Source organism: Cupressus sempervirens, chromosome 4 (assembly GCF_028749045.1).
Source record: "Cupressus sempervirens isolate cs-2001-9-10 chromosome 4, ASM2874904v1, whole genome shotgun sequence".
Lineage (NCBI taxonomy): Eukaryota > Viridiplantae > Streptophyta > Pinopsida > Cupressales > Cupressaceae > Cupressus > Cupressus sempervirens.
The window spans coordinates 776163765-776235853 of record NC_143121.1 but is presented as its reverse complement, the minus strand read 5'-3'; the positions used below and the strand labels follow the sequence as shown (position 1 = coordinate 776235853).

The following is a 72089-nucleotide window of genomic DNA, read 5'->3' as shown; positions in this document are numbered from 1 at the left end:
TGCCTTCAATAAAATCCCTCAAGAGGCAAGACACACCTTCAATCAACTCCCTCTAGAGGCAAAGTGCTCCATAATCTTATCATTCATTAAGTGTATTTACCCATTAGTTAATTTGGTTTTCACTTATTATAAGTGTTCATGCTACCTCAGTAGAACATACATCAAGGTAAATGAGAGAATCCACTCAACATTTATACCCTACATACCCATGATCATCACACTATGAGTGCCCAAATGCAATACAAGTTCCTAACCCAACCCCCAAATGAACAATCCCTCAACTAGCCTATATTTGGGAGTTTGGGTCTCGCAAGATCCCATCATACAAACATGCATGTGCTCATGTGTGGGTACAATCAAATTCACGAATGTAATCACATAATACCAATGCAAGGGTTGGATATGAGAATAGCAACAAAAGATACAAGTATAACAATCTCACTCAACCAGCCTATATTTGGGAGTATGAATTCAATATGAATCCCAATGAAGACAATGTAAAAACATGGTCATATTGTAAACCTAACATACATCCCAAATCCATAACCCAAATCAATGCCAAGAAATACCCAAGAAAACTAGGGAGCATGCAAAATAAGGTGATGCAAAAATCAATCAAAAATGAAAATTGTCAAAATTCAATGAAATTAAAACCCATTATCCAAATGGTTTCCAAACTCTAAAAATTAAAATAAAAAATTGAGTTTCAATCTCATATGCAAAAATGGTTAGCATAATGATATAAAAATTTAAGTTATAACCTGCAAAAATGCTCAAATATTCATACCCACTCAACCAGGTAGAATTAGTTGTTGGAAATATAAGAGGAGTAACTGAGAGTAGAGGAGTGAATCAGTTACTAGAAAAATAAATCCCAAATTACTTCTATGTCAAAAAAAAACAATAAATTCTGAAAACTAAACTTTGTTGAAGCTTGGAAAACACACAAAGATGGTGTAACTCGATAAACACTGAGAATGCTCGATAATTACTTAACATACAAATCATATGATGTTATCTATGATTACTTATTACTTTAACTTAATTGCAAACATAAAAAACAAATAGCATGAACACATTTGACACCAAGATTTAACATGGAAACCCAATTTGGGGAAAACCACCAATTACAACTAGTTACTATTTTCACTCTTTTGAAGTGAGCCCTATTAGGAGCCAACCCTACTAAAGGTTACAAAACACACTGTTAGTCATGATCCTATTAGAGAATTTAATCACCCTGTTAGGAGTTTCCTTGTTAAAGATCTTTAAAAAATTCAATAGAACTATCACCTTGTTCAAGGATTTACAAATAGTTGTTAAGCCAACTCTGTTAAGAGATTTAGATCACTACTACAATGGCTAGAGAGTAACAATGACATGACCTGATTTGGATGCAACTAAATTCCTAATTATAGATCTCCATTCTAGCTTGTACTTGATCCTTCCTAATCAAATGTATCCTTTCAACTTCAAAAGGATATTCTGATTATCCTTCTAATTCGCTTCCTCTTTTCATCATTAGATCTTCAAAATCTTCTATGCATTCACATTCTCACACTTGCATTCTAATTCTCAATTTGACCTTTTATTTATATCTTTCATATTGTAAAGTTGGCTCAAATAAAACTTAGAATAATTAATATTCATCTTCTCAGTAGGCTAGAACCATCATATAAATCAATTGAACTCAATATACCAAAACAAGAAAATCCTTCATTAGCCGACCCTGCTCGGTAGACACTAACTCAAAAATGATTTTCTTGTGTTAACCAACTAAAACTCAGTCAAAACAGCATACTAGAAAAGTTCATTTGGTAACTGAGTGAGGTTGGTTAACACTGGTTCCATCCAACATTTCCTTCATTAACCGAGTGAGCTCAGTTAATAGTCATCTTCTGCAAACTTTCCTTTGACACCCAAATGAACTCGATAGACGCTACCTTCTAAACTAGGTAAACTCTGGATTGCTTGGTAGCCATAGAAAACTATCTTCAATGCCTAAGTGAGCTTAGTATATACTGACTAGAAATGATATGACATTTTGTGTAACATCAAAGACAATACACAATTAATCAATTGAATTCAACAATCTCCCTCTTTGGCATTGATGGCAACACAACATGTCATAGTACAATGAAATTTTTGGAGCAAGAATAAAGTAATGAACATATCCTTAGTTCCATTCTAATTCTCATCCATGAGAAGTCCCTCTATCAGTGTGAACTCTTTCTGCCTTCAATTTCTCCCTCTGTTAGAAAACTTCTATTTGCTAGAACTTCTGCCAAGTTCATTCTCCCTTTTTGAAAATTCTTTCTATGATAGCAAACTTCTCCCTCTTTTCAACAACAACAAAATTTCTATGAGATATGATAGTAAAATTCTCCCTATTTGACATCTCATGCCAAATACAATACTCGATGAATATTAATGTACCTCAAGTACTGATTCATTTGCAATATGCCCTTGCCAATTTTGCATCAACTAATTGATCTTCAACATGCTTTGGTTGATGCATCACTAAACTTCATTTAGTGAGCTTCAGATAGGGGAATGACCCCTAGCTTACCTCTTAGTTATAGAAATGCATCCTTAGGTAATGGCTTGGTGAATATTTCTATAATTTTTTCTTTTGTATTCACATATTCTAATCTAACTTATTTATCTTGCACCAACTCTCTGAAGAAGTGATATTTTATAGCAATGTGCTTTGTTTTGGTATGCATCACTAGATTCATTGATATATTGATCACATTGGTGTTATCATAGTATATGACTACTAGATCCTTGACCTCTACCTTCATGCTTGTCATCAGTTGTTTGAACCAAATAATGTTAGAATAATTAACTGTTGCTGCCACATATTCTTTCTTTGTTGTGGACTGAGAGATACAATTTTGTTTCTTGCTTATCCAAGACACTAGTCTTTTACCAAGAAAGGATGCTCCACCACTAGTGCTTTTTTTGGCATCAATACTTCCTGCCAAATCAGCAACTGTAAATACTTTTAAGTCCAAATTGCCTCCTATTTTGTACCACAAACTGTATTCTTTAGTACCTTTCAAATATCTCATGATTCTTTTGATTGCCATCAAATAATTTTCTTTGGGATTTGTTGCAAATATTGCCACCATACTGACTGATAATGCAATAGCAGGCCTTGTATGCACTACATACTACAATTTTCCAATTATTGATCTGTATGTGGTCTGATCTACCTATTTAGAATCATCATTTTTGGAAAGCTTGTGTCCAGTAGACATAGGGGTTCCAACTGGTCTTGAGTTTCCATTCCAAATTTCTTTAGTATCCCCTTGATATATTTAGATTGAGTAATGTGGATACCATCTTTCTTCTATTGAATCTGTAATCCAACAAAGAATTTTATCTCTCCAAACATAGACATATCAAATTCCTTACTCATTTCTTTTGAGAATGTCTTACACAAGTCATCATTTCCTATGAATAAAGCATCATCAACAAATTTTTTGCCAACATAATCTTCTTGTTTGGTCCTTCTTTGATATATAGACTATTTTTATCATTTGTTCTTTGAAAACCAATCTATATCAAGTAGTTATGAAGTCTTTCATACCAAGCTCTGGGAGCTTTCTTGAGACCATATAATGCCTTGTATAATTTTCAAACCATGTCTCTTTTTCTAGGATCTAAAAAACCTTCTGGTTGTTCAATGTAGACTTCCTCATCAAGAATTTCATTCAAGAATGTAGATTTTACATCCATTTGAAAAACTATAAATCCTTTATAAGTTTCATATGATAGTAAAATTCTAACACCTTGCAACATGAGAAATTTTTTTTACCATAATCAATACCTTCTTCTTGAGAATAGCCTTTACATACCAACCTTTCTTTCTTTCTAGATACTTTTTCATCTTCATTTAGCTTGTCTCTGAACACCCACTTTGTATCGATTACATTTTTATCCTTGGGTCTAGGAATAAGAGTCCAAGTTTTGTTCTTCTCTATTTGTTCTATTTCTTCATTCATTGCTTCAATCCAACTTTCATTTTCCAAAGCATCTTTAACATTTCTAAGTTCAAATTTAGCAAGTAAACATGTACCTTTTAATTTGCCTCTTGTCATTGTTCCACCTAATTTGTCTCCAATGACCTAATTAGGTGCATGATGCCTTCTAACATATCTTGCTAACACAAGCTCTTTGGACTTACTAATTTCATTATGAACTTAAGTGTCAAGCTCAAGTCCATCAGACTCATTTTCTCTTGAAGTAGCTTGGTAGCTTGTGAATGTGACTTTGGTCCTTTAGACTATGATTCGAGTTGCAATGTCTACAACTAGGTAGTTGTTAGAGATTTTGGGGACTTGGGAGGTGAAGCTTCCTTTCTTTCAGATAGATTTGGCAGTGTATCAAGTTCATAGTAAACAAATCTTCTATAATCCTGGGGCTCTTTACTACTTTATTCTTCACTCTTTTTTGCAAACTCATCAATTCTCACATGTGCACTTTCTATGATTTTATAAGTAGAAAAATTCAGACATTTATATGCTTTACTTCTATAGGAGTATCCTAGAAATAAGCATTCATCACCTTTGACATGAAATTTTTCTTTTCTAGATTCTTTCAAGATATAACATTTGCTAAATACTTTAAAGTAACTTACATTAGGTTTGTAGCCATACCACAATTCATAAGGAGTTTGATTTGAGTCTTTCTTTAGTTGTACTCTATTCAAGGTATGAATTGAAGTGTTGATTGCTTCCTTCTAGTATTTGATTGCAACATTCTTTTCTATCATCAATGTTCTTACACAATCTATGATGGATTTGTTTCTTCTTTCAGCTATACCATTCTGCTCTGGTATACCAAGGGCTGATACTTGTCTTTTAATTCCTTTTTCAATGTAGAATTTATTGAATTCATTGGAGATGAATTCACCACCTTTTTCTGATCTCAAACATTTTAACTTCTTTCTAGTTTATTTTTCTACTTTTGCCAGATACCACTTGAATTTTTGAAAAGCTTCTAATTTTTCTTTTAGATACATTACAGTCATCATTCTAGAATAATCATCAACAAAAAGAATGAAAAATTTTCTCCACTATAACTTTCTATTTCAATAGGTCCACATAAGTATGTATGCACAAGCTCTAAGACTTCTTCAGAATGATATTTTTTTCTTTTGAAACTAGTCTTTCCCATCTTACTAGTTTGGCAATTCTTGCATAGATCCATATCAGGTATCGTCAAGCTAGGAATACCTCTAACCCTTTTATGTTTTTTTATCTTAACTAGATTATCAAAGTTAACATGACACAATATTTTGTGCCATAACCATCCTTCTTCTACTTGAGCAATAAAACATGAACTTTTTCTAAGATCAAGATAAAATAGGTTGCCTTTTGTTTGCTTGCCATATTGAACTAGATTTCCTTTTCCATCTAACAGTTTGGCCTTCCCATTCATAAATTCTACCTTGAATCCACTGTTATTCAACTATGCCACACACTTAGATTATGCTTTAGTCCTTCAACCCAATAAGTATTATCACATATAAGTTCATTGGTTAATGAGATACAACATTTTCCTTTTATGCAACAAGGTTCATTGTTTCCAAATCTTACACTGCCTCCATCATAATGTTCCATGTGTTCAAAATTTGTTTTATCTCTAGTCATATGATGTGAGTAGCCACTGTCAATAATCCATGTATCATTTTTGCTAACATGAGAGATAAGTGGCATCTTATCTCCTTCATCATCAGATTCATCTTTTATAGCAATATATACCATTTCATCTTCATTGTTGTCAGAATCTTTAGCCATAAAACAAGATTTCTTACCTTTTTTCTTGTAGCTCTTGAATTCCTTCTTGCCTTTGTACTTATTACTTTCCTTCTCATCCTCGTTTTCTCTGTTTGGACACCTAGCAGCAATATGACCAACTTCTTCACAAGAAAAATAGATTAGAGAAATCTTTCATTTATACTTTCCTCTACCTTTGGAGTATTTCTTTGCAAGTAGGGCTTCAACAATTTCAAGATCACTGTCAAAACTTTCTTTTGTTTCTTCTTCACTTCCCAATTGATTGACCTTTCATTTCTTGCTCTTTTCTGAGAGTTTGGATTCAAATGTAGACTAAATATTTTTGGAACTAGGAACATAGTTATCATAGTTATCCAACTCAAAACTTGTTAATCTTCTAACTAGAGCATCAAAAGTTATTTTGTTATTTGGATCACATCTCATTTCTTGAGTAGCTAATACTCTAATTGCATAAATAGGAAGAAGAGTTCTAAGTACCTTTCTTACAACTATTTTTTCATCAATGTCTTCTCCAAATGCTTTGATTGTGCTCACACTTGGTTTGATTCTTTCCACATATTTTGCAAGGTTTTCATCTTCTCTCATTTTCATCTAATCAAATTGACCTCTAAGACTTTCTACTTTGGCTCTTCTTACATTGACATCTCCTCCATAGATGTCTTTCAGTTTGGTCCACATTGCATGAGCTATTTTATAGTCTTTTACCTCATCAAATTCAGCATAACTGAGAGTAGATGCAATATCAATCATCATGATGTTATGATTCTTCTTTTTAGTAATGTCTTCCACTAATAATGTTCCAGTGCATCAAGATATTTATAGTCTGAATCACTGATAGTCACCAAATGCAATCTCATAAGTCCTTGCCATGTTGCAAAGTTGTCTCTGTCAACTTGGGAATCTCTCTTCTATAAGACATCTTGATCTTTAGCTTAGGTCCTTGAAACCTTCTCTACCAGCACCAAACTCTTTGATACCAATTGTTGGAAATATAAAAGGAGTAACTGAGAGGGGAGGGGTGAATCAATTACTACAAAAATAAATCTCAAATTCCTTAGATGTCATAACAAAACAATAAACTCTAAAAACTAAACTTTGTTGATGATCGACAAATACACAAAGATGTTGTAACTTTGTAAACATTGAGAATGCTCGGTAATTACTCAACATGAAAATCTTAAGATGTTATATGTGGTCACGTATTACTTTAACTTAGTTTCCAACATAGAAAAGAAATAGCATGAACACATTTGACACCAAGATTTAATGTGGAAACCCAATTTGGGAAAAACCACCAATTGCAACTAGTTACTATTTTCACTCTTCTTATGTGATCCCTACTAGGAGAAAACCTTCTCAAAGGTTAAAAAACACACTATTAGGTGTGACCTTAATAGAGGATTTAATCACCCTATTAGGAGTGACCTTGTTAGAGGTCTTTAGACAATTCAATAGAACTACCACATTGTTAGAGGATTTACAAATAGCTATTAAGCCAACTTTGTTAAGAGATTTAGATCACTACTACAATGGTTAGAGAGTAACAATGACATGACTTGATTTGGATGCAACTGAATTGCTGATTACAAATATCAATTCTAGCTTGTACTTATCCTTCCTAATTGAATGTATCCTTTCAGCTTCACAAGGATATTCTGATTATCCTTCTAATTCGCTTCCTCTTTTCATCATTAGATCTTCAAAATCTTCCATGCATTCACATTCTCATACTCACACTCTAATTCTTAATTTGACCTTTTATTTATATCTTTCATGTTTTCAAGTTAGCTCAAATACAACTTAGAATAATTAATATTCATCTTCTCAGTCGACTAGAACCATCAGATAAATCAATTGAAGTCAATATGCCAAAATAAGAAAATCCTTCGTTAGTCAACCCTACTCGGTAGACACTAACTTAGAAATGATTTTCCTATGTTAACCACTTGAAACTTTGTCCACACTACCTACTAGAAAAGTTCCTTTAGTAACCAAGTGAGCTTAGTTAACACTGGTTCCATCCAATGTTTCCTTCATTAACCAAGTGAGCTCAAGTAACAGTCTTCTTTTGCAAACTTTCCTTTGATGCTTGAGTGAACTCAGTAGACACTACCTACTAAACTAGGCAAACTCTAGATTGCTCGGTAGCCACAAAAAACTATCTTCAATGCTTGAGTGAGCTTGGTATATACTGACAAGAAATGATATCACATTTTTTGTAACATCAAAGACAATACACAATTAATCAATTGTATTCAACACTACCATACCAAAATAGAGGGAAACACTAGTTCTCAACTTTCAACCAATTTGCTATAAAAATGGAAACAAAAACAAAGTCAAAACAATAAAATTAGAGAGCCCTACCTCCCAACCAAAGGGGCTAAAACAAGAATAGACTCTACAAAATAACGAGATCACCAACAATAATGAAATGCTTGGCAATGTAAGAGTTTCTTGCTCCAAATCCAATAAGCCTATCCTCGTGATGATCTCACGAGTGTAGCTCTCACAAAGAACAAATTTCCAAATATTCACAAGAGAGTTTTTGGAGGATTTTCTCCAAAACCCTAAATTAAAAATATGAGAAGTGAGAATGAACATATTTTTAGCCAACATATGCACTTTTTACAAAGTGAAATATAAATTAGATTATTTAAATTGAATAATTTAATTAGCTCCCTTAACCCAAATAAATATGGCAATTCCAATTTCTTGGGATTTAAGTACAACAATTCAAATGGTAATAGAAATTAATTTAAATCAAATATAAAATTCTGGTTAAATAATTAAATTACAATAATTTAATAATTTATGTGACTACTATGAATTTCTAAATGCATAGACATGCTCACGGGTCTAATCACAATTGTATAATGAATCTTGATTTACCAATTAACTTGAGGATTTATTATTTTAATTAACATAGATACATTGCCCATATAGGGATGACATTGGCTCAGTATGAACAAATGAATCACTAACTACATCTGCCATTGTCAATGATATAACTCCTACACAATAAAAAAACCCAATCAAGTGTAGATGCACAATAATAATATAGCCAAAGCAAAAATGTGTGAAATTGAGTAAACAATCCTTTAATCAATTTCATATAATAAAAAAAATTTGAATCATTTATTTGCACTATAATAAAATTTTGTTAGGATATTTACAAATATAGCACAAATTTATTTGCACTATAATAAAATTTTCTTCTCATGCATACACTTTGACCATACTAAAATTAAGGTTCAAATCGTCTTTATATAACCAATTGGAGAAGGTTCTAGATCAAGATCAATGATCTAAATTTCTCTCTTTTTCCATTCAAACCTTCTATTTTTCTAACTAGTTAAAGACCTTGCATAGGGATTAATGATCCATCTCAAAATGTGTAATCAACTCCTTAAATTACTCCTTGATCATTAAAACATTCAATAAGTCAGCCCAAAATGGTCTACCTTAGTGTTTGTGCAATTCCAAACAAATATGTTATAACTAGTTCACTTGACACATGAACATGCTAATGCTTGGTCATAACTAGTCTTCATGTTGTCTCTCAACTTTTGAATGCTCGACATTCACTATATAACTTGATATGAACTAACTTTTTCTTGCTCAGCACAAACTAACTTATGTCTTACTTGGCATGTATAGGAGCGCTCAGTGACCATAGAAATACTCAACAATAATAGTTGCTTGGCCTTAACTAAAATATGAACAATTCTAAATAAATTGTTTGTCCTCAAAAGGATTGCTCATTCATAATGATGACTGGCCAACTCTACCAAATAAATGACTAAGTTTTTGACACTAATAGACAACGAACTATAGGGATCAACACATAATCCCATAAATCAAGCATAAGCATAATCAACCAGCTAATGCAACAATAATCAAATCACCCCAAGGGTCTCAATCATGATCACTAATGAAACAAGATAATTGAGGTCACATCCATCAAGATGAATTACTAAAATCAAATGGGAGAGACACTATATCTCTCATGAAATACATTTTTTTAGATTTGTGTAATGTATTTTAAGCATAATGTAGCTTGACTGAAGTAGACCCACCTCATAGATTATTAGTTTCAATAGGATATATCACTAAATATATTTTGATAAATATATCATCATATATTTGAGTTTTTCTAGTATTTTAGAAATATGTAGTTTTAATAATGCAAACCCAGCTCATCTAGATGTATTCATTTTTACTAAAACTAAGCCACATACATGGATTTAATGTGTCAATAAAGTAGACCCACTTCATAGGTTTTTAGCAATTCAATAAAAAAAATTCATGGTTGCTTTAATGTTGTGATATTGCTATCAGGATTTCACTGTGTGATTTTTGAGTCAAACTCATTGACCCATGTTTCATGAGTAGTGATTCAACATGAATCCATCTCTCATGAGAATAAATGAAACACTTAGCACTCATTGGATCTAGGCGATGCTCACAGGGGTGAAGCACCAGGACTTCCCGGGAGGTCACCCATCCCAGTACTACTCCAGCCTGAGCGCACTTAACTACAGAGTTTCCTCCATGGTTAAACCCAAAGCTTGCAACCCCATTTGCAAAACCTTCCCCAAGTGTTGTGCCTTATGAACCATTCATTAGAAAGCCCCTTAAGCTCATCAATTGATAAGTAGGAGATAATTTCCACAGTAAGTCAAATTGCGATATTGCTATCAGGATTTCACTGTGTGATTTTTGAGTCAAACTCATTGACCCATGTTTCATGAGTAGTGATTCAACATGAATCCATCTCTCATGAGAATAAATGGAACACTTAGCACTCATTGGATCTAGGTGATGCTCACAAGGGTGAAGCATCGGGACTTCTCGGGAGGTCACCCATCCCAGTACTACTCCAGCCTGAGCGCGCTTAACTACAGAGTTTCCTCTATGGTTAAACCCAAAGCTTGAAATCCCATTTGCAAAACCTTCATCAAGCGTTGTGCCTTATGAACCATTCATTAGAAAACCCCTTAAGCTCATCAATTGATAAGTAGGAGATAATTTCCATAGCAAGTCAAATTGTGATATTGCTATCAAGATTTCACTATGTGATTTTTGAGTCAAACTCATTGACCCATGTTTCATGAGTACTGATTCAACATGAATCCATCTCTCATGAGAATAAATGGAACACTTAGCACTCGTTGGATCTAGGTGATGCTGATAGGGGTGAAGCACCAGGACTTCCCGGGAGGTCACCCATCCCAATACTACTCCAGCTTGAGCCCGCTTAACTATAGAGTTTCCTCCATGGTTAAACCCAAAGCCTGCAACCCTGTTTGCAAAACCTTCACTAAGTGTTGTGCCTTATGAACCATTCATTAGAAAGCCCCTTAAGCTCATCAATTGATAAGTAGGAGATAATTTCCACAACAAGTCAAATTGTGATATTGCTATCAGGATTTCACTGTGTGATTTTTGAGTCAAACTCATTGACCCATATTTCATGAGTAGTGATTCAAAATGAATCCATCTCTCATGAAAATAAATGGAACACTTAGCACTCATTGGATCTAGGTGATGATCAATGTTAACAATTGATTCATTTTTTCTTTTTCACTTTCGCAACCACAACTTTTAATTTTTTTAAAGTTTACTTATCTCAATTTTTACTAAAATCTATGTATGTTGAAATCAAATAAAAACCAAAAAATATTATTTGTAATATATGTAGTTTCAAGAGAGGAGACTCACTTCATAGAGTTTAGGAACATCAAGAAATACTAATATTGAAGATTTGATCCACTTCATGGATATATGATTATTTCTATGTGGTTATGCTTCTTCATTAATATTCCTACAATAAATTTTTGCTCCATGGGGATGGGGAACTAGGTATTTCTTTCATTAATAAGTTTATTCAATGTTATTTATTACATACACTTGACATTTTTTTAGTAATTTATATAGTTCTAATGAAGCAGACCCATCCCATATGATTTTAGTTTGATAGAATAAATATCACATGAGAAATATGCACCAAGAGTGATTAATTGATGGATCATACAACAAAAGTGTTTGAATAATGAGGCTCGTATTAGTTTAAACATTGTTAATTTAGAAGATTGATGATATTTTTGGAAACTACAAATGAACCAATTGTTATATTGTCACTAATGTCAAACCTATTGGTGAGATAGTTTGCTATCTAATCTAAGTGTTATATCTAAGCGATTGATGAAAAGGATTTGAGAAGTTGATCATAACAAAAGTATCTAGAGGAAAGGTTGAGTTATGAAGAGGAAACTATAAATGGACACTTGATTAGTTGGACGTTTACAAGATAAAGTGATTGTTTAAATCATGTTGCAAAAGGAGAAGGCAATAACGCACAAGTCTTGAAGGTGCGATCATAGATAGATCAAATGCATAGGCTTGACTAAGAAAAAAAGAAAAAGTTAAAAGAATTTAAAGTGTATGTTGAGCGATGCTAGTGTTGACCAAGCACCAGAATAAGATGAGTAGAATTAGTGTTGATCGAGTATTAGTATCGACCGAGTGACAGTGTATGTGTTGAGCTAGAAATTTAGTAGTGGCCAAGTAACCTAGTGATGACTGAATGTCAGAACATAGTGTTGATTGAGGAACAAAATTTTAACAATTTATTAGAAATCATAATTTCCACCCAACTAAATTAATTTCTTGGAATATGGAAAGTTGTTGAAGATAAGGATCGATGGGTTGGATCATTTAATGTTGGGAGAGGATTAGGTAAATGGCCTAAGTAATGGATTCCAAGAGAAGTGTCTAGAAAAGAAGAGGAAAAACAAAATGGTGATCAGATTCATTGTATGTGATAGATCTAATCATAAACCCAAAGATCTACAGTGATGTTTGAGTAGAAAAAGATTAGAATTACCGATTTAAGGAGTTACAAGAGTGAACTTTCAGTATGCTTAGAGAGTTGTTGAAAGTTGGAGAAGTTGCTCATGTTATTAACTAACGAATCTAAGCAGAAGGATGAGAAGATTTAAGAAGAAGTGAAGAGTGATTGCTTGAAAGGTTGCCAAGGGAATTAGAGGCTCAAATTATAATGGAGGCCAAACAATGAATTAATATGTATGAGTCAAACTAAGATCTATAAATGCAAAGTGAGTTGTACTTAATAGATCAAAACCTATTGTTACTTTCTAATCATTGTAAATAATATTTGAAATCCTTTAATCAAGGTTGACCTAACGGTCATATGCAAATCCTTTAGTAGGGTGACATTCTAATGGAATATTCTAAAGTCCTCTAACAAGGCCACTCCAAATAGGGTGATTAAATCCTTTCACAAGGTCACATTTAATGGTGTGTTTTGTAACCTTTAATAGGGTTGGCTCCTAAGAGAGCTCACTTCAAAAGAGAGAAAATTAGTGACATGTTCTTGGTGGTTTTTCCCAAATTGGGTTTCCACGTTAAATCCTAGTGTCAAACTTGTGTGGATGTTATTTATGGTGTTTTACTAATCAATGTTTACATTATGCAAGTCTATTATATTTAGGACAATGGACAGCTAGTTGATGTTACTAAAAGTTGACTATAGAGAATGAGTTATGAAATGATAAGATCTGAAGTTGATTAAGTGTTTGTTTGTTCAATTGGTATATCTAGACCTTGGATAACAAATTCACCCCCCCCCAGTTATTCTAAATATTCTAAGAGTTAGGTTGAATGAAATATATTCTTTGTCATATTATTTTGTCAACCCAACCCCACTAGGCATTTTTTTATGTTTAGCCTTTTTTTTTTTTTGTGTTTGGGTCATGATCACGCCTTCCTAGGATGCATTCTACATACTTTTAATTATCTTCTTTATTTCATATTATAAAAAAATCTCGCTAAAATATGTCATCAAATATTTCATTATTTCCAAGAGAAGGAAATTTCTAGATATATATACACATATCCCTAACCTCATTTTCTCTCTATATCACATTAAATTGGAACCTAATTATACCTCTCTCAATCTACTCATCATGTCAAGAGTTAAAAATATCATTCCCAACATCTTTCTTATGGACTCTGGAAATATAGAGGCCTCTCACCTCAACAAAATTGAGTTCAATGACAACCAATGGCAATGCTTCTCACGTCAAAACATAGGTAAATGGGTAAGATATGCATCTCAATGTAATTTCAAACACCTCACTCTATGTGATCACAATGTGATTTTCTCAACACATCTTGATGGTGGTTTAGAAGAGATCACATCCCCTTCCATGTTTCATGTTCATGTCTAGTAACATATATCTAGGCGAGTACATTATCACTAGTTTCCCCATCAATTTTATTGGATTTCCCTAACTCGCATCTTCTGCCCTTTATAATTTTCTATTCATAGATAAATATTTGGTATCCTTTACTTCTCCCTGCCCTCTTATGCAAACCCTTCATTTAATAAGACCTATTGAGCTAGAAAATATTGTACTATTGTTATCCACTATTGAAGATTTGTGTATGAAAAGTGTAAAATCTTTATCTGTTAACAGTCGACTACTCAAAATATTGTTAGGATACATGATTGAGGATTTAAGTGTAAATGTTGCAAGGTTCAAAGAACTTTCTTATGTCATTGTTAATCTTCAAATGCTCTATGCAAGTTCTCCAAGGAAATTGATCATGGATTTTGGACAATGAAGCATAAATGAGTTATCTCAACAAGTAGATCTCTTCAAATACTAGGCAATTTTCAGTCCTTGAAGGAACTTAATATACATATGTTTGAAACCTTTGATATGGAAGGGTAGATAAATATTACTCTATTACACATTCTTCATAGGTTTCTAAATCTTTATCCATTCTACATGTTTGTCTACTTACATAAATATCCCATTCTCAAGCTCAATAGTTTTAAGTTCAATTTTAGGATTTGGATTTTGAATGTATATGAAAAAAATGATAGGCTTATTTTTAAGAAATTCACTAAAACTTGGCATATAGTGTGAGAAAGAAAACTTGGTAAAGTTACTTGTTCAAGGCATTGCAATGCAAGAGTTGGCCTTGCATCTCCACATGTTAACCTCATGGAAATGAAGTTAGAGGTACTTTAGTTTGACTACAAGGAAACTGCAGTAATGAGATGCTTTCTCCCTTGAAATAATGGAAATTTATCTACTCGGTGAACATGATAGTGGTCGATGTATGTACTTCTTTAAGAATATTTTGAAACTAAGGAGACCATCCTCACCAGCAAGGATAGTTGTATAGGCTAAAAAAACCATGATCGTTGAACTTCATATTGTTTCTTGATAATTGTAACAAGTTGTTTATGGAATTTGATTATGCTCTTTTTTTCCCAAAAGTTATTTATGTTGTTGAAGCTACATTTGTTGTTACTAACAATATAATTTGGTGATTTGTTTTGAAGCATACATGATGATGTGGAGAACTTCTATACAATGTAACCCCTTCTTGGAATAGGAGAAGAATGATACATGCTAAATATCTCCTATCTTCATTGGAATTCTAAAAAGCTATCTACATAAAAAAAATATGATAGAAATTCATCTATCTCGTGAATATGATGGTGGTTTATATATATATACTTCTTTAAGGATATTTTGAAGGAGAGAATCCTCACTAGCATAGATAGTTATGCATGACTTGCATGAAATGTATGCTGAAAATTTTATTATCTTTGACCTTCTTAGAATGTCTTTGTACTTGTACCACGTGTTTATGGTATTTGATTCAATGCTCATTTTTTCCAATAGTTAATTATGTTGTTGAAGCTCCATTTTCTATTACTACCAATATGATTTGGTGGTTTATTTTTAATCATATAGTATGATTAGGAAGAATGCATAAAAAGAATTGGCTCCCCCTTGGAATGAAGAAGAATGATAGATGACAATATTTCCTAACTTCATTCAAGGAGTTCTAAAAAGTTTATGGTTCTTATTTTTAAGAGTAGAATTCTAATTTCTAAGTTTGACTTTTTATAGTTTAATTTCCTTCACTTTAAAAAAAAATTGTGCTTGACAACTAGTCATTTGTCTCTTATGAACTATTTTAATCTCATTTTTGGCCCGTGACAAGGATGGTCTACATAAATATAGAATCATTAATAATTAAATCAATTGATCATGGGGATGATTATTTTTCCCACAAGAATGAACCTCTTGAAGTTATACAAAATTTATATACTTCAATTATTTTGGAAAATCAATATTCACTTTGATTATGTATCTTCTATCCCAAGTTTTCTTTGAAAGCTAATTTATGATATGGTCAAGAGTTTTTCTAGGTCTTGATGTCACATTATATCCAATGACTTTACAACTTGCAATACCATTTGCCAAGAATATTTAAGTTATATTGCAGTTAAAGAATTCAATGATAGATGTTTGTTTATATGAGATTTATAAAATACCTTTTCTACATAAACTTTATAATGATTCTTGGTATTTTTGCTTCTTTGTTAAGTTTTAAGGCTAAATTATGAGTATGATAATTTCAATTAACCTTGTTATGATTTCTTCTTTCCTCTTTCCACCTCATAGTGATGGCTTCACTTTTTATAAATACTTTGTGGCTTCTTTGTCTAATTTCCCCTTTTGAAAACACTTTCAATCTTTTTCATTGCAACTTTTTTCTTTGTAGGAGACTTCTCTTTGGATGATACTCTATTCTATTTTTTGACAACTTCATATCAAATTTTAGACAAATTCTTATAAATGCATGATAGATGAATTTTTTTTCTTAATACAGTGGCCTTACCATTTGATTTCCTAATTGTCTTCTTTCCTTCAGTGATCCTCTTTTGGTAGTTGTTTCTTTCATTCTAACAATAAATTCCCTTTGGGAACTGATCTTTAAAACAATTATGTTTCGTAATATGCTTCCTTCTCTATTGTCTTTGAATTGCATAAGAAAAACCTTAAACTAATGCTCTATTTTTTTTCTAGATCTTGATTACTCCGTTTAGCTCAAATCCCTTCTTCACTCAAATGCTCAACACAATGATTTCTACCTTCAAACATCCAACACAATAATGGCAGCCAACAAACATTCAATAATCACTAAACTTTTCCCAGTTGGTTTATACCTTTCAATTCATTTTGTGTAGTCCCACTAAGTTTTCGAGTTATGTTTCAAATCAACCTCATACTCACCTTATGCTTAAAATGGTCACAAGCATCCTTGTACAGGAGTTGGTTTGCCTAGCATTTTAGTAAAAAAATGTGTAATTAACATCCAGACATAGGATATTTGATAGAATAATCAATGCTTATTATCTTTCACACTCCACAAACCAACCCAAACATCAAACCAAACCCAACTCATTATGAGTGGACCATGTAATATATAGTACTGTGGCTTGTATAAAAGATATGATTTCATACTAACTTCCTTGTTTCAATTTCTACTTTCCTCATCTACTTAGAATTCTTCATTCTTCTCATCTCTTATAGACGATGGGACTATAGCTTTGGAGAATCCTTGTTATAACAAGTATAAAAAATAAAACATTCAACTTTAATTAATAAGTAGGTGATAATTTCCACAGCAAGTCAAATTGTGATATTGCTATCAAGATTTAATTGTGTGATTTTGAGAATAAATGGAACACTTAGCACTCATTGGATCTAGGTGATGGTCATAGGGGTGAAGCATCAGGACTTCTCGGGAGGTCACCCATCCGAGTACTACTCCAGCCTGAGTGTGCTTAACTATGGAGTTTCCTTCATGGTTAAACCCAAAGCTTGCAACCCCATTTGCAAATCCTGATAGCAATATCACAATTCAACTTTTATGAGTTAAAACGTTTATTAAATATTTTTAAATATACATAGCTACACGTACGAGTCAATCAATTATAGTAAATGTACATCAAATCCATTTGGTTAAATCCCAAGTAAAAACTCCCTTTTCAAGTCAGATGCATGAAAACAAAAGAAACAAAAGGGGTGAAAATAAAGAGAGTGCACACCACGCGCCTGAACCCAACTTTCCTCTAATCTTCCGCCCTGTGGAATCTTGGCTCTTGTCTATTGTGGACAATCTCTATGCATCCATCTTGTCTTCCACATTTGAAAAACGAGTAATCTCCGCATAAAATGAACCAAAAAATCACCCAATCAAACAACAGCTTCCCGAAAAAAGCCATGGATTCCAAGCAAGCAGTTGCAGAGCCGCCATCCCCAGCTTCTCTAAACAAAAGCAGGGAAAATTATATCCAAAAGAAGAAGGAAGGCCAAACAAAGGAAGATGAACAATCTTCCCAAATCGGGCAGACCCTTCGCGCCGCCTTATTGGGAGCAAATGACGGCCTTCTCACGACGGCCTCCCTGATGATGGGAGTCGGCGCCGTCAATCCCAAACTCATGATTTTATCCGGCCTGGCGGCGCTGATTGCAGGAGCCTCTGCCATGGCCATTGGGGAGTTCGTTTCTGTGCAGACCCAACGAGACGTTGAAATTGCAATCTTGAAAAGAAGAAAGCATATGAAGAAAGGGAGAAAAGAAATGATGAAAAAAGATGGAACAGAAACACAAGCCCAGAAGCCCAAATCCTCCTCACCGTCTCATGGAGAAACCCAAAAGAAAATCTCTTCCTTTTCTTCTCCACAGTCCTCAATTACAAGTAGTGAAATAGCCGCCCTTCCCAATCCTCTTATGGCGGCGTGTTCATCGGCCATTGCATTTTCTGTGGGAGCATTTCTGCCATTGATCACTACGGCCTTCATTGAGGATTACAATGTTAGAGTTGGAGTGCTTGCAGGAGTTTCAAGCTTGGTGTTTTTTGTGTTTGGAATGGTGGGTGCTCACTTTGGCCGAGCTTCTCTTGTGAAAGGGGGTCTCAGAGTTCTCGGTGCAGGATGGATCGCCATGTCTGTGACTTATGGATTGCTCAAGCTTCTCCATCGTACTGAAGTGGCTGATGATATGTAGATTAATGAACATTTCAGCAAGTTTTATGTTGGGTTTCTGGTTTTTATTTTCCGTAGTTTGGGTTTTTCTTCTTTGTCTTCTCAGCAGTTCATATTGGAGATCGTTTGAATCCCATGAAGCTCAATGTAAAGATTAGTTAGTCTTCTGTTGTAAATAAGAGCTTCCATAGTTATGGAGCATTGAATAGGCATAGACAGAAGCGGGCAAGCCTTGTGAGGCACACTCGTCTGTGCTGCTTTGATGTTATCGTCATAAACTTGGACATTTTGTGAATTTGTCTTCTTCCTCCTATTGCAACATTGTAGGCAGTGATGGACTTTCCTAAGACTAGGAGAACAATAATGTATACCCAAGTGAATGATGATGTTTGGGATGATTATAAAGTATGATTTTTAATCTATGTTATTTTTTTTCTTGTTACTTGGGATGATTATAAAATAAGATTTTTAATCTATGTTGTTGTTTTTTCGTGTTGTTTTCTTTGTTGGTAGGGGTAGGCTTTAGAATTGAGAGGTCACAAGGTTAAGTATAAGATATGTACAAATTTTTTTAACATAATTAGGTGAACACGTAATAATTCATATTGATATAAGCCCAAAATTATATGACTGACGATAGGGTGCTTCCATTTTGTTATAAATCATCTGTAGAAAAATTGGAGTATGGAATAGTCGCATATGACTATAAGACTTTGCAAACCCATATATAGTTGCCTCATATCGTAGACTATAAAAGAATATTTATTTCTCTTCTTTTTTATACTTGTGAATAAAAAACATACTATTGATTGAATTTTTTTATGTAGTTATCTATTACATATTTTATTTTAATTAAATTTGAAAGTAAGTCAACTATGCAATTTAATTTCTAAATTAAGATTAATGTGCTTGTCTATGAATAGAGATAAAGATTCTAACTCTTTGCGCTTAATAAACTAGCAAAGTGAGAATATTATATAATCAAAAAGTAATCACATTGATGTTTACATCCCTACTATATTATACAGATATTTATAAATTTTGTAGAGTTCTACATAACTTGTTTTGCCATAGATCAAGAGAACCCTATAGCCTATACAAAAAGTATCAATGTAAATGGGCACTAGGAGACATCAGGACATTAGGACAAGTTTTTCGGATGAGAAAAAAGGGGTTTCAATTTGATTGTGGGGGGACATGTTGTGAGCTTTTCACACCATCACCTCATTGCAAATGGGGAGTCCATCATTTTGCTAGTAGGTTTAAGTAATGGAGTGAGTTTGGCAACAAATTAGAGTTTTGAAACCCTTCGTAGGATATTAAACATGAAAAATGGAAAAATAAAAATGTTTTGTTAAGGGTCAAAAAAAAATTAATTGAGGAAATTTGATTGTCTTTAAGTGAGAAATTAAAATTAAATTTTGAGCCAATAATGTGTAAATTTTCTTAAGTATGAAATGAGACGCAACACTTCTCGTCTCAAGAAGATGTGAGAGAAAGCACCTCTTTGTCTCAAGTAGATATGAGAAGAAGCACGGCTTTGTCTTATATAGGGGGTAGATGAAGTCTCTCTTGATCACAAATAGGAGTAGACAAAGCATCTCTTTGTCTCAAATTAAAGGTAGAGGAAGAACCTCTTCCTCTCATGTTGGGTAAAGGAAGAAAGAGATTCATTTAAGCATGGAGATTGAATTTGAATCTATTTTTATAATTTACAATCATTTAATTTTTAATCAAATCTTAGATTGGGCAAGTTAGATTACATACTTAATAAGTTTTGGATTAAATATTTAATAATACTAAGCAAGGGTAGATCAATTTTAATGACATATATTGGGATAGAAATGAATTTCACATTGAGATGAGACTTAATTTACCTCAATTTACAAAATAAAAATGGATTTTAAATTGAGATGACATTAAGTTTACCTCAATTTAAATAGGTTTTAAAATGAAAAGAGATTTTAATTACCTCAATTTTACAAAATATAGATTGATTTTAAATATGAATTAATAATTTATCCATTATGGCATTTAATTTATCCAAATGACATAGATTTTAACAAATGAGCAATTGAAATTAATGAAAAATAAATCATAAATGACAATAAATTAATTTTTTCCAATAACTTGAAGTTGTAAAGGACCATGCATTAATTATTCCAAGACCCTTTATTTTGAAAATATGTCAATAACTTCAGCCAAAGGGAAGCCAATTCAAATTGAATTATTCAAGGAGTCATCAAATTTAAATTATTAGTATCAATTTTAAGCATGGAAAATAACAATATTTTTAATGATGTTCATAATTTTTTGTTGCAAATCAATTTGAAGATGAGATTTGAGATTCTAATTTGCATTACCCAATTAAATTTTTTAATTGGAAATAAAAAATAGCAAGTTTTGATGATTTTGTAAGTCTTACTAGCTTGATATGTTGAAATTGTCTTTTAAAATTTTACAATTATTTGCAATCAGTGGTCTATCTTGAAAGTTAAGGAATGATAAGGTGGAAACCATACCATCGACCAATGAGGATGTGCCAAGTATCCTAGTGAAGAAATCTAATCATATTATGTCCATTGAATCTACAAAGTGGAAAAAGGGATAAAAGACAATATATTTTCAAAGATAGCTTGGTGTAAATAAAAATAGCCCCATCATTTTCTCTTCTATAAGATTCTACCTAACCTCTCTTCTCATTTGTCCACTTATTATTGCTACAATGGGGTTATCGTTGCACCAAAAGATGGATTTTTCAATGCCCACTACAAAAAATCAGCTTATAGTACACAAGAAGTGTTTAAGCCCTTGTCACAAATCCTGAGGAGAACGTTGAAAAAAATTTCAACAATCTCCCACTCAGCATTACCCGAGGGTCTAAGGATTCGAACCTGTGACCAAGCTTTGATACCACTTGTTGGAATGGGATTGTTGTTGCACCAAAAGACTGGTATTTCAATGCTTGACACAATAACTCAACTTATAGTACATAGGAGGTGTTTAAGACCTTGTCATGAATCATAGGGGGAGTGTTAAACGAATTTTCAACAATCTCCCCCTCAATGTTACTTGGGGGTTCTAAGAATTCAAACATGTGACCAAGCTCTGATACCACTTGTTGCACCAAAAGACTCATCTTCCAATGCTTGATACAACAACTCAACTTATAGTACATAGGATGCATTTAAGCCCTTGTCATGAATCCTGAGGGGAGCGCTTAACAAATTTTCAACAATTATTGCATCTTATTTATTTGTTAGTCTTATTCTATTTTCTTATTGGCCCATGAAGACAATGTATTTTTTTAATTGGCTCACATAGTGGTGCCTAATTATAATTGGGTCAACATTTAATATTTATAGATATCGTTATTGAAACCCTAGTTAGGGATTATGTTCATTAGTCTTGGCCCTTGATTTGAAATTAATCTTCAACATTCATTGTAATTGAGCTTCATATATAAAGGCTTTCTCACACCATTTATAAAGGGAGTTATATAGGAGAGTTGTTGCCAAAGTATTAACAAAATTGTTCTTTATTCATTGTTGGTAAAGGTGGATATATGTGATCATTTAGAGTATTCATGGCTCTTTGCATCTCTCTCTTAGATTAGGACTTTAAATTTCATGTTAAATCGAAGTATATTGGATGGAAGATATTGTTGAAAGGTGATCAATGGTAAAGTTAGGGATCATTATAAGACATAAAGAATCATGATGTTAATTTATCATATTTTCCAAGGTTGTGCTCTAATAATTTAGGATTTTGTAGGGGGGAGCTCATTTTATTTTATTTTATAATATTAGAATCAAAGGCTTTCCTTATTTGAGAAGAACTGGTTGATTTTTGAAATTAAAGGTCCATATTTGTGGAGGGGAATACAAGATAATTGCATTTCTTAGGAATACCAATATTTTTTGTTGTCACTTTTATTGCTAGTATTTTTATTTTTAACAAAGTCATGTACCCAATTTTCCTCATTATAAGTACATCACTTGCAAAAGGAGAATCAAGGGAAAATAAAAATTAAGGGTGACTTGTAAGCAACATATTTTAATCTTATTTATGTCTTGTTTAAATGAATTTTTCAAATTTATTTTAAAGCTGTATTGATAACCTATCAACACTATAAATATCCTAGGATATATCAATATCTTTGTTGTTATTGTAAGATAATTGATAGTCGTAACTAGTCATGTAAGTATAACAAGGTCCAAGATTACTTAGAGGAAGGGGTGAATAAATAATCTATTAGATTCAAACTTCTAGAAACATGTTACCGAATGATCAACTCAAATCAGATCTACTTAATAAAACATTCAACCACATTTATCCAATGTCAACTTGTAAAGAAATAAGTAAAACATAGCATAAAATAATCCACTTAATGCAATAACACCAATATTTTTCATGTGGAAACCCTTGGTTAGAGGGAAGAAGTATGATGGGAATTAGTACCCACAAGTAATTTACACTTCTTGAAATGCACCATGTTAAAGGCCTAGCTCTGTTAGGAGCTTAAAAATAATGCTTGGTTAGGAGAAGATTGTGTTTGTCTCTATCCCTATTAGGAGATTTACCCTATTATGAGTAACCTCATTGGAGGATTTCTAACTCAAATTAATGAGCCACTTTGTTAAGGGAATTAAAATTCAAACTTGTTAGGATCCTCCTCACTCAGTTAGGAGTGACCCAATTAAGCGATTTAAATTAGAGAACATGTAAGGATGAACATTAAGGAGGATAATCTAGAAATGATACTTCTCTATTTCTTGTACAAATCTAATTAATCACATATTCTACTTCCTCTTGTAGAAATTCAATCTACTTCTTGACCATACCAACCATTCATAGTCTACACACTTGCAAATACATATGACTACAATATATACACATTTCACTTGTTATGGAGGCCGCCTCTTTAACCAAAATATATAACATTTTAATTTTACCTTTACCCTACTAAAATACATTACCAAACCCTAAACCATTATTTATTACATCTTCTTGATCACCAATTTGAACTACAGATTGATTTGATAGAGAAAGTCAAGCGCATTTTACTTTTTCTAATAAGCATTCACAACTTCAAAAAATTTAGTCACAATGATCAATGAAATACTAATTCATCACAATCCATTAGTGCCACATCATCACAACACTTTATATCCATGAAAGATCCACTAGAGTTAACAACTACATCATTTGTTAAGGATCAAGTATAAAAGTGTTCTATCATTTTCTATAGAACAAACTTGAATCAATCTAAACCTTTCCTTTTAGTAAATAAAACAATGCATGTTCATAGCACCAAACACATAACTAAGTCTAGCTAAAAAATTATCCAAAACCAAAACATCTAAATTTTCATATAAAGACCAATCAAATCATTGACTATTTGTTACTAATTGTTCTTCTTGGTTTCTTTGGCATACATTTTAAATAAATCTTAACTTTTTCCATACTTGTTCACAATGTGTACAATCATAGACATAATATCATGAGACATCTATGAATCCCCCATATGTACCACTCACTCTTGATTAAATACTAAACCTCAACCTCAACACCAATGCATATGCTAGAATAATACTCCCAATAAACTATCAACCATCAACACTTACGTTGACATCAATGATAACACAATAAATGATTAATTAAATAGAAAATATGCACTATAAAATATTCTGAATACAATATACATCAATTTTTCCAGCAATCTCCCACTTTGGCATTGTTAGCTATGCATCACTTGATATTTCTCTAATCATATGCAGAGTTATTTTATTGGTCCCCCTTTTACAAAAATGTCAAATATGACACTCAACATGAGTCACCTCTCTTCCATTACTAATACATTTAGTCATATTTTGGACATTGCTTCATAATTTTGACTACTTAAGTTGTGACCGTCGAATTTTAGATGATAGAGAGGATTTCAATTTATTTTTTAAAGAGAAGTACAAAGTCATTTTCACAATTGATTGTGCATGAAAGTTTACTATTTGAACATGATGTTTGAGCAGAAAATTTTCTTTCCCAGTGACTCAATGTTGCAAGTTGATGCATCATCGACATTTTCAAGGTAAGGGCATTATTTGAAAATGAAATTTCTTGAAACTTGATTTATGTGATTTGGAAATGAAATTGTTTCAAACCCGGTTTAGGTGATTTGAAATTAAAATTTTGTAATTTGAAAGCTAATTTTATGTTTAAATGAAATTGCTTGGAATTGCAAAAAAATCTACGCATAAACACCATTAATTACTCCCTAAGATCACTATAACCCTTGACGCATTTGAGTAGCACAATTTGTCATACCAATCTTTTTAGGAAAACTTCCTAGTAGCACTATTTTGCACCACAAACACAACCCCATGGTCTAACTATACAACACGTTCATTCCCATGGCATTTATATATTCATTTAGTATTTGCTAACCCTAATTATGGTTTATTATTGTGGTTTGTGTAGTTTTGATTTATAAAGCTAGGTGGGATTTGATGAGAAATAGTTGGGATTTTTTGAAGTTGGGTATGAATATAAACAGTCATGAATGACTCGGCACTAAATAGTGCAATTCCTTGTTGTACACAGATTTGACGTGGTGTTCTAACCATAGTCTCTTCACTCTCTCATATTTACATACAATAGATAATCCAAATAATTATTTATCAATCTTAGCTATAGCCCCACAAACTCCTTTATGTTCCCTTGTGACCTAATCTTGCATTCACTTACTTTCTACCATTATTAACAACACATATTTATGTGTGCATGCAATAGTTCTCTTAAGATTTTGAGATATATCATAAGAGAGTCATTTTATAGGCACAAAACCAAAACCTCCCCTCCCTTTCCTCTACTAATAATGATATATACATATCGTCTTCTGACACCAAGAAAGCCTATTTATGGTGATGTTTTTCTATACATGTACACATTGGGCTAAGGGAATCCATTTTAGACTAGCAATAGGATTCATTCATATTTATCTTTGATTTGTACCTTTCCACACATCCCATATCCTATTTTTCTACCTCTCCTAACACCCATATAAGAATTCAATACAACATCTCCACACAACCCATATATCATATTTTGCAAAAGGCTAAGTGGGCATCTAGAAAATTGGGCAAGGCTATCTTGACCTATATGATGGAGGATAGTTGAAACAATCCATTTTTTTTCTTGTGTTTCTATGAGTAGATTGGGAAGAGGATTCAATAATGGAGGCTCTTAACTTTAGTTATAGTCATGATAAGGGTGATGCACACTTGCCTCTTGGATTCAAATTCCATCCCACTAATGAAGAGCTCATAACACATTATCTCATTAGAAAGGTTTTAGACAATAGTTTTACAGTTTTGTTTAGGGTTCATCTATAATATGCATATTTTTATGTATATGTATATTTATATGTACATGTACATGTATATTTATATGTATATGTACATGTACATGTACATGTATATGTATATGTATATGTATATGCATATGTATATATACATGTATATATTTGAGTGACTCAACACTGCAAGCTAGCATAACATCGGCATTACTCACTAATAACTAGGCCTAGGCCTGTTCATTACCATCATATTATCATGTAGTATGAAACCCAAATAATCCTTTATTGATCTTAGCTACAGCCCCACAAACTCCTTTATATTTTCCTATAACCTATTTTTGCAATCCAAATAATGGATGCACTTAACTTTGGTTATGGTCATGATAAGGGTATACATAAATGCCTCCTTGCTTTAGGTTCTATTGCACTAATGAAGAGTGCATAATACATTATCTCATGAGAGATATTTTATACAATAGTTTCACAAGAAGACTCATTGTTGAAGTGTCATACTCATTACATCATAGGGGATTTTTTTGTGTTTGATGGTTTTCATTGATAGATGTGCTTGCATTGTTGATTTATATTTGTGAGTTCATGACTCTTCATGTCCTTAGTTTACTTGGTTTACAATTAGTTATTAAAATGAAGATAGAATTATATTAAGGGAAGAATTGGTTTCTTATAAATACACTCTTATTCTACCAATTTTTCTTAACTAAACACTAGTATCATTTATCTTAGAACATACCCTAATGGACATAACTCCTCTTCTCAAATAAAAAACCATTTAAAACTTAATAGCACACAATTTTTGATCTCAGATTGATTTTGACAAATGAGTGGCTATACACTTAAGTCATTTACTTAGTTCATGTTGAACAAGTAACAGATGCTGAGCATAATATATAAGATAGTGCATGCTGAGTAAATAGTGAGTGTCAAGCCACTCAATTGCCTAGTCACTTAGATGCCAAGCAAATAGTATGTGTCGAGTGATTCAAGTGTCAAGTAGATAGTGCATGCCAAGTCATTTAGATGTTGAGTGATAGAATTGAAGTTGTAGTTGATGTTGAGCATTAGGGACTTCAAGTGTTGAGTTACAAAGTTTTCACATAGTTGTTTGTAATGGCACAAACTTCTATGTATATTATTTCTAGGCCGACTTAAGGATTGATTTACAATATTTGTTGATAAGGATGGATCTTAATTGTGAATCCCTATGAATTACAAGCATCCAATCAGAAAAGGAGAAGGTTTAAGCAAAAATATGGGTGAATCACTACCATTGATTCATACCTAATCCTAAGTCACCTAGGCCTTCTTAAGGAAGGCAAACTCTAAACTTTTGAAGCAATGCTAAGGAGAATTGAAGTAAGTTTGCATGTGCAAATAGAGCATTCATGGTGATTAAGGTGTTATGAATTGAGTTACATTGCAAAATTAGTTAAAGGAGGACAAAGAAAAGGAATCAAAGGACATCAAAGATACATCTGATCAAAAGGGATCAAGTACACATTAGTATAGAGGTGATCTGACATCAAGAAATAGAGTACTAACTGAAGGATCATTGTTGATACATTCTAACAGGTGAATCAGTTAAATCTCTTAACAGAGTAGTCTTAACAAGTTGTTATAAATCCTTTATCAAGGTGCTTACTTGAGTGTAAGCTAAAGTCCTTTAACCAGACACACTTTTAGCAAGGTGTTTAAATCCTTTAATAGGGTAAGATCTAACAATCTTGTAAGCCTTTAACAAGTCAAACCTTTCATAGGGTAGATCACGTTTCATGGTCAAACATTGTAACCTTTATTGGATATACTTTATTACTGCAATAGCGAAGATTTGTGGGTGTCATCCCCTCCCTATTTTTACCTTCTCCTTGGAGGGTTTCTAGGTAACCAAGTATCTTGTGTAATACATGTGTTGAATATTTTACTTTCATGCTATGGATGTATATGCTTAATTTGGTATTTTAGTTTATATGTATAGATTGTGAGATGGATGTGTGGTGAATAGTATTAGAGGTTGAAAGTTTTAAGTGCAGATTCACCCCACCCTTGAGTTTACTTCCCTATTATATTTCCAATAATTGGTATCAAAGAAGAGCTCATTGAAAGTAAAGCTTTGTAGCTTTGAGAAAAGATCTTGAAGATGGAAGTCTACATGTTGGGAAAGACTATTGAGAACCAAACAATTAAAATACAACTTTCCTTACATCAGTTGAATGAAGCAAGAGATGATTTGAAGATATCACTAAAGAGAAGGAAGGAATTTATATTGAAGAGAATGACACACAATACCAAGAAATTGACCTACTGAATTTTCTGTTGATAGAAACACAAATAAATTTGATGCAGCAGTTATAGATTTGATGAAAAATAATGGAACCCTAACTGAAGAAGCTAGAAATATAAAGAGAACAAGAAGTCCAATCAGTATTGCTATGTGAGGTGATTGAGAAGAAAAAGAAAGTTGAAGAGGACAAAGTCATGATTGAAGATGATAAAAGGATTTTGACCAATAGACTAGAAGAGAAAACATCAAAGGTAACTAGGACTTCTAACATGCAATTGGAAACTTTAGGTCAAATGATGATTGTAAATCATGAACTAAATACAAAGGATATTGAGATCACAACACTAAAATTGTAGAATGAACAACTGAGAAATGATATGAAAAGGGAAAAGGAGTTTGCAAATAGTTTTAACAAACCTAGTGAAGCCATCAAGTACTTTGAAAAATTGATGAGATCCCCTAGATCCAACAATGATCATTTTGGATTGGGATGCACTAGTACTGAAGAAGGAGAATCATCCAAAAGTGGTGAAGAAAGAAGTAACAAAGGTAAGAAATCCAAACCTACTTGTCATAATTGTGGTAAGATAGGTCATACTAGTAATGTTTGCAGAAGCAAGACTACTAATCAGAATCCTAAGCAAAAGTTCATGGTTCAATGCCATAAATGCAACAAACAAGGACATTACGCACATGAATGCAGAACCAAGACCACAAGCACACAAAGATTTGAAGGATATTGTTATAACTATCAAAAGTATGGAAATAGAGCATATGAGTGTAGATCCAAGCCTAAATGGTCATTAAATAAATAGACAAAGGTAAAGCACAATTATAATTGTTATAATTGGGATTATAATACAAGGTATAGTTGTCACTACTATAAAGAGTATGGACATGTTTCTGAAAATTGCATAAGAACACATTTCAGAAATGACTACAATAGATGGTTGAGTCAAACCATATGTTTTAGTTGTTTGAAAACTAGTCACATAAGCAAAAATTGCCCAACAAGGTCAAGGGCACCAAGTAGTGAGTTCAACAAATGAAAAGGAAAGTAAAATGTTGAGAATGTCAAAGATGAGATGAATAAGACATGGAAAAGAAAGGAAGATTGCAGCACATCAAGTTTAGAAGGGATCACTTCACCCAATGGGTCAGGTGATCACACCTCCTCCAACTAAGTAATCAAGAGGTATGTGGGACTAATATCTAAAAGATAGGTTATACATCAGCTCCAAGGATTTAGTTATGAAAATATTACATATGCATGAATAAAGATGCAAGGTGTTGTTAAAAATCTAGAAGAAATCTTTAAGTTTTGCTAGTTTTCATGTTACTGTCGGGCATGAAAAGTTTCACTGTGGTTGCCGAGTGAAATGTTAGTTGATGTCAAGCTACCAAAGTTATTAGTGTTGACTATGCTTGTAGTGGTTGCTGAGTGGAATGGGAACTTCATGGAAGCTGAGTGAGTCAAAATTGTTATTGAAGCTGAGCTTACAACTATGTAAGCACTAAGCAATAAATGTAAGGTTTTGGGGTCTATATGATCAATTTCTACTCATTTGACATCATTTGAATTTGAACAAGAGCATAGAGAGTGAAAGGAAAAATTGAAAGAGACCATACCATTATTTTCAAGTTAAATTTAATAGTCACTCAACACCATCACAACAGATTCACAAAGGTATTTATTGTGTGCCGAGCTACGCAGTTTGAATTTTTGCAAACCCTAGTTTACATTATGGCATCTAGTTCTTCAGCTACTAAGGTTAAAGAGGGTAAAGAAGTTTTGAATGTGAAATTGATAAGTAATGAGATTAGACAACCAAACTCTAGAGCCATACCTGATAATTCTTACAAGCAAGATCCATCTGGTGCATTGTCAATGATACCACCAAGAGTGTTGATGATTCAAGACATAAGATGCTACTATACATGTAAGGTCGATAGCATATGAGACATGGAAATTAGGGAAACCTATGGAAAATTATGTGAAAATAGAACATTGAAGGATGAAATCAAAATCATAGAAAGGAAAGGGTTGACTCGTGCCCTAGATTTTGCAAATGTTTTCAAGACTAAATGGATTAAGATAATCCTGAGTAGAATTCATGATAATTGTATTTAAATGGATAATGGACTAGTGAAGATCACCAAGAAAATTGTACATAGAGTAATAAGGTATCCAACACTTGACCAACCTAAAACAATGACAAGTGAATCTGAAGAGGTCATTGAAAATAATACAAGTGTAGTTTGGAACAAATGATGGGTGAAAATTGATACTATTTTAGATCCCCTAATTGAATTTGTAGTGAGGATAATAGCACATAAATTCCATCAATCAAGCAGGCTCAACATTGTACCATGTATTACTATTGACATGGGCTATAAGATAGTCATGAAGGATCATACCTATGAGCTTTTCAAGTTGTAGCTACAACAATCATTAGAAAATTTAAGAGCTATAAGGAAGACCAAAAGTGCACAATGTAAATTTGGCCCAATTCTTATATGTATAGAATATGTTCCCCATATTTAGGAAAGTGTCCTGGAAAACAAATAGATCTATTGTAGTGTAGATAGGAGAGTTTATTGAGCAACTTGAGAACAATTTTGAGTCAGTTATGACTAGCTATTTTGAGGACTTCAAACAATCAATAAAGAAGAGACTGAGGATACAAGTTTCACTAGTTGAGAAAACTTTTAATGATGTTTGCTTTCTAGTTGATATTGACTATAATTATGTTCAAGATATCGCTCCAAGGGTTAGGTGGCTAAGGCCATTAGGCTATGAAATCAACATTGATGAAGCCTCTATAGCAATAACAACATTACTTGCAGAAGATGTAGATGATAAGGCTATTGCCTTTGGAAACTATGATGTGGCCAAATCAAAGATAACAATGGATTTGAAGACTACCTCAATCATTAGGAAGAAGAAGAAAATTGTGAAGAATTTAAAAGAGAAATTTGGTGAAGGAGTAGATGAAGAAGAAGAGGAGGAGGAAGAAGATGAAGAAGAAGATGATACACCAACTCAAGCACCATTGGCCTTAACTCAAGGTCAAGGAAAAGATTAGGTAGAAGAGGTAGAAATTGAAGAATGTACCAAGGGAGAAGAAGCCAATGAAGCACCTCAGCAAAAGAAAAGGAAAGCTAAGACACTTGTTGCTAGAAAATCTAGGAAGGTTGCAAAACCTAAGCCTATAGTTCCCTCTACAAGAGCAAGCATAAGGGCTACCACAAAGAAGGCTCAAGAAGTAGTCAAGCCAAAAGAGAAGAGGGCTAGACCAATTAGCAATAAAGAGGAGCCTAAGAAGAGACCAAGGAGAAAATATGTTGCTCCAATTAAATCTGATGATGATAAGATAGAATATGATGGAAATAGCCAATTTCAAGTGGTAATTCATGTCCTTCTTCAAATATAGACAATATATGTGAGAATATTAAAAAAATCTAATTTATCTAGTCTCTCGAATATTAAATTTGACACACTTGGAAAAGTTGAGATGAACCAAGTAGAGGAGTCAATTTATGCCATGATGGCAACATTTAAACAAACTCCAATTGAGATTGCCAACTCTCTACCAAAGGAATTATCTAATAGAGTTGAGCAAAAGTGGCAATCTAGTATAAACATAGAAAGACAAATCAGAGAGACTACACATGCCAGAGTGATGTCAGAACTAGATAGGGAATCAATGGCCAAGGAATTGAAGAAGCATACTAGAAAATTTTCACCAAAATACAAGGAATTCAACATTAAACAAGATTGAGGATGTTTTACAAAAGACCACTTTGATTTCAAAATCACTATATGGTTTGACAACACCCAAGGAAATAATGTAGGCACCTATTGAGGTAGGTGAGGACAAAGAAGAGCAAAAATAGGTAACTAAGGCAATTACAGTTGATACTAAGCCAGTTGCACAAGAGGAAGACACTGAAACAAATGTAGATACATAAGCACCAACTAAGGATGAGTAGCAAAAATAATAGTCAAATGCCAGTCCTCCACATGAAATGAATATGGAATGTGATAATATAAAGATTAAGTATATTTCTGATACTATCACTCAGAACATCAATCCCCTCACAATGGATGACTTGAAGAAAATACTAGTGGAATCCACTACCTAGGCAAAACTTTGTGAGAATCCTATATTGGTGAGTTTTGATGATATTGAGAAGGAAAACAAGGTATCTATAGGGGAGGAAGTACGAAAACAAGTTACACCTATAGCCCCTCCTCAATTTTCTATGATACAACCTACATTATTGGTATATCAATGGAAGGAGCCAGCTACTTCTACCATCAGTACATTGGCACAAAGCACTCCAATCTTATTCACTATAAAGGAAAGTAAACATGATAAGGGTGAGACAGTTGGAGAGAAGAAAGATCAAATAGAGAAGACTAAAGGAACACAAGTTCAAACAAGTTAGGTAGACACTCCTGCACCTACAACACAAGAACAAGGTGCATCTATGAATGTAGTGAAGGAAAAGGATGAGACTAAAGAGCTAGGTATGACTACTAAACCTAAGGAGCAATTGACAATACAAACACTGGTAACTTTACCAAAACTTGCTACTCCTCCTAGTCAAGCTCTTCATAGGCCAAGTATAGAAGCTATACCCCTACAATCATCATGACCAAACCCAAGCACATCTAAGGTAGATGAAGTCAGATCATTTGTTAATGTGAACTTGGATGAGGTGATTAACTTGCCCATGTTTGATTTTGTATTTATCACTATTGAGTAGATGGGCATACTATAGGATGCTCTAGCAAAGAAGAAGAATCAAGAATTGCTCAAGCAAGCCTTGAAAGATATCAAAGAGATTTTTATTGATGCATTCAGTCTATCAGCTCCAAAGGAAAACAAGCCAATAATTGAATAGTTAACTAGCTTAGTGGAGAAGCTAAATGACATAGACTTGGATTCAAATGTAAAATTACTTGAATGGTACGAGAGAAATTCCAACATAAGGTTGATGAAAAGATGTCAAGTGCTATTGCACTATCATAGGTTGAGTTAGCAACCAAAATTAATAGTGTGAAGAAAGTATTGGAGAACATCTTCTCTTTGTATAGAAAATTTTGTAATCCTACACTCTTCACACAAGAAATAAGGAGTCATATTCTAAGTTTGGAAAGTCATATGCAGTCTTCTAGTATAACTCTACCAAAATCTCCAGCTCATAGTGAGAAACATTTTAGGAATCTCCTCAACTCACAAAGTTAGTTAGTAGTGTTACACATAGATGAAGCAAACATCAAGCCTAAATCGATAAGCATCTAGTCAATTCTAACCCCACATATGGAGTTATTACGCTAGGAACTAGCCTTTGTTGAAACACTCATGAAGAAAGATCTAAATATTTCTACTCATGAAGGCTTAGTTCACCTTGTTGCCGAGATGGCCATCTAGATCAAATCATTGGAGATAGCTTGTGATAATTGGGATGCAGCATTGAAAATCATTCTTGAGGTCCACAAATCATTTTTGGACAAACACACTCTTAGTGTATAACCCATTGACATAAGTGTCAAAAAGGGGGAGTAAGCAAAAAGGGGGATTAAGTAATGAGAAAGAAGTATGTGGGAGATAGAAATAGAGTACACAAAGAAGTATGGGGGAGATAGAAACATAGTACATATAAATCTACTTAGTAGGAGAAATAATCTTGAGTTCAGATATAGAGTATAGCACAGAACAATCAACTCAGAGGGAGTTATTGAATTTTGAGGTATGACTGATAAGTCATGCTACAAAAAAAAAAAAAAATTGAAATTTTTGTATAGAAGCTAAATAGATACTATATATCTAAGTTATGCTCGTAAGGATAAGATCATTAATGTATGACCAATTGTTTTTGACACTCATGTCAAAGGGGGAGATTGTTGATCTCAGATTGGTTTTGACAAATGAGTGTCTATACACTTAATTCATTCACTTAGTTCATGTCGAACAAGTAACAAATGTTGAGCATAACATATAAGATAGTGTGTGTCAAGTAAAAAATTTGTTTTGAGCCACTCAAGTGCCAATTCACTCAGATGCCAAGCAGATAGTATGTGTCAAGTGATTGAAGTGCCAAGAAAATAGTGCATGCCAAGTAACAACATTGAAGTTGTAGTTGATGTTGAGCATCAGGGACTTCAACTGCCAAGTTACATATTTTTGACTTGGTTGTTTGTAATGGCACAAACTTCTATGTAAACCATTTTTGGGTTGACTTAAGGATTGATTTATGATCTTTGTTGATATGGAAAAATCTTAATTGTGAATCCCTATGCATTACATGCATCCAATTAGAAAAAGGGAAGGTTTAACCAACAATATGGGTGAATCACTACAGTTGATTCATACTTAACCCTAAGCTAGGTCTTCTCAACAAAGACAAACCCAAAAATTTTGAAGCAATGCTAAGGAGAATTGAAGTGAGTTTGCATGCACAAATAGAGAATTTGTGGTGATTAAGGTGTTATGAATTGAGTTACATTGTAGAATCAATTAAAGGAGAATAGAGGAAAGGAATCAGAGGACAATAGAGATACATTTTATTAGAAAGGATCAAGTTCACATTAGTATAGAGGTGATCTAACATCAAGCAACAGAGTGCTAATTGAAGGATCATTGCTAACACATTCTAATAGTTGAATTAGTTAAATCTCTTAACAAAGTAGTCTTAATAGGTTGTTGTAAATCCTTTAACAAGGTGCTTACTTCATTTTAAGTTAAAGTCCTTTTACTAGGCACAATTTTAGCAGGGCATTTAAATCCTTTAATAGGGTAAGACCTAACAATCATGTAAGCCTTTAACTGGGAAGACCTTTCACAAGGTAGATCATGTTTCATGGTCAAACATTGTAACCTTCATTAGATACACTTTATTGCTGTAGTAGTGAAGATTTGTGGGTATCATCCCCATCCAAGTTTTACCTTCTCCTAAGAGGGTTTATGGGTAACCAAATATCTCATGTCATACATGTGTTGAATATTTTACTTTCATGCTATGGATGTATATGCTTAATTTGGTATTTCAGTTTATATGCATAGATTGTGAGATGGATGTGTGGTGAATAGTTTTAAAGGTTGAAAGTTTTAAGTGTTAATTCACCACACACCCCCCCACCCCCGGCTCTCAGAGTTTACTTCCCTATTATATTTCCAACAAAAATTACCGTCCTCAATGCAACTGTCAATATTCCTTATATTGAAACATCATTTCATAACTAATATTTCAAATTCCATATATAACTAGGTCTAAGACTATTAATGTACATGTGGCATAATTTTGCTTAGTTTATGATAGTTTTAGACCAAAGTTTTGAAATCTCAATTTTTTTTTTTTGTGGGTCATCAAATCATGTCAAATAATATAAGTGAAGAATAAAATATCTAGATACTTGCTAGATTGTGGTCTAACTTCAAATGAAGAGGTGATTAATAATTTTAACACTTACTAGATTGCAATCTAACTTGCAAATATTGTAAGGCCCTAAATACTAGAAGATTTGACATCAAAACAATTAAGAGACATTGTAGAGACCATGGTTACGTTGTGGTATATGTATCATGTAATTTTGAGCTAATATAAGATGTTGGATACAATTGGTTAATGGTGTGTTGTCTTTGATGTTACACAAATGTCATATCATTATCAATCAATACTTGACCTTATATCTTCCACTATGTCAAGTTGGCTCAAATGCAACTTAGAATAATCAATAGTCATCACCTTAGTCGGTTGGAATCAATAGATAAATCAATTAAGCTTAGTACAACAAAATAAGAAAATCCTTCATTAGCCTACCCAACTCAGTACAAACTAATTTTTTAACCAATATAAGCTTGGTTAACACTATAAACTTGCAAAAATCCTTTGGCAACTAAGTGAGCTTAGTTAGCATTGGTTCCATCCAACTTTCCTTTGTTACCCAAGTGAGCTTGGTTAACACTCACTTTCTAAACTAGGAAAACACATGAACACTCGGTAGACACTAAGAACTGTCATCACTACCCAAGTGAGCTCAACATATTGTTATATTAAATGTGTGAAGGTGGAATTTATAAATATTTTATTGAAGATTTGATGATGAGAAGAGGAAGAAAATTTGAAGGATAAGCAGAATATCCTTGTGGAGCAGCAAAGCCATATTCAATCTGGAAGGATCAAGTATAAGCCAAAACAAAGATCTAAAATCAGAAATTCAGTTGCATTCAAATTAGGTCATCTTATTGTTACTCTCTAACCATTGTAGCAGTGATCTAAAATCTCCTAACAGAGTTAACAGCTATTTGCAAATCCTCTAACAAGGTGGCAATTCCATTGAATTATTCTCAAGACCTCTAACAAGGCCACTCTTAACAGGGTGTTTAAATCCTCTAATAAGGTCACACCTAATAGTACTTTTTGTAACCTTTAATAGGGTTGGATCCTAAAATGGCTCACTTCAGAAGAGTGAAAATCAGTAACTAGTTGCAATTGGTGGCTTTTTCCAAATTGGGTTTCCACATTAAATCTTGGTATTAAATGTGTTCATGCTATTTTATTTTATGTTTTTGCAACTAATTTAAAGTAATGGTAATCATAGATAACATTTAAAGGTTTATATGTCAATCTTTTATCAAGCTAATCCAGTTATTACCGAGTTACAACATTCTATGTGTTTATCGAGCTTTAGCAGTATTCAGTTATCTGTTTGCATTTTGTACTAACATCTAAGGGATCTGGGATCTATTTTAGTAGTAACTGATTCACCCCTCCCCTCTTAGTTACTCCTCTTATATTTACAACAATAAGATACTTGCATTACATATGCATAAGCCTAATCCCCTGTCTCAAGCATCCCTCACAATCTCATGGATTGGTAAGTATGAGTCAATACACTATATAGAGATAGTTTAATACAATTATGAATAGTAGGATTAATATCTTTGTAAGATATCTCTCTCATTTTCAAAATCTCTCTCTCTCTCTCTCTCTGTCTCTCTCTCTCTCTCTCTCTCTCTCTCTCTCTCTCTCTCTCTCTCTCTCTCTCTCACACACACACACACACACACATTTGATGGAGTGTAAATACTAGCTAAAAGATATTTGTCACATGTGTCTTCCTTAAGTGAGGGAAATATATGAATATAAGATGGAAGTGATACATGTAGTGGGTCTCTAATTGGGAGATCAAATAGAGGTCAAAAAATGAGAAGAAACATTAATAAACATATTAAAAAATTCCTTAATCAAAGGGGGTCATTTTCTTATGATGATGAGATCAAAGGTGACTTTGAGGTGCCCTTTAGGTACCAACATCTATAGAAGCAATGGGTACCCAAGGAAATTCCTCCAATAAACACTGATCTTTATATTAACGAGAGGATATATTACATAGCACCATTGGCATTGCATATTTTGGGCCAATTTTCCATGGATGGCATAAATGTCTCTTACAAAAAAACTATAAAACTAATGGAGTATATTGGACCCTTTTACTATTGATCTCTAAGCCCAAGTTGCCTATTAGTGTCCAACACTTACTCATTTCCAAGGTAGAGTTGGATGATCATCACTATGATCGAGCCATCTGGAGAAGGCTGACCTACAAAGGACTTGTTTATATTTCATTCCATGCTGAGTAGGTCAAAGGTTTCCAAGCACCCCAATAGAGATCAATCCAATATAAAAATTGAGAAAAACAATGGAAACCAAGCTAGTTGAGTGACAACATGAATGTTAGTTATGATCGAGTGTCAGAACATTCAAGTGCCAAGTGAACTAGTTTTGACATATGAGTTTGTAATAGCACAAAGGCTTATGTAAATCATTTTAGCCAACTTCTACATGACATTTAAAGATTGTAGAGATGGTTAAGGAGAAGATTACGTATTTTTCAAAAGGCATTAATCCTAAGAAAAGAAGATTAACCAATTAGAAAATCAGAAGGGTAAAATGGAAAAAGGATGGAATATGGATCATTGATTAAGATCTAGAACTTACTATGATTATCTATTTAAGGTAGGGGATCTAACCCTAAATCAATATGAAGTGAATGTATGATTAATGGTGAAGTGAAGGAGAAAACAAGATGAGAACAGAGCAAGGAAGGCTAAGTATGAAAGGAGATTAGACAGAGCAACCCAGCAGTGAAAGATAGAACAAAGCTTATCAAATAAGGAGATTAGATTGAGATATTGAAGAGAAGAGATTGATAAATAGCTTTCAGAGCAAACTGAAGGATCGGGTATTGAATCAATTTTGACAAATTTCTCTTAATAGAGTGGTTCTAATAGACCTATTTAAATCTCTTAATAGAGTCCTTGCTTTATTATAAGGGTAAAATCCTTTAATCAAGTTAAGACCTAACACTCTTGAAAGCTTTTAACAGAGAAAACCCCTCACAATGTAGATCATCAAATATGATCAAATTGTAATCCTAACAGGCAAACTTTTTCATTGTAGCAGTAAAGATTTGTGGGTTTCATCCCCACCCAATTGTACCTTCATCTTGAATTGTTTCTAGTTACCAAAATATTTTGTGTTATGCATTGATATTTTCATGATTGTTATTCTTAGATAGATTTCATTTCAGTGTTACATGTTTATGAGTTTATAGTATGAGATCTAAGATATCAAATGGATTAGGTATGAATCTAGTAAAAAGAAAAATATTAGTGAAAAGTTTTATAGATCCTAATCCACCCCGCACCCTTGCCCCTCTTAGTATCTTGTTTCCCATTAAGATTTCCAATAGTTATGATTACAGAAGTTGGATGTAGATTGCTTGATATAAAAATAGTATGTGTAGGTATGCACTACATACAAATTATACACAATAAAAATCCAATAATCAAACTAAAAGATTGGCTAAATACATTGATGGAAGGCCAAAAGTAGTAGGTAATATCATAGGTTTTATAAATAGTAAATGGCTTGGTTCAACCAAATGGCATATTTGAGGCACACAAGGGAAATCATGTATCTATATGTTTGATAAAATCAATATGTGCAGGGGAAGAGATGCTTATCAATTATAATTTGAATTGCATAGATACAAAAAAACCTACTATCATGGGGTGTTGTATACTATGCACCATTTAAACCAACCTCCAAACAATGACTCCAACATTTTAAAAAATTATCATTAAGTTTTTTTTGCTAACATTTTAATAATTGATATTTGTCTCAAGGCCACATGGATCAGCATAGCACTGACAAGGATACTGATACTCTCAGCTCTTCTTTCAAGCATGTAAACTTCATTGTAATTATTCAAATTAGATAGAAGCAAAATGTTCTTTAATTATATTATTTTCTTGACTATATTGGACTAAGTTTGATAGTGTAAATAATATTGTTGTCTCAAGAAAATGATTGGGGAAAAATATTGACATCTACGCCAATACTGGAGGACAACTTTGATGAGCTAGACTACAAAACTATTATCACAAAATTTGTTAAACAACTTGCTACATTTAATAAAAATAATCAAGGATATTACATCCGAATTTCTTAAGTTGTCAACAATATTCCCTTGAAATCCTTAGATAGATGAGAGGGTGAACAAATTGCTAGACCAAGTAGATACCTTTACGAGTAAGTAGTAATGAAATTTTAATGATAGAAAATGTTTAATAATAGTTTATTTTTTATACTCTTTTATGTCATTAAATAAAATATGGATGTGTTGTTTTTATAGGGTTTTTTTCCATATTTATGATCATCCTCCCCTTCATGAGGGTACATCAAGTGGTACATGTGATGCCCATGTTCTATCCCCATTTGGTTATCCTATTCATAATATCCTCATATTATTACATTCATTTCTCCTAGTTCATGGCGATGATATTATAAAAATGTCATGTTTAATGAGGCCACACACATCTAGACTTCCCACTACAATATTGACAACACAAAGTGCACAATCATCCTCTACTACACAACATATTAGTACATAGATATCTCTTTAGTTCTCTATGTTGTTATGTGTTTATTTCTATTGCAGTGTTCAATCTTGGGGGAATTTCTAAAAGCATTCATTTTCTATAGTGGGAGATGCAACACCTAAGGAAGGTGCAGAGGAATTTCTTGGATGTCTTGTGTTACTAGTACAGGATCAGTCCAGAGTTGTGAATTTCTTGTGAGCGATGCAAAAAAGAGTCACTTAAACATAACAAAGAATCCAAGTACTTTAAAGTTACTAGTATATAATCCAATTTTAATTTAATTATAGATCACTCTATTTCAAATAATGATCCCATGATTTTTTTCCATGGAATGCTCTTTTGAATAAATATCTTCATGACATTACATTGGAAATATTTAGGCCCACCGTACATACTAGGTGGAACATCATATGTAAACTAACCTTAAACCACTTATTTGATTTCATGCCATTGCTAGGATAGTTTTCCTTTGATCCAATTCTTGAACTATATTAAAGGTAGCCTTACTTCATTTCTGAAGCTAATAGGTTTACTTTTGCTTAAAAGGTGGAACCATCAATGTCAAAACAAAAAACATGATCTCATGGATCGTATTAGAAATATTTTTGGGGATAGCACATTTGATGAAGTCAAGATCCTTGAGAGAGATAGTAAATATCTTAAGCATTTGAGGGACTAATATAGGTCCAATTTGATGGATAATCTAAAGTGTGAGCATCCCCCCTATATTACAATTGAAGAATGGAAGAACTTGAATTTGGACAGGAAGGTTAAGAAATTGAAGAGAAGAGGACACATAGCACCTGAAGAAATCTAAAGGTATGTGATACTATAAAGAATGTAATTATTTACTAATCAATCTTTATATTTATATAATCTAACATATTTCAATTTTTCATAGTTTGACTGACACGTCAAAAGAAATGAAGGTAAGAGTAGAAAAGTACGTGCAACACAAGCTTGGATCTGGTAGTTATTTGAAACTTGTCACACGAGTTGTAAGTATTAGTAAATGAAATATCATATAAAAATATTTATATATTACCAAAAATCTATGTTGATGAAACAATGCAAGAAAAATTCACAATGTTGGCAAAAATGTAGAGCTTTGAGTTCAATCGACCAGTTACAGACAAGATCAAGAAAATTGCCTACAAGGAAGGCTATGCAGCCACGGTTCAATGACTTCAAGAAGTGAGTGGGAAATTTGGTTCTAATATTGGATCTATCATATAGGTAAAAAATATAAATTATTTTTTTTGAATTGAATACTATACCAATATTGTATTTGATAACAATGTGCATGCCATTGGAACATAGGATGCTACTTCAAGAGCACAATCGGCAAGTGGTCATGAAGGCCCCAATCTAGATTATTGGACTCCATGTAATAATTTTCTATTAATTTTTTCTATGATAATTAATATAGTTATGGTTTTTAATTGAAACTAATATAGTAATTATTGTAACCTTTTTTGTTACTATTTTAGAGCATGTAGCCTATGCTAAACAACTGGAGCATGACTCGCGTAGAAGTGAAGTTACTTCATCAGGTAAAGAAGACAATTGTTATTCCTTTAAAAAATAAATGCAATTGATTTTTTTATTAACATAACCTTTAATTGTTGAGGGTGTTCAACAAATGAGGTTGAGGGGAGAAAAAATTATGTTGCCTCCTCAGGTATAGAGAAGCAAAATTATGTTCATTAAATTATTCACACTTGTAACGATAATAAAATTTTCTCATGAATTTAACCCATTTATTTCTTATTGGAATTAACCCCCCTTTGCAATAGTGGCCTCATTCATACACTAGGCTTATAATAGGACAATAGAAGAGGAACATGTTGAAGATAGTGATGAAGCAATTTTTGCTTACAAGAAGATTAAAAAGAAGAAAACAAAACAAAATTTATTTTAATGTGCTTTATTTAACAATGACTAAATATTTTATGTGTTAATGAATATCATTAATGATATGTGCTAATGGATATTGGTGAATGTTGCATGTTGATGAATATTAATGATTTTTATGTGTTAATGCATGTCATGTGTTAATGAATGAATGAATGTTAGATGTTAGGTTTGAATATTATGAGATTATTTCATGGATGCTCATAAAAAAATTAATTCATGTGAGAATGAATGAATGATATATTTTATTAATGGATGAAAGAATGAATGAATATTAGATGTTAATAGGGAATTTAGAGAGACCTATCAATTCTCAAACACTCACTCACCAAATATAACCTTTTATCACTCACCATACCCAATATCAGACCCTAGAATAGATCCACACCTAATACCTTGACTCTCCAATACACTTCCACATGGAAAACCTCTTTAACTTTATGTTTAATCATAAAACACTTAACATTTCCCAACTGTATTTAGTAACAACTTGACATCATAGTCTCAGTCCTTATGATAGTTATCTAAACTAGGCTAAAGTATGGAAATATGCTTCAAACTCATAGAATCAAACCAAACATTTAGAGAGTTCTATTAGCCTCCAAATAATCCAAATCTAACTTTTATTTGCTCACTTTGCTACTTTTATAAATTTCTAAGAGGATTTTAGACCTGTTAATACAAAAACACCTATAACTCTCTTCAATAATCACCAAATCAAATTAGACCAACTACATTAAAAAGGTAACTCATAACACTATACAACCATGTCACATTATCTAGTCTACCAATGCGTACAAGGCCACACAACTTCATAAAACAACAAAATTTAAATAGAATATTGGAAACATAATAGGGAAAGTGAGATACTAAGAGGGGGGTGATTCAGGATCTATTAAAACTTTAACACTTCAAAAATTAAACATATCTGATAGCTTTCACCATTGACCCTTATATCAATATTACCATAAATCACATCAACCATTTATTGCAATAAATTATCATGTATCTTACTTCTAACTGCATGAATGAAAACTCATAAACACATAACACATTAACACACATATTTGGTAATGCATAAACCCTCCAAGGTGAAGGTAAACTTGTGGTGGGGATGATACCCACAAAATATTCACTACTATAGCAATAAAATTGTTCTTGGTAAGGCACAATATTTTGATTACTTCTAATGATCTACCTTGTAAGGGATCTACCTTGTTAAAGGCTAAAAGAACTGCTAGGTTCCACCTTGATTAAAGGATGTTTACATCACATCTAAGTGACTAATCTATTACGATATTTAAAAAATCTAGTTAAAGATACCATGTTAAGAGATTTGAACCCTAAAACACTTGTTAGAATGCTCAGTACATGATCCTTCGATGTGCACTATAATACTAATAACAGATATCCTCTATCCAATTCCTTGATCACTTCCTCTAATCTAATGTATCTCTTTACCTTTTAATTCACTACTCGATTGCCCTTGTCATTATCTCATTGATTCACCTTAACTTAGTACCTTTGAGTAACTTATTTCATCTCTCATTATTGAATTAGGGTATACCCTTTATTTATAATCGTATTATGAAGTTTCTAGATTTAAATGAACAATCTAGATATATCCCTTTTTCCACTTAGTCCTTCCAATTTTATGATTGGTTGATTACATTACATAGGGATTGATGATCCTTTAATGAAAGCATAATCAACTCCTTGAATCTCTCCTTGATCCTCTAAACATACTTCCAACTCTGTAAAAATAGTTTACATAGAATTATGTGCCATTACAAATAACTACAAAACTATATTACTCAGCTTCTATAGTATTATGGTGCTAGGCCTTAACTAATTTCATTTTTTGTCCCTCAACTCATACTAAGCTCAGTCTTTGATGTATTTCTTGCCTTATACTTCTATCTAACTCGACTTCTTCATGACTGAGCTTGAACCATTTTACTCGACAACAATGGTGTATACTCAACATATACTTGTTACTCGGTCTTAGATAAATAAGTACACCACTCCATTCATTTATTCATCCTATAAAGATGGCTCAGTTGTAGTGATGACTGACCAACTCTACCTAGAAAATTACTAAATGTTTGACACTAATAGATAACATGCCTTAGGGTTTCAAAAAAAAAATTAGGGCCTCCTTATTCATCAAACTTCAAATCCAAAAAAATCTCCATCCATTGACTTGGGAATAGTTCAAATATGTCTATATACACTAGTACCAATTACCAAAACCAAACTTTGAATAGGTATGACCATTGGTAAAGAAGTTGCATTTACCAAGAAACTTTTGCAAAAAAAGTTGCAATTTTGACAAGTTTTCCTCTAAGACACAAACAATGATAAAAAAACATGCCAAGGCCATTTCTAAGGCCCATTATTGGATTAATAAACTCAAAATATCTTATCACATTCTATTCTACCTTCTTATTATGGTCCTAGTTTTGCTAGTTTTGCCCCAGTCTTCTCAATTGCCTCTTCTAGCATCCATGTGGCATCTTCAAGGGGTTTATCTTTCCATTTGACCAAGAACTCATAATAAGGCCTCCTCCTTGTCTTGTGTTCTTCCCTCTTGTCCAAGATAAATTTAATTATAGTCTTGGGTTGTTGTGGTACATCTTTCACCAAGTACAAATAATTTGGATGTAATTAATAAACATATAGTATTCTGATTTAGAAATGGAAAAAAGAGGAATATTTTATGGAAAAAAATTTAAGGCGCACGGGTTATGGTAATGTTCATTCTCCAAGTGAGGAATATGGTAAGATTTTTCTATAATGAAAATGAATGAGACATTAAGTGATTTTTATGAAAATGACTGCAGCTCGATTCTAGCCAAAGAGATTTCCAATAGGTTAGAGCCTCCAAATCCCATCAAAACTCAAGTGAAAAATTAATCCAAAATTGATTTTGTATATCTTTATACCTTCTCTTCATTTTGGAAGATTCTTTTCCATGTAATCTTATTAGTTAAAGGTATGTTTCTCTCCTCATTATTGATATTTTAGATCTCTTTGTTAGGTTATAACCTATTTTAAGTTTTTAATGAAGTTGAATGCTCATTCCTACTATTAATACAAAGAATTTTCAAAAGGGGCCTCTATATCTTTTGTCTTCTTTGCATCTCTCCTTATTTCATTCTAGAAATTTTACATTTTATAATTGAGGTATCTTCATGTCAGTTTTTTGTAGAGTTTTATCTAGCATGCATTTCTTGAAAAAACATTTTTTGTTTTCTTGGAAATGTGATAAAAACTATGTGTATACTTTCTTGCATCTTCTTGTGATGGCTCTAATTTAAATATTTTCCTTTATTTTGTATATTATATTTCACGATAGATGAAAAGGGATTAATAATTTTGTTTTAAATTTTACATACATCATTTTCAAGTTGGATATTTCTCTTTTTCTTGGCTCACAATCCACCAATAATTTTTCAAAACACATGTTGACCAGTTGGAGATTAAGGCTCCTAGTTAAATAACTATTTACATCCATTATTTGTGCACCAAGAATCAAAGGTATGTAACCTTATCACTTGTAACTATAATTTACAAGTACTACAAATGAGCAATCTAGTTAATCAAATATTGAGCCAATGATATTTATCTTTTAAGATCATCTTACATATTTGTCCCTTAGTCTTATGAAATGTTGGTGTTCTTATAAGATCATCTTACATATGTTTCTTTACTTGACATAGTACTTGAAATGAAATAGATGTATAACATGAGATAATAACTTAAAAAGTTAAATGGAAAGAACTATTTCAAGAACATCATCTTAACATTATGCTTATGTTAGAAACCCATTATGGGAGAAAACTTCCACAAGTAAATTTAGTAAGCTCGGTCTTTTGGTGTGATCAATAGTTCAATATCAAAGATCAATAGTGGTCTTGCTCAAGTGATTTTTCTTCCACACACACACACACACACATACATTTCTTTTAAGGAAGCAATTCAATGATAATTGAAATCACAATCCATAAGCATGGATGATAGACAAAGCTAAAAAACATAATTTTTAGCACATCTTTGTATATTTTTTAGAGATGTCTATAGGTTTTTTAAGTCATACACTATGGCAGACATCAAAATTATGACTTGTATAAGTGAGGCATGCCCACAACAAGCAAGGAAATATAAAGAGCTAAAAGACAAAAAGACTTCTAATCAAAGGAGCTAAGAACTCTCATGTTAGATCTCCATCTCTGAGTTCTCAATGTAAATAACTTTTTGAATTTCCTCAACATATATAGTATTTACTTGTGCATATAAGAGTTGACAGAAGAAGGTATATGTAGAGGCAACAAGAACACAATATTTTTCAAAGCATTTCTGGGAGATGACCTAGCCACAAATGTACTAGTGATATCCAAATCTTACAAAATAGTCACTAGTACATTTGGGGCTAGGTCAAGCTCCCAGCAATGCTTTAATAAATATGCATGCTTGTCACCTATACATATACCTTCTCTGAGTGACTCTTATATGCATAGGTAAAGACTAAAACATGTTAGGGAAATTTAGAAAGTTATTGGGGGTGGGAACTCAAAGATGGAGATCTAGCAAGGGAGTTCATAGTTATTTTGATTAGAAGTCTTCTAGTATTTTAGTTGTTTTCAATTTCTTTCTTGTTGAGAGAATTCCTCACCTATAGTAGCCATAATTCCAATGTTCATGATGGTTTATAACTTAAAAAACATATGGACCTCTAACAAGAATGCAAATATGTGTTGGAAATTATGTTTTTCTAGATCTGCTTATTGTCCATGCATATGGATTCTGGTTTTATTTCACCCAGATTGCTTCCTCAAAAGTACCATGCCCAAGTTGTCAAAATTCTGATGATATAAGAATAATATTTGACAACCAAATCAACAAATATTCTATAGTCATGATGGCATAATCATTAGGTATCCAATGAGATAAAGATGAAGCAGCTCACATAAAAAATTACTTTCCATGTTATTTCCCAATAGTCAAGGTGTCAACATTGCAATGAATATAGGTTTTTGATGGCTTAAAATCAATGTTGGAAGGCCAATTTTGATGGATATTATAATAATTTTTTATGCCAATTTAGTGATAGTTATTTTTGTTGGATGGCAGATGATATGTTGTTGCTCTATTTGATGAGTTGACATTGGAAATTGATGCCAAATATAGTAGTGTGTGACCATCTTCCAACTAACCCCTCTAAGAAGTAGACCCCTCAACATCAATCCAATGAAAGATATGAAATGTTTCCAATAGATTGATGTTGTAATAGCATCTTAGTTATGCTCTAATAGGAAAACGACCCCTAATTTATCTCTTAGATACTCAAATGCATCCTTAGGAAATGAATTTATAAATATATCTACAACTTGCTCCTTGGATGATACACAATCAATCTTTACTTATTTCTCTTGCACCTTTTCTCTTAAAAAGGTAATATTTTATTTCAATGTGCTTAGTCTTAAGGTGTTGTACTAGGTTCTTGGATATGTTTATTGCATTGGTATTGTTACAAAAAATAGTCATTAGTTATTTAATCTTTTTATTGATCCTTCCAAGACTTTATTTATCCATACATCCTATGAATAATCAATAGAAGATGCTACATACTCTACCTTGTGGATTGGGAAATACATTTTTTCTTCTTGCTAATCCACGACACGAGTCTTCCCCCTAGGAAAAACTAACCAACACTTTTTCTTTTCCTAAATATATGTTTCCTACCCAATTTGTATCAATGAACATACTTAGAATGAAATTTCAACCATGAGGATAATAAAGACCATATTTTGTGGTTCCTTTCAATATCTAAAAATCATTTTCACTACAACCATGTAATATTCTTTAGGATTGGGCTAAAATTTTGCAACTATCACAACTACATGAGCAATATCTTGTTTGCTATGAATAATATAGTGTAACTTGGAAATCATTAATCTATATAATGTTTCATTTAATATGATTTGATCATAATCTTTATATAATTTTAACCCTATCATCATGTGATTCACAAATAGTTTGAAATCTTCCATTTTAGATGTCTTTAACACTTCCTTCACATATTTTGATTGGTGAATGAAAATTTCATCCTTAAGTTGCATGACCTAAAAGACAATGAAAAATTTGATCTCTCTTATCATAACATCTCAAACTCTTTCTTTATTTCTTATGTGAATTCCAAGCTCATATCATCATCACCACTAATTATTATATCATCAACAAATACTTTTGTGAACAACTTATCTCCTCCAATATTTAAATAAATATTGCTATCTTCACTAGTTCACTTGAAAACTATCTTAACCAAGTAAGAATTTAACCTTTCATACCAAGCCCTTGGTGTTTTTTTCAAACCATACAAATATTTTTGCAACTTGCACACCATGTCCTTATCCCCTAATAATGCAAAACCATCCAGTTGTTGTATGCAAACTTCTTCTTTTGGAATTCCATTTAATAAAGAAGAATTGACATCCATCTGGAAAACTTTGAATTTCTTATAAGAAACATAGGCAAGTGACATTCTAACCCCTTTAAGTAATACAACTAGTGCAAAGATCTCTCCATGGTCTGATACTTCTTCTTATGCATAACACTTGCAAACTAATCTTGCCTTGTTTCTAATTGCTACTCTATTCTCATTCAACTTGTTCCCTAAGACTTATTTTGTGTCGATTACATTTTCATCTACTAGTATGGGAGTTATTATCCAAGCATAATTCTTTTCATCAAAGATATTCTTCCATAGCCTTGATCTAGACATCCCTCTACAATGTTTCATTAACAATCTAGGCTCAAACTCTAAAATGAAATAAGCACTCTCCTTGATCTTCCTTCTAGTCTATGCTCCTACATTTTTGTCACCAATAATTTTTAAAGTAATTTAGCTTCACATAACTTGGTATTATTGATTTGGGCATTTGATTCTCTTCTTCTTCTTCCACTAGTTGAACTATTGCATATTTGTTATTGTTCTATTAAACTTGTTCTTTCTCCTCAAGTTGTATATAAATAATTCATTGACCCCTTTTAGATTCTTTCTTGCTAAAACTATTAGGCTTATCATATTTATCTAAAAATTGATCTACCTTTATATTTGCAATCTCAATCACTTTGTTAGTCCTTTTTATTGAAACACTTATAAGCCTTACTTTTGGTAGAATGTCCTAAGAAAATTCCTTCATCACTCTTAGGATCAAACTTTCCACTGAAATCATCCCTGTTAATGTAACATCTAACACCAAAAAAAATTATATTTCATACTAAAAGTATGATCATGCCATAATTTATAGGAAGTCTTATCAATTCTCTTCTTAACGTACATAGACTCATAGTGTAGACTGTAGTACTTATTACTTCTCTCAAATATATCTCAACAAAATCTCCTTGAATTGACATTGTTCTAGCAACATAAAAAAGCCATGTTTCTTCTTTTTGTAATCTCATTTAGTTTTTGAGTCCTTGGAGCAGACATTTATCTCTCTATACCATTTTTATCACAATAATCAACAAATTCCCAAGAAGTATATCTCTACCACTTTTAGATCTCAAACACTTCATATTCTTATTGGTTTCTTTTTCTTCAAGTACCTTGACCACTTTGAAATTCTGAAATACTTTAGATTTATATCTCAATAAGGTTACCCACATCATTCAAGAATATCCATCAACAAATAGCATGAAATACTAATCACCATGATAACTTCTTGTTCTCGTAGGACACACGAGTTAGTATGCTCTAAGTCCAACACATTCTTAGATGAACATGAATTTCTACTAAAAGTAGTACTAGTTAACTTACCCAATTGGCATTTCTTACACATAACATTATCTATTTTTACTAGTGGAGGCAATCCTCTGATTGTATTTGTCTTACCTAATTAGACCAAGCTATTGTAGTTTATATGATAACACCTCCTATGCTAAATCCATCTATCTTCATTTTGTGTAACCCAAAAAATGTTTGCAATAGTATTCAAATGGAATAAGTTACATTTTCCTCATTTTTGTTGGAAATGTAAGTGTACTCTAGAGGATTGGGGTGAATTGGTTGATACAAAAATAATTCCTTGTCCCTAGATGTCAATCCAAACTTTCCATTGATCATGCAATACTGTCCAACTTGGTTAGCACTAGAATATTACTATCACTCGATTAACAAAGCAATATTTTGATTATTAATCTGTTATAACCTTTAGTAAATTAGTTGCAAAAACAAAAAGCATTAATAAAATAGCATGAGCATAGATGGCACAAAGATTTAACGTGGAAACTCAATTTGGGAAAATTGCCATGCAACTAGATATTTTTCACTCTTCTCAAGTGAGCCTTGTTAGGAGCCAACCCTATTAAAGGTTACAGTACATATTGTTAATTATGACCTTATCAGAGGATTTAGATCACCCTATTAGGAGTAGCCTAGTTAGAGGTCTTGAAACACTTCAATCTTGAAATGTTACCTTGTTAGAGGATTTATAATATGACTATTAAGTCAACTCTATTAAGAGATTTCTTTACTACTATAATGGTTAGAAGGTAAAAACAATTTTGACCTGATTTGTGAAGCAAATACCTTTGTAGATTTGGATCTTTGATCTAGCTTGATCTTTGGATCCTTACTGATCAGATGTTCTTTGTCTTCCACACTTTCCTGCTCTACCTTTTTCTTCACTCACATGTCCATCTTATTCCATATTCTACTTTTAGAACTAATCCTCACAACTTGACCTTTCTTATATATCATAAGCTAGGAGAAGTCAGTTTGAATACCCTTCCAAATAATCAATAAACATCTAAATAGTTAGTCTTAATCAATTAAATATTAGATAGATGCATTCTGCTATCACTCGGTCAATACTAGGATTGAATGCTTGGTTAATACTAAGAGTCCTTTGATGCTCAACCACTTGATCAATGTTGTAAGAAAGATACCCTTCTTTAACCAACTTCTTGTTTAATATTGTAAGTTCTTCTTTACTTGACTACTTAATCAATACTAAGATATACAAGGTTAATACTGCAAACTCTTCATTTCTTGGTTAATACTGACATTTGTGTAACATCAATGACAACATACAATTGAAGAATTATTTACAACTAACTCCCTCTTTGGCATTGATGGAAACACAACTTGTCAATATAAATTGATAAAAGTATGAGAAATTAGATAATATCCTTAGTTTCATTCTAATACTCATCCATACTAGCTCCCTCTAAGATTGTGCTTGGATTTGTCTTATTTGCTTCCACTATCAACACTCTATTGTGGACTATTGTCATTTTCTCCCTCTTTTCTACTCATTCCATCATTTGAATATCTTCCTTCTAAGATACAAAATTCTTCCTCTTTTTTTTTGACACTGAACTCTCTCTCTCACTCTTCCTTGTTGACACTAAACTCTCTCTCTTTGACATCAAATTCCAAAGGATGCAAACTTTGAAGTTACTATGTACTTTTTGTATACATTCATATGTAATATGTTTTGCATTTCACACCTGAAGTGTGACAGCCTGCATCAACTTGTTAGATCTTCAATGGAAATTGGTTTATGCCTCACTATCTTTTTATTTAGTGAGCACCAGATAAGGGAATGAACCATAGTTTACCTCTTAGATACATAAATAGATCCTTAGGTAAGGGTTTAATGAATATATCTACTATCTGCTCCTTGGTGTTCATATATTCCAATCTCACCTCTTTGTCTTGAACCAATTCCCTTAAGAAATGATATTTGATTGAAATGTGTTTTGTCTTTATGTGCTTCATGGGATTTTTGGATATATTGATTGCACTTGTGTTATCACAATAGATAACCATTAGTTCCTTGATTTCTTCGTTCATTCCTAACATTAATTTCTTGATCCATATTATGTTAGAACAATTAATTGTTGCAGTAACATACTCTACCTCTATTGTGGAGTGAGAAATACAATTCTACTTCTTTCTTGCCCAAGATACTAACCTCTTTCCAAGAAATAATGCTCCTCCATTGGTTATTTTTCTATCATCAATACTTCCTTCCCGATCTGCATCAATAATGGCTCTCAACTCAAGATTTCCTCCTTTCTTATACCATAAACCATATTCTTCAATTCCTTTTAGGTATGTCAAAAAAAATTTTACTATCATCATGTGATTTTCTTTAGGATTAGTAGAAAACCTTACAACTATACTAATTGCTAATGCAATATCAAGTCTGGTGTGTATCACATACTAAAGTTTCCCAATCATTGATATATAAGTAGTTTGATTAACCTCCTTTGAATCATCATTCTTTGAAATTTTATGCCTAGTAGACATAGGTGTTCCAACTAGTTTGGAATCTTCCATTCCAAATACTTTTAGTGTTTCCCTGATGTACTTCAATTGAGTGACAAATATTTCATCCTTCATTTGATCAACTTATAGATCCACGAAGAATTTAATCTCTCCAAACATAGACATTTCAAATTCTTTTCTCATTTCTTGAACAAAATATTTGCATAACATCTCATGTCCTCCAAATATGATATAATCTACAAATATATTTGCAAGTAATATCTTGTGTAGTGGTCCTTTCTTAATATACAAATTACTATTATCATTTGTCTTTTTGAAACCAATTCTTACCAGATATCCATGTAGTCTTTCATACCATGCTCTAGGAGCTTGCTTCAGTCCATATAAAGCTTTTTGAAATTTTCATACCATGTCCCTTTTTCTTGGATCAATGAAACCTTTAGGTTGTTCAATGTAGACATTTTCTTCCAGGACTCCATTCAATAAAGTTGATTAGCATCCATCTAATATACTTTGAATCCCTTTTGTGTAGCATATGCTAGAAGTATTCTAACTCCTTCAAGTCTTGCAATAGGGGTAAATGTTTCCCCATAACCAATACCTTCTTCTTGAGCATATCCTTTATGTACTAGCCTTTCCTTGTTCCTTTTTACTTCTCTATTCTCATTCAACTTATTTATGAATATCCATTTTGTATTAATCACATTCTTATCCTTAGGCCTAGGTACAAGAGACTAGGTTTTATTCTTTTATATTTTCTCAATTTCTTCATTCATTTCATCTATCTAACCTTCATTTTCTAATGCATCTTTTATAGGTCTAGTGTCAAATTCATTAAGCAAACATGTACCTTTGAATTTGTTCCTTGTCAATGTGCCTTTTGTCTCTCCAATTATTTGTTCAGGTGTATGATGTCTTTAGACATATTTTGAAAATCTTGCATCTTTCTTTCTTAACTCTAAATTTGGTTCACTTGGTTCTCCAAGATCTTCTACCTTTTTATCGAGCTCCTTTAGCTTATCTATCTGTTACTTAGGTTCCTCTAACTGTGACTCGGGTTACACCATTTGTGACTCAGGTTGCACTATTTGTAATTGCAACTTGGGTGCCTTTATCTGTGACTCAAGTTGTATTGGCAACTGGTGATTAACTACAATTATTTATGGTAAAGTCTCAAGCTCCTGCTCATACTTTAAAAAAAAAAAAAAATTAGTCTTCAGGCTCCTTGTTTCTCTATTCTTCACTTCTTTCTACAAAATCATCAATCTTCACATATGTACTTTCAATGACTTTTTGAGACACAAGATTTAAACATTTGTATGCCTTACTTTTATTGGAGTAACCTAGGAATATACCTTCATCACTTTTTGCATCAAGCTTCCCTTTCCTTACATCTTTCAAGATATGGTATTTTCTTCCAAATACCTTGAGATAACAAATATTAGGCTTATACCCATACCATAATTCATAAGGTGTTTTATTTGCACCTTTCTTCGGTTGAACTTAGTTCAATGTATGAATTGTTGTGCTAATTTCTTCTCTCTAGTATTTTGGTGCAGCATTCTTCTTAGTCATTAGTTTCCTTGCACACTCCATGATGGATCTTATTCTTCTTTCTACTATACCTTTTTTTTCTAGAGTTCTAGGTGTTGATACCTATCTTGTGATTCCTCTTTCATTGTAGAACTCATTGAACTCATTTGAGATGAATTCTCCTTCTCTATCTAATCTTAGGCATTTTAGATTCTTCCCTATTTCTTTCTCAACTCTAGCCAAATACCATTTGAAATTTTGAAAAGCATCAAATTTATCTTCCAAAAACATTAATTACAGTAATCATCCTAGAATAATCATCAACAAATAGAATTAAATATATGTCTCCACAATAGCTTTATATACCTATTGGCCCACAAAGGTTTGTATGAACTAGTTCCAAAATTTCTTTAGAATAGTAAGACTTACTTCTTTTACTCATATTTCCAATTTTACATTGTTTTCACATGCCCATCTTAGGTTTCTTCAGGTAATGTATGCCTCTTACTCTTTTTTTTCTTACTGATGGTAACTAGGTTATCAAAGTTAACATGACACATTTTTTTATGACATAGCCAACATTTCTCTATTTGAGCTAGCAAATATGTACTTTGAGTGAGATCTAGGTAAAACAAATTACCTTTTGTCTGATTGCTAGTTCCAACTAAGTTTTGTTTTCCATCCAATAGTTTAGCTTTGTCATTCATGAATTCTACCATGTATCCTATATTGTTTAGTTGTGCTACATTTGGTAGATTATTCCTTAATCCTTCAACCCAATAGGCATTTTCACATTTGATTCCTCTAGTTAATGCTATGATTCCTTTTCCTTTTACATAACATAGTTCATTGGTTCCAAATCTAACACTTCCACCATCACAGTGTTCTAAATGTTCAAACTTAGTTTTGTCACTAGTCATGTGATGAGAACAACCACTATCTATGATCCATGTATCATTTATGCTAACATGAGAGATAAGTTCCATATTTTCATTTTCCTCATTATTGGATTCATTCTTAACAATAACGTAAACTACTTCTTTATTATCATCACTATCAAAATCTTTAGCAATGTAACAAGATTTCTTACCTTTGTCTTTGTAGTCCTTGTAGCTTTTGAAGTCTTTCTTTTCTTTGAACCTATTATTTCTTTTCTCATATTTATCTTCTTTTTTTGGACATCTTGTATCAATGTGACCAACCTCTTCACATGAGAAACAAATCAATGGAATTTTTCCTCTGAATTTACCTTTCCCTTTTGATACTCTTTTTTCAAGTAGGGCTTCAATGACTTCAAGGTCTTCATCTGAGTCATCTTCTTCATCACTATCAACCTGATTGCCTTTCAATTTCCCTCCTTTTCTACCAAGGGTTAGTTTAGCATTGAATGTAGATTCAAGATTGTTAGAAGTAGGAGTATAGTTATCCAATTCAAAAGTAGTTAATCTTCCTACAAGTGCATCCAATGTTATATCATTTTTGGGATTGCATCTCATCTGTTAAATTTCTAAAAATCTAATTGCATAAATAGGAAGAACATTTATTAGTACCTTGTTGACCATTATTTCATTAGTTATTTCTCCTCCTGCAACTTTGATTGCACTCACACTTTCTTTGATACTTTTCCTATATTGGACAATGTTCTCACCTTCTTTCATTTCCATTTGATCAAACTTTCCTCTCAACATTAATGCCTTGGTTCTTTGCACAATTTTATCACCTTCATAGACTCTCTACAGCTTTTCCCACATCTCAAATGTAGTAGCACAATCTTTAACCTCATCGAATTGAGAATAGTTGAGAGAAGAAGCTATGTCAATCATCATTATGATCCTTTACCTCTTTCATCTAATCCAAAACCATAGGTTTAGGTGGTGGCACATATCTATTTTCCAAGTAGGATAGACCAATATCATGGATGCTTGATAGATGCAACTTCATCAACTCCTACCATGTTGAAAATTTGTCTATGTTAATCTTAGGAATCTACCTTCTGTAAGACATCTTGATCTTTAGCTTAGGTCCTTGAAACCTTTCTTACAAGTACCAAGAGCTCTAATACCAATTTTTGGAAATGTAAGAGTGTAACTAAGAGGGGGGGTGAATCAATTACCTTAAAAACAATTCCCTATCCCTAGATGTCAATCCAAACTTTCCACTGATCATGCAATACCATCCAACTCATTTAACACTAGAATATTACTATTACTTAGTTAACAAAGGAATCTTATGATTATTAATCTGTTGTAACCTTTAGTAACTTAGTTGCAGAAACATAAATAATTAAGCAAATAACATGAACACATATGACACAAAGATATGACGTGGAAACCCAATTTGGGAAAACCACCAAGGAACTAGTTACATTATCTTTCACTCTTCTAAAGTGAGCCCTGTTAGGAGCCGTTACAATACATACTGTTAAATATGACCTTGTTAGAGGATTTAGATCACCTTGTTAGGAGTATCCTTGTTAGAGGTCTTCAAACACTTCAATCTTGAAATGTCACCTTGTTAGAGGATTTATAATATGACTATTAAGTCAATTCTGTTAAGAGATTTTTTTACTACTACATTGGTTAGAAGGTAACAACAATTTTGACTTGATTTATGAAGCAACTATCTTTGTAGATTCAATTCTTTGTTTTGGCTCAATCTTTGTATCCTTACTGATTAGATGTTCTTTGTAACTTATCTTCCACACTTTCTTGCTCTACCTTTACCTTCACTCACATATCCATCTTATTCCATATTCCACTTGTATAACTATTCCTCATAACTTGACCTTTCTTATATATCATAAGCTAGGAGAAGTTAGCTTGAATACCCTTCCAAATAATCAATTAACATCTAAACAGTCTACCAAAATCAATTAAATATTAGAAAAATACATTTTGTTATCACTCAATCAATACTAGGATTGAAAGCTTGGTTAATACTATGATTCCTTTGATTCCCAACCACTTAGTCAATACTGCAAGCATGATACACTTCTTTAACCAACTGCTTAGTTAATACTGCAAGTTCTTCTTTACCTAACTACTTGGTCAATACTAAGATATACAAGATTAATACTACAAACTCTTCGTTACTTGGTTAATATTGGCATTTGTGTAACATTAATGACAACATACAATTGAAGAATTATTTCCAACAATTTCCTGATAGAAACCAAATCTTTCAAGCTTGTCAAAATCATGCACATACCATCTTTAAACTCTATATCATATATTTCATCATTTAACTAGCCAACACTCAAGAAATTTGTACTTTAGACCTTCTATATGATAAGCATCATCTACATTACTCTTACCATTCAAAGTGATAGATCCTTTACCTTTTTCCAAGAAAGTTGTATTGTTACCAAATCTAACTACACCACCATCAAAATTTGTAACTTTGATAGACTTATTTATGTCATTGGTCATGTAATATGAGTATCCACTACCAATGGCCTAAACATTACTATGATAGAGATGTGAAACCAATTTCATTTCAACTTCTATGGTCTCTTCCTTGACAACAACAAACACCACCTATTTCTCATCGTCATCCTCTATTTCCTTTTTTGTCATGCCTTTATACACTACAACATAGCATTGCTTCTTACTTTATCTTTAGATCTTCTGTCCATGTTCTTTTGATACCCATAATGACATCTAACAATGTTATTTCCTATTTTCATGCATGAGAAACATTTCGAAGGTAATTTTCCTTTTTAATTATTAGTACCTATGTAGTGTCTTAAATACGGATGATAATTGATGATGGCACAAATTGAGACAAAAATGGACACAAAAAAAAAGGTAACTTTTATTATCTAAAATGAGAAGCTACAACATGAATTACAACAAAAATAGACCCAACTACATGCCCTATGGCCTACAATATTATCAAATTCTAGAGAAAATCCCTTCTCATAGTACCTTCCCCTAAACTCCTCCAAAAACCACCTTTACGCCTCAAGAATGGGCCTTAAGTAACCTTCCTTAGGTTTAGGGTTAGGAATAAAATTTACATTTTGACATTTGGAAGCTAGCATAAAAACAATGGTCCTAGAACTCAAATTAGAAGTTGATGCAAAATTAGAAGGCTCTAGAAAAAGTAGTCCAACTTCTAGGAGGCATAACTTTTGATCTAGGGCTCTGATTAACTAACCATTTATATTTTTAGAATCCTCTTTGAGAGCTCTATATCCCTATGGAATTCTTGTGGCTGCCCCCATTTTTTGAGTTGTACAAGGTCATTTATTGCCTCAAATCTCACTTTAAAGCATTTTTTAAGAGGTTTCCAAGCGACTTAAAACTATCATAACTTTCAAAACATAAAACCTTTTGACCAACTTCTTTTTTTGGAGATCTTGAAAATTCAATTAAAACTTACTTTTAACTTACATCCTCTAATGCTTCATATTTATGACTAAATTAACAAAATTAATTATTTTCTACATTCATATGTATGCCAAGGTGTGCCAAAATAATAATCCAAAAAAGTACCAATGGAAATATGAGAGTTGGAATCTCTCTTTTTCCGAAATGGGTATCCATAAATGAAAACACATAAAACAAAAACTATCACTAAAAATATTTTTGGGTGATATAGGATTGCTCTTACACCATTGGATGCTCATGCATCAGACACCCATGGTAATTTGAGAAGTGGTTCTATTACGTCTCAATTGGTTGAGGAAAACCCAAACACTCAACCTCTACTTTAGATAACCAGGTTGAGTCTTCCACATGCCATGTTTTCCACTTCACAAGATACTCCTGATACTACCTATTTCTAGTACTCTTTCCCAAACGGCCAGCCAAGATTTATTCAATCTCTAAATTGGACAAGGCTCAAGTATTGTTTCCTCCTCTACACCATCTACATGATATTTAAATAAATATACAACATTAAAAATATGAGAAATGTAGATTTTATATGGAAACTCACTCATATACATTCCTTGAATCATGTCTCTTTGAAATCTTACAAGGACCAAATTTCTTCATCTTTATCTTATTGTACCTGTGTCCACTGGAAATTATTATTTTCTCAAGTACACCATAACTTGATCCCCAACTTGGGACTCCTTATGTCTCATCTTTTCATGATCCCTAGCCTTATACTACATGTTCATTCTGGTGATATGATCATGCACTTCTTCATGTGTGTTCTTGATATGTTTAACAAAGTCCTCTTCCTTAATTAGTCTTGCCTCCTTGCTCCATCTTTCTCAATTCTAATGTATTCCTTGGGCTACACCCATATATAATTTGGAATGATGACCTACCAGTACTCCTATTCACAAAATTAGAAAATTCCAACTGTGGTAGAATCAAATTCGATCCCTTATTCTTATCACCAATTAAACATCTTAACACATTACCAAGACTTATGATCACTACTTTAGTTTTCCCATCAGTTTGTGGCTGATGTGTGGAATTTAACTTCAACTATATCTTCAACTTCTTCCATAAGGTTCTCCAAAAATACTCAAAACAAAAAATGGTATCTCAGTATGAAACTATACTCTTTGGAAGATCATGTAACCTCGCCACCTCTCTAAAGAATGATTCTACAATATGAATTGCATCATGGGTCTTGTGAAAGGAATGAAATGAGCTATTTTGAAAACTAGTCAACCACCAAAAATATTGAATTATTACACCTTTGTGTCCTTGGAAACCCAAGAACAAAATGCATACTTATGTCTTCCTAGGACCTTGACAAAACACACAATGGTTGATAGATTCTTGTACTTTGATTGGATCATTTAGGTTTTTGACACACTCAATGACTCTACATAAACTTCTTCACATCTTGTGACAAGTAAGGCCAAAAGTAATGTTTACTAATAATAACAATGGTCTTATCTTGACCAAGTTCTCCTACTATTCCTCTGCTATGTTTCTCTTTGATCAAGTTCTCCCTAATGGAACTCCTTGGAATGCACAATTAACCCTTTGAACAACATACCATCTTGGATCATGTAGTCTAGCCACCGTGTCCTATCTAGAGTAACAAGATCCTTGCAAGCCTTCTAAGCCTCTATAAATTTAGAATCCTTAGGGTATAAAGTCTTTATTTCATTAAACCCAACCACCTTAACCAACATTTTTGTCAAGAAATGTATCTTAATTAATGTATCTATAACCCTATTAGATCTTCCACTTTTATATTTTAATACAAATGTATAGCTCTATAAGAGCTCTACCCATTTCAGGTTCCTCTTATTTAATTTACCTTGGCTATTTAGGTATTGTAATGCTTGATTATTAGTATACAAAATAGCTTCTTCTAGCAATAAATAGTGTATATATTCCTTTAATGCCTAAACTATATCATATAACTCCTAACCATAAACAATTCCATTATTACTTAGTCTAGTTACTTTATGAATTAGTTCATTTATTATCACAACTGGTTAGTTACCCATCCAAAATATGTTATCATGCAATCTTCTTAACACAATCCTAATCCACTCCTACTGATCAAATTCCTCATCAAATATATATTTCAAATGGTTCTACTATGTTAGGTGTTCATATCCTTCCTTAAATGAATTTTCATTATGATAAACCTTGTTTAAGTATACATATATGTATTGTCCCCAGTCGACTCAAACTTATAATGTATATAATCCCTAATATCCTCCACATAAAGTACTCCTTCAAGGGTTTGTGATAATGCTCTTACAAGGTCATCTCCCATTAAGATAAAGGGTTGTTTCTTAAACTGATATATTGATCTTTTATTAACACTACAAACTTGTGGGTTTTCCATGACAATTGAGCTCAAATTCAAAGCTTAAAGTTACTTCACAAGAGTGATAAATACCTTTAATCGATATATGGCTAGGGTATCAACCAAATTTCTTCCAAATTCTTAAATTATCATCCAAATATCTTTGGTATCTCCTTCTAATATTCCTTTACTTGAATGGTGAGTGAAATGATTGATTTCCTTTCTTAAATCCTTTCCAAAATGAATCTTATTAAATGTGTTTAGTGAAGTACTAAAAAAGATGATATAACTTACAAAATTCTTGAAATCTTTAGCAATCTCACATATCTTCATACTATCTTGTGTGAGCTTAGATTTATGTTCTATTATATCTTATAATGTTTTACCTCACTTCATATAACTTAAGTCCATCATTTAGGGGTATGGATAGTTTCTAGTGAATATTCCCTTATTTAGGTTAGAAGGTATCAATTCATTCTAATGTAGAAGGTTCAATGCTTGGCACTACTTCCACCTTGTTCTCTGATGTTTCATTTTACTTTTTCTTCCATAATTATGTGCTCATTGAAGTTCCTTCCTTCATAAATGTCTTATCAATACTTTCTACCCATGTCCTATTTGCATTCTCATTTCTTCTTCTATTGTTCATATTCCTTATCATATTGAGTGTTCTCATGTGTTGTAATAGATAGGAAACGTAAGAAGCTAGGGGGGTTTTGAATTAATATCCTCTATAAAATTTATCCATAAACAAATTTAGAACCTTTTTTTCATTTTGTAACTTGATAATCACTAATATTGAATATCATAATACTTTGTAAATGAAAGTAACCTAACTAACTCATCATTCACCAACTATAAAAACATAAGCTCATAAAAAAAAACACATAACACAATCATTTGGTATTGTAGAAACCCTTGGTCAGAGAGAAAAATGTAGTGGGGATTGTACCCATAAATCCTATTGGATAAAATTGATTAATTGTGTGTTGTCTTTGATGTTACACAAATGTCATATCATTATCAATCAGTATATGTCAAGCTCACTCAGGCAATGAACACAATTTTATGTGTCTACCAAGCATTCCTATGTTTGCCTAGTTTAGAAGGTAGTGTCTACCAAGTTCACTCAAGCATGAAAGGAAAACATGCAAAAGATGAGTGTTAACTAAGCTCACTTGGTTAATGAAGGAAAGTTGGATGGAACTAGTGCTAACCAAGCTCACTCGGTTTCCAAAGAATTTTCTTATTTTGGCATATTAAGCTGAATTGATTTATCTATTGATTGTAGCTAACTAAAGTGATGAATATTAATTATTTTAAGTTGTATTTGAGTAGACTTGACAAAGCAAAAGATACAAGTATAAGTTCAAGTTGTGATTTCAAAGTGTGAGTATGAGAAAGTATGAAGATGTTATTGAAGATTTAATGATGAGAAGAGGAAGAAAATTTGAATGATAAGTAGAATATCCTTAGGGAGTAACAAAGCTATATTTTATTAGGAAGGATCAAGTATAAGCTAGAACAAAGATCTATAATCAAAAAATCAATTGCATTCAAATTAGGTCATCTCATTGTTACTCTCTAACCATTGTAGCAGTGATCTAAATCTCTTAATAGAGTTGTCTTAACAGCTATTTGCAAATCCTCTAACAAGGTGGCAGTCCTATTGAATTGTCAAAAGATCTCTAACAAGGCCACTCCTAATAGGGTGATTAAATCCTTTAATAGGGTCACACCTAGCAGTGTGTTTTGTAACGTTTAATAGGGTTGGATCCTAATAGGGCTCACTTTAGAAGAGTGAAATATAGTAACTAGTTGCAACTAGTAGTTTTTCCCAAATTGGGTTTCCACATTAAATCTTGGTGTCTATTATGTTTAAGCTCTTTTTTTTAATGTATTTGGAACTAAATCAGAGTAGTGGTAATCACATATAACACCTAAAGTTTATATGTTAAACATTTAGCGAGCTAATTTAGTTATTACCAAGTTACAACATTTTATTTGTGTTTACTAAGCTTCAGCATTATTCAGTCTTTAGTTTTCTTTTCTTTAGGAACATCTAAGGGATCTGGGATTTATTTTAGTAGTAAATATTTCACCCCTCCCCTCTCAGTTACTCCTCTTATATTTACAACAATTGGTATTAGAGCATTTGCTGCTTGTAGAGAAGCCTTCAAGGACCTAAGTTAAAGATCAAGATTTCTTACAGAAGAGAAATCCCCAAGCTAAATAGAGACAACTTTGCAACATGGCAAGGACTTATGAGGTTACACCTAGCTACAATCAATGACCTAGGATGCAAGTATCTTGATACTAAATAAAAGACTTCCACTAGAACATTATTTGTTGAAGATATTGTTGAAAAGAAGAATCATAACATCATGATGATTGATATTGCATCTATTCTTAGTTATGTTGAATTTGATGAAGTCAAAGATTGCAAGATAGCTCATGAGATGTGGATCAAACTGAAAGATATATATGGAGGAGATGAAAATGTAAGAAGAGCTAAGGCTGAAAGTCTTAGAGGTCACTTTGATCAGATGAGAATGAGAGAACATGAGAACATTGCCAAATATGTGGAAAGAATCAAAGCAAGTGTAAGTGCAATCAAAGCATCTAGAGGAGACATTTAAGAGAAAACTATTGTAATTAAGGTACTTAGAACTCTTCTTCCTATTTATGCAATTAGAGTATCTGTTATTCAAGAAATAAGATGTGATCCAAATAATAAAATATCCTTGGATGCTCTAGTTGGAAGATTGATAGCTTTTGAGTTAGATAACTGATAACTATGTTCCTAGTTCAAAGGTTATTGAATCTACTTTCAAAGCTAAACTCTCACTCAATGAAAAGGGTAAGAAATCAAAATGTAGTCAATCAAGAAGTGAAGAAGAAGTAACATCATAAGAAAGTTTAGAAAGTGATCTTGAAGATGTTGAAGCCCTACTTGCAAGAAAGTATTCTAAAGGAAGAGGAAAGTAAAAAGGTAAAGTTCCTCTTATCTGCTTTTCTTGTGAAGAGGTTAGTCACATTGCTACTAGGTGTCCAAATAAGGAAATCGAGGATGAAAAGAAAAGCAATAAGCACAAAGGCAAGAAGGATTCCAAAAACTACAAGAACTACAAGGACAAAGGTGAGAAATCTTGTTTTATAGCTAAAGATTATGATAACAGTGAAGATGAAGTGGTATATATTGTTGTGAACGATGAATCTGATGATGAAGGAGATAAGATGGCACTTATCTCTCGTGTTAGAAAAATGATAAATGGATTATTAATAGTGGTTGTTCACATCATATGACTAGAGACAAAACAAAATTTGAGCACATGGAATATTATGATGGAGGTAGTGTGAGATTTGGAAACAATGAACCTTGTAACATAAAAGGAAAAGGATGTATTTCATTGACTAAAGAACTTGTATGTGACAATGCTTATTGGGTTAAAGGACTAAAGCATAATCTACTGAGTGTGGTATAGTTGAATAACATTTGATTCAAGGTAGAATTCATGAATGGACAGGCCAAACTACTAGATGCAAAAGGAAATCTAGTTGGATCTAGCAAGCAAACAAAAGGTAATCTATTTTATCTTGATCTCAGTGATTGTTCATGTTTTATTGCTCAAGTAGAAAAAAGATAGTTATGGAACAAAAGGCTATGTCATGTAAACTTTGATAATATGATTAAGATAAGAAAACATAGAAGAGTAAGAGGTATTCCTAGTTTGAAGAAGCCTAACATGGGTCTTTGCAAGAATTGTGAAATTGGTAAGATGGGAAAGATTAGCTTCAAGAGCAAAAACTATCAATTACAAGAAGGCTTGGAAATTGTTCATATAGACTTATGTGGACCTATTGGAATAGAAAGCTATAGTGGAGAAAAGTTTTTCATTCTTTTTGTTGATGACTATTCTAGAATGATGACAGTAATGTATCTAAAAGAAAAATAAGAAGCCTTTCAAAAATTCAAGTGGTATCTAGCAAGAGTACAAACAAAATTGGAAAGAGGTTGAAATGCTTAAGATTAGACAAAGGTGGTGAATTCATGTCAAATGAATTCAATAATTTCTGCATTGAAAGAGGAATAAAAAGACAAGTATCAGCCCTTGGTACAACACAGCAGAATGGTATAGTTGAAAGAAGAAATAGATCTAGCATGGATTGTGCAAGAACCCTAATGATTGAAAAGAAGGTTGCTCTTAAATACTAACCAGAAGCTATTAGCACTGCAGTTCATACCTTGAATAGAGTACAGTTGAAGAAAGATTCAAACAAAACTCCTTATCAGCTATGGTATGGCTACAAACCTAATGTAAGTTACTTGAAAGTATTTGGCAGAAAATGTTATATCTTAAAAGAATCTAGAAAAGGAAAATTTTATGTAAAAGGTGATGAAGGCATATTTCTATGATACTCCTATAGAAGTAAAGCATACAGATGTTTGAATTTTTCTACTCACAAGATTATAGAAAGTGCACATGTTACAATTGATGAGTTTGTAGAAAAGAGAGAAGAAAGCAACAAGGAGCCAGAAGATTACAGAAGATTTGTTTACTATGAACCTGATACCCTACAAAATCTATCTGAAAGAAAAGAAGCTTTATCTCCTGAGTCCCCAAGATCCCCAATAGTTACTGAGTTGCAAATAGTGCAACCCAAGCTATAGTTAGAAGAACCCAAGTCACAATCAGAGACTACTAAGCTAGTTTAAACTAATTCTGATGGACCTGAGTCATAGATAGAAGAACCCAAGCTTGAAACTAAAATTAAAGATGAAGATGGTGGAACTCATTCAAAGACCAAAGAACCTATGTTAGCAAGATATGCCAGAAGGCATCATGCACCTGATCAGATCATTGGAGACAAATCTAATGGAACAATGACAAGAAGAAAATTAAAAGGTACATGTTTACTTGTTGAATTTTAACCTAGAAATGTTAAGGATTCTCTAGAAAATGAAAGTTGGATTGAAATAATGAATGAAGAGATAGAACAAATAGAAAAGAACAAAAGTTGGACTTGTGTTCCTAGACCCAAGGATAAAAATGTAATTGGTACAAAGTGGGTACTTAGAAATAAGTTGAATGAAGATGGAAAAGTTTCAAGAAACAAAGCAAGATTGGTGTGCAAAGGTTATTCTCAAAAAGAAGGTATTGATTATGCTGAGACTTTTGCTCCTATGGCAAGACTAGAAGGTGTAAGAAATTTACTAGCATATGCAACACATAGAGGATTTAAAGTATATCAAATGGATCTCAAATCTGCATTCTTGAATGGAATTCTTAATGAAGAAGTCTACATTGAAAACTAAAAGTTTTTCTAGATTCTAACAAAAAGGACATGGTTTGCAAATTACACAAAGCATTATATGGTCTCAAGCAAGCTCCTAGAGCTTGGTATGAAAGACTTCATAACTACTTGGTATAGATTGTTTTTTACAGGACAAATGATAACAGTAGTCTGTTTATCAAGGAAGGACAGGAAGATTATGTTGGTAGAAAAATTTGTTGATGATACTCTATTTACAGGAAATGATGACGTGTGCAAAGCATTTTTAGAAGAATGAGTAAAGAATTTGAGATGTCTGTGTTTGGTGAGATAAAATTCTTTGCTAGATTATAGATACAGCAGAATAAAAATGGTATCTATGTGATGTCCCCTTCTAGCTAGAGACATCACTTTAGCTAGTGATTAGCCTATCAGAGACCCTCGTAGGCTAATAAGATTGGATAGAGGGTCACCTTGGTGTGGAGATCCTCCAAGGACCAAAGCAGAGTACTCTTATGGGTTGCCAGAGTTTGTTTATGATGGGTTTTCCTTTGAGTTTGGCTTGGTCGAGCTATTTTTAGCAGTTTTGGAGTTATAAAGATAGACCCCTGCTATTTTTAGAAAATGGGTATGGTCATATGCAGTTCTATCATGTTAGCTCCCAGTCCAAACGACATTCAAAAATGTTGAGTAATAATGGAGATATTAATGTTTATTTAGTTAAAATAAACATTATTGGTTTTGAGCCTATATTGTTAAGTTATAATATATAACTTAAGTGAGGGTCATGATATCATAAAAGGGGCCATTGTTTCAATTTATTGTGGGTCCAAGCTTATGGGAAAATTAAAAGGGATTTTCTAAGTTTTAATGTAATAACATTTTTTATGTTATTATTATATCTTTTATCCCACATTGAGCGTGGAGACTCATTCTGGAGTCCACGAGTCCTTATAAACAAACCTTGTCTTCCTTCAAGAGCAGGTTATGAGAAGTGCTTAAAAACTTTGCCTTGTGAAATTTCTTGAAGTTGTGGAAACAAGGGTTTCTACAAGTTTGAGAAGAATTCAGACTATGGAGGATGTAGTATCTTCAAAGTTGATGCAATTCGAGGGTGTGAAATATCACTTGAATTTTTTCTGTGAGTTGACTTCATTCTGGAGTCAATATTGTGTTTAGTAGGAAAGAATTGGATGAATCTGTTATAGGTTGGAAGGGGTTATAACAGCAGCTACAGTGCTGTGAACAGTACAGCGCTACAGTGAATTAAAAATCATAGATTTAATATTGCGGTTTTTGATAGGCGTTGCCCAAGGAGGAAGCAACCAGTAGCGTGGTTGCGTATCGGAGACAAAAATCAAGTTTTTTTCAACTATTAATGATGATGTTTTTAATGTATGCTTCCAGCAATAAGTATTGTACAAACATTAGGAGCCATCTAAATAAATGAATTTGATCAGATTTGAGTTATAATTTGAGGTAGATTAGTTTTCAATATTTGTATTTTCTTTTCATCAACTCAAAAACCCAAAAATAGCTTAAAACATTCAAAAACAAACCAAAAACAATTATTACACCCAAGGAAACAAACAGTGATCAGCGTAGAGCCTATTTGGGGTTCTTACATTGGTATTAGAGCCTCATTCCTACCATCCTGAGGGTTTGGGGAGTCATATGCAGCCACCATAAATTGGACCACACAGGTACCATACTTGTAGGAGAGCTCTGATTGAAAGAGAATAGTTACAGGAAACAGGAAATATGGAAGAGAGGCATGATGGTAGTCCACCTAGAAATAGGAGGAATAATGATGATCAGGATACCAGAGAATTCTACCGTGCTATGGTTATAGGGCAGCAGCAGATGGCACAGGCATTACAGGCACTCACTACTATGGTAGAAAGGATGAACCCACCTGTTAGACAAAATGGGGAGCCAGGAGAATAGGGAGATAACAGGAGTGCTACAGGTAATCAGAGACCACAACGGACCCATTCCAGAATAGCTGATAGGCCTACATGCCCTACATTTGTTTTGGAGGAGCCAGAAGAAGCTCCGGTAGAGGAGGCGATAGGAGACCCCATATTCGCAGATGCACTCATGGCTGCAAATGATGAATGGGAATTATTAGCTCTGCAGGTTCAGGAGAGGATGACCTTTGAATGCTTTGTAAATCAGAGGAGAGAACATTATAGGTCACTCGGACAAGATAGGAGGCCTAGAGGTCAAAATAGTGAGCTGAAGAGGGCTACAGGCAAGCTTACTATGCCTACATTTGATGGGAGTGGTAAGATGACAGCTCAAGCTTGGATTCATAAGCTTGACACATTTTTGGCACTGAGGCCAGAGATTGAAGCTATCAAATATGCCACCTTGCATTTGGAGGGAATAGCACATGATTGGTGGTACCATGGTATGGTAACACTTTAGCATAACCAAGTGACAGAATACCAGGACTTCATGGATAGGTTGGTTGAAAGATTTGACAAAAAAGATCCAAAGATTTACTTCCGGGACTTAGCACAGCTGAAACAAACAAGCAACTTGGATTATTTCATTGGTGAATTTCAGCGGTTGGCAATCATGGTGCCAAACATTTCAGAGCATAGATTGATAGTTCTTTTCATTGAGGGCCTATCCGAACCACTGAGAGGTTGGATAAAGGCATTTGATCATTTTTCTTTACAGGAAGCAATGAAAAAGGCAAGAAGTATGGAACATGCAGTCCCAACAAACAAATTTCAGTCCAAAAGGAGCATCTTCTAGTAAGGATAACAAACCATTTTATAAAAAACCAGAGAGGACTGATTTTAAAAATGATTCTAAAGATAAAACTCCAGCACCTTTTGACAAGGAAAGATTAAACGATTTGAGGAAGAAAAAATTATGTTTCTACTGTAAGGAACCCTATGATGCAAACCATGATTGTCCTCTTAGGCCAAAGGGAAAAGCTAACAGAGTTATGTGGGCATACTATGAGGAATCAGAATCAGATAATTCAGATCAGCAGTCTGATATAGAGGAAATAGATGGTGAAAAAGAGGAAGACAAGGCTGAAAACTTGTCTAAAATGGAGTCCAAGGATGGGGAAGGAGATGGGCAACTTACGGAAGCTCGTCTCACTAGTATTAAGCAAGAAGGGTCATTCCGAATGAGAGGAGTACTTGCTAGACAGCGAGTCATAACCTTGGTTGATACAGGTGCCACTCATAATTTCATTGATGCTAGGATGGTGGAGAAGCGTGGCATACAAACAGAGGAGTTTGGGGGAATTAGAGTGAGGGTAGCGGATGGCTATGTCCTCAAATGTGATCGTAGGATCACTAGACTCCCATTGAAAGTTAATAATTATGACTTTAAAGCAGATTTTTATGTTGTACCTATGGGAGATACAGATATAGTTCTTGGGATGAGTTGGTTGCACGATATTGGTGAGTTCACTCTTAACCTCAAGGAGATGGAGATGAGGTTTAAAGTGAATGGGAAGACACATATTCTTAAGGCAATCAGGGACAGTGATCTTAGGATGGTCTCTTTTCGTAGAATGGCTAGATTGATTCGACATGATCAGGTAGAGTGGGCAGCAGAGTGCATGTTGATGCCATCACAAGAGGGACAACATAAGATTGAATATCCTCCTGATATTCAGGAGCTTAGAGTTAAACACTCTAAGGTGTTCAGTGACATTCCACCAGGTAGACCATCAGACAGAGGTATTGAGCACATCATTGAGTTAGAGGAGGGGGCTAAGCCCATCATGATTACACCTTACAGGCATCCGAAGAGGTTGACGGATGAAATTGAGAAAACCATAAAGGAGTTACTTGCTATGGGCCACATTAGACCAAGTAAGTCTCATTTTGCTTCTTCAGTGGTGTTAGTAAAGAAGAAGGATGGGACATTGAGGATGTGCATTGATTACAGAGTGCTTAATAGGAAGACGATTAAAAATAGATACCCCATTCCCAGGATCGATGAGTTGATAGATGAGCTTCATGGAGCTTGCTTATTCTCAAAGATAGATTTGAGATCAAGTTATCACCATATCAGAGTTAGAGAGCAGGATATCGAGAAGACAGCCTTTAGATGTCATTGTGGCCATTTTGAGTTTGTAGTTATGCCATTTGGGCTAACTAACGCACCTGCTACTTTTTAGGCAACAATGAATAGGGTTTTCCATCCTCAGTTGAGGAGATTTGTACTTGTCTTCTTCGATGATATCTTGGTATATAGTAGATCTTGGGAGGAGCACTTGGTTCACCTGGACACGGTGCTGGGTATATTGGACAGAGAATCCTTGTATGCAAAGGAGTCGAAGTGTGATTTGGGCATGACAGAGTTGTTGTACTTGGGTCACATCATCAGTGCAGAGGGCGTGTGCATGGATCCTAAAAAGATTTGTGCCAGTGTGGAGTGGCCTTCACCAGTGAACCTTACACAGTTGAGGGGCTTTCTAGGACTATGTGGTTTCTACAGAAGGTTTGTGGATGGATATTCCAGGCATGCGGCATCCTTGACAAATTTGATGAGAAAGGGAGCTTTCTTGTGGACTCTTGAGGCACAGGAGTGTTTTGAGAAATTTAAGGGGTTGATGACTTCTTGTCCAGTGTTAGCATTACCAAATTTCAGCAAACCTTTTGAGCTACATTGTGATGCTTTCGGAGAGGGCATTGGAGTGGTGCTTATGCAGGAGAAGCACCCTATTGCTTATGAGAGCAAGAAATTGAGAGGGCCACAGCGAAGCTTCAGCATATATGATAAGGAGATGTTAGCCATTATGCATGCTTTGGCCAAATTCAGGCAATATTTAGTAGGTAGCAAATTTTGTATCAAAACCGACCATAATAGCCTAAGACACTTTTTGGGGCAGCGAGATCTCAATGATAGGCAGCAAAAGTGGGTGAGCAAGTTACAGTCCTATGACTTTGACATTACATATTTTAAGGGGACACAGAATGTAGTTGTTGATGCCTTATCACGTAGGCCCCATTTGAGCTTATTGACAGACATATCGGAGGATTGGAGACACTTGATCCTTGCAGAGTATGCAAAGGACACTTGGGCAGCTGGATTCATAGATGGGACTATTCAGGACAGTAGATACACCCTTGTGAATGAGCTCATCATTTACAAAGGATGAATATTTTTGGTCCCAGGATCAGTAGTGAGGAGGGTGGTTTTGAAATCGTTTCATGATTCACCTATGGCAAGACATCCTGGTTTCTACAAGACATACTGACAGATTAGAGAGCAATTCACATGGAAAGGGCTCAAAGCAGAGGTACTTCAATATGTTAGGGAGTGTCCCACTTGCCAGCAAAATAAGCAAGAACACTCCTATCCAGCCGGTTTACTTCAGCCACTTCTGATTCCTAATAGGAAGTGGGAGTGTTTGTCTATGGACTTCATCACAGGACTGCCTAGAGCCCAAGGCAGAGACTGCATATATGTGGTTGTGGATCGCCTTATGAAGTTTGCACACTTCTTTTCGATCACTGCTACATACACTGCTACACAGGTGGCAGAGTTGTTCTTCAAAGAGATATTCAAATTACATGGCTTACCTCGGAGCATTGTAAGTGATAGAGATAACAGGTTTATGAGTCACTTTTGGCAGGAGCTATTTAGGTTGTGTGCGACAGAGCTCACTCTGAGTACTAACTACCACCCTCAGATAGATGGTCAAACAGAGATAGTAAACAAATGGGCGGAGGGATATCTTAGAAATTATATAGCAGGGCAATAGAGGGCATGGGTAAAATGGATTTATCTCTGTGAGTATTGCTACAATACCACTTATCACATGTCTATTCAGATGTCACCCTTTATGGCCCTGTATGGGTATGAGGCACCCAATTTTATGGATCTTCTTTTGAGTGACAGTAGAGTGCCCAGTGCAGGTGATTTGTTACAGGAGAGTCAAGACCTTGTTAAGACTCTCAAGGATAATCTAACTAAGGCACAAAATCAGCAAAATCAGTATGCAGATCAAAAGAGGACTAAGCAGACTTTTGAGGTTGGAGACATGGT

The 72089-nt window shown here is 33.2% G+C and overlaps 1 pseudogene; it reads left to right on the top strand.

Annotated features, from left to right (window-relative positions):
- Positions 1 to 17721: 17721 nt before the first annotated feature.
- On the top strand, positions 17722 to 19135 carry LOC149563684 (vacuolar iron transporter homolog 3 pseudogene; annotated as a pseudogene).
- Positions 19136 to 72089: the final 52954 nt, after the last annotated feature.